General features: G+C 30.7%; 1 protein-coding gene, 1 long non-coding RNA gene and 3 pseudogenes across 3 annotated transcripts; 3 read left to right on the top strand and 2 right to left on the bottom strand.

The window, feature by feature from the left end:
• Positions 1 to 18,429: 18,429 nt before the first annotated feature.
• Positions 18,430 to 21,608, top strand: LOC129295609 (heparanase-like protein 1; annotated as a pseudogene).
• Positions 21,609 to 22,495: 887 nt separating this feature from the next.
• LOC129295613 (heparanase-like protein 1) lies at positions 22,496 to 25,732 on the top strand (annotated as a pseudogene).
• Positions 25,733 to 35,199: 9,467 nt separating this feature from the next.
• LOC129295611 (remorin-like) lies at positions 35,200 to 37,281 on the top strand. 2 transcript variants are annotated; one of them, XM_054934146.1, is made up of 6 exons: positions 35,200 to 35,379; positions 35,599 to 35,693; positions 35,882 to 36,121; positions 36,302 to 36,545; positions 36,663 to 36,744; positions 36,819 to 37,281. In XM_054934146.1, exons 1-6 carry the CDS (start codon positions 35,354 to 35,356, stop codon positions 37,008 to 37,010), a joined length of 879 nt encoding a protein of 292 aa, XP_054790121.1. In that variant the 5' UTR covers positions 35,200 to 35,353; the 3' UTR covers positions 37,011 to 37,281. The 2 variants fall into 2 exon arrangements, with proteins under 2 accessions (XP_054790121.1, XP_054790122.1); XM_054934147.1 differs by lacking the exon at positions 35,599 to 35,693 and having other exon boundaries at positions 35,224 to 35,379.
• Positions 37,282 to 37,820: 539 nt separating this feature from the next.
• LOC129295612 (uncharacterized) lies at positions 37,821 to 39,810 on the bottom strand (annotated as a pseudogene).
• Positions 39,811 to 61,126: 21,316 nt separating this feature from the next.
• LOC129295610 (uncharacterized) lies at positions 61,127 to 63,572 on the bottom strand. The gene is made up of 2 exons (XR_008589594.1): positions 62,857 to 63,572; positions 61,127 to 62,693 (listed from the first exon to the last, which is right to left on the bottom strand). It is a non-coding gene; the product is annotated as an uncharacterized LOC129295610 (long non-coding RNA).
• Positions 63,573 to 67,236: the final 3,664 nt, after the last annotated feature.

Raw genomic sequence — 67,236 nt, 5'->3', positions numbered from 1 at the left:
GTTGTTGAATCAAGAAAAGTAAAGTCTTGAAAGTTATACTGTGTAACAAGCACCCATTGAAGCTTGTGAGTTTAGTTGAAATCTCAAGTGTGATCTTAAGGATTAGATGCAGGCCAAGTTTTGGGCTAACTAGAATAAATCTTATGTTCCCTATATCCTCTTTCATTCCTCCTATCTTTCTCCTTTTAACTTTAATTTTAGAAATTTTTAATGTCACTCAATTCATCCCCCTCTTAGGTGCCAACCTAGCCAACAAAAAAAAGAAGCGACAGATAAGGTGTATGGGACTGGAGAAGTATATGGGTGATGTGTAATATACTCAATTTTAAATTAGATTAACTAAGCTTAAATAGACTAATTAAGTGTATTAGTAAGGTATATGGCCAGAGAGGCTTAACGGGCGTGTTTGGTCTCAATTTCAGTTTTAAACACAGGTCTGAAGGAGAATCGAGTTACCCAAAAATAGAAGAGGGAGAATTTCTGAAGAAAGTTATTCTATGTCAAGCACCGCAGCTTGTGGATCAACAGCCACGATGCATGCTTGACAACATGCTTAGAAGAGTCTCTCTGTGCCATGTGTTGTGTACATTATGCATCCGCTACGGTGCATGGTCAGATTTTGCTATATTAAGTCACAAAACTGAAGCAAAAGAGAAGAAAAACAAAGGGAACCGAGAGAGAGAGATGAAAGAGATGAGTTAGGATTTGAAGAAACTGACTTATATAAGTAATTTGGAGCTTATAAACACCAAAGGTATGCTTCCTTACTTAAATCTTTCTCTCTCTTCCATTTTCTTGATGGTAGAAGTTAGGGTTTGATTGATAATAGTGATTTTTGGTTTATAAAAGCTATGGGTTCGAACTCATTTATTTCAATAGAGTTAATAGGAGTAGATTGAGCTAAATAAACTTTGTACTTATGGTTTTATGATGATAATTGTGTTGTTGGAGGTATTAAATGTTTGAAATTCTCATAAATTTAATGGTTGGGAATAATGTGGTTTCATTAATGATCATTTAAGAGCTCAATATTATTAATGAGAGTTAAAGGAAGCTAAAAGCCTTATAGGTTTTTTTATGAGTCAAGAATAAATCTTAAGTATTAAGAAATGATGAAGTGTTAGTGAAAAATAGTTTAAATATGGATATTGATGTTTTTGCATGGTAAATACTTGTAGAGTAACTACCATTGGCACCATTCAAGCTTCTTGAAAGCTTTGGGAGTGAGTAACTGAGGGGTAAAAATATTTGACCTTTCAAAGATTTGAGGTAACTGAAAAATTCTATCTTATGCTTTTGTGTGTTTATTAGTTTATAGGTTTATGATTGGATCAGTGAAATGTGTAAATTAAAAAGAAATGCAAGTATGGCTTGAATTGCTAGAAAATTCACTAGATTATTTTTGTGAGTTTTATGCCTTAAGATGTGAAATTTTTTTGAGAACAATATTGGTGGATTTTCATATTATGTTTTTTTTGGAGTTCAATAATTTAATGATTTGAGAAGTAATATGAATCTTGGTTTATGAGAAGTACAATGATTGTAAAAGTGGAGCTCAATGATTTTGAAAGTGTGAAGTACAATGATTGTGAAATTAGAGTTCAATGCTTATTTTGTTTGTTTGAAGTTCCATGAAAATGTATTTAAGAAGTCTAATGATTTGTGTAATGATGAAGTTCAATGAAATTGATTATATGAAGTTCTATGAATCGTATAAAGTGTGAATTATTGCATAAATATGCATTGCATGATCTTGGGAGACATGAGTTCACCAAGGAAGAGAGTGAATGATAAAATACATGTGGTAAGGCCCTATTTGTGTGATGGTTTGCCAAATTGATTATATCAATACATGTGGTAAGGCCCTATTTGTGTGATGGTTTGCCAAATTGATTATATCTATATTGTCTCACTTATTCAATGAGGGACTGTTCTATTAGTTTAATGAGGAACTCGAACTTAACTAGCTATCCACGGTTTAATGTGGAAGCTAGTGTAGGGTGGATGACACCCCATAGTATGAGAAATGGGGCAAACCGTGTTCCATAAATGAGTTGGGTGTGCCTTGGCTTGATAATCCTCTCATAAGTGTTTAAGCTAGGGAAGTCATAGAATATAGATTATCCTATTATGTTATAACCCACGATTTTATATTAGAGTAATAAAGAGGATGAAAGGGAGGTGTGTGTGCATATGGTGAGTAAGGGCACCTGGTTATCTATATTGTGTCCCTAATGACGATATCACGAGTTGAGTCTTAATTTCTTTTGAGTGTCTGTCAATGAATTATGTGACCAACTCTCTTTATATGAAAAATACTAAAAAGTATTGTTTCTCAAGTAAATGCTATTATGTATGTGGAATTGTGAATATCTATTCTCAAATGTTTTACATAGGTTAAAGTATTGTCATTAATTTTCACTTGCATTTAAACTAATTGACATGCATTAGTATGGGTTAGTCGGACCTTGGTTACTGAGTGGTTGTACTCACCCCATTATCTTCAATATTACAGGGAATAGCTCAAGAGGTGTGGTTAGAGGAGAACACTTAGAGGCTTAGGACTGCAATCCGATTGTAGTAGACCTCTTTCTTTTGAGTATTTATATGTGTATGAAAATTTCAATTGCCAATTAGAAATTCTCATTTGATCCTTACTTGCATTATGTTAATTGTAAATTGTAAGTGTATTTTGGGCCCTAGGGAGTGAGTTGATGAATATGTGTCATTGTGATAGGGCCAAAATACTAATGCAAGTAAGAGTAGAGTATATTATGAGATGATTTGGAGAACTTGATGAAAATTATGGTAAACTCTCCCTTGTATGTTTTTTAGATTAAGGGGTTGAGCAGCGAAAATTTAATCTATGAGTATTTCATGTAATGTGGTGTATTGCACGAGTTAGTCTTAGTGATTTGTATGTGGTTATGTTAGTGTCAGTGGCTATTGGCCTGTGGTATTTGGTTTGGACACTTGATTTTGTGTAAATTATTATAAAAGTATAAGTCTTGAAAGGTGTGTCCAATTTTTATTTTAGAAAGAATTTGAGTCTGAAACCAATGCCATTAGTTAAAGCTCAAAAAAAACTTTCTATAGACACCTAGTTTGTGTCAATCAAACTTCGGACAGAGATTTAGGGCACGTCAGAAGTTTCCCCTATTACTGTCAAATTGATAGTAGAATTCGCTATCAAAATTCATGTAATTATGCCGTGGTGCTTAGTGCTATGAGCTGTGGTGCATATCATAGAGGCAAACACGTCGCGATGCATGTTCAACGAGCCATGGCACACGCCTCAAAATTTTTTAGAAATTCTCTTATTTTAAATTCTTAAACAAATGCACTCATATATATAATGATCCCATGCTTTCACATATTTGTGAACTCTAATTTGTCTAATTGCAAAACTTTAAAAATTATTTTAGTTTTGTAAACTTGGGGTCCCCATTTTGCTAACCATTGAAAACTTAGTATTTTGTTAATTATTATAATCCCATTACCTAACTATTTGGGATTTAGTTTTAATTATGGGATTAGGAGGAGGAGGATATTACACGGTGGAGCATCATGAATTTTGAAAATCCCAACCTCCTCTGCCTATATAAGAAGAATTGAGGAATCAAAGGGGAGGGAGAGTGATGAAATTAAAGGTAAAGGTATTCAAATTCAAAGATAGAAGCAATTCAAAAGGAGAAGTAGAGGTTAAGTTTGAGGCAAAGGCAGAAAGCATTCAAGAGTTTGAAAGCGCAAAAGAGAACAAGCTAAGGAAATAGGATGAAGAAGGACTGAAGTAGAGGAGGAGGTCGAAGAAAGGCATGATGGAGACATTTTGGATTAATAATTTGCACTTGTACATGAGAGATGATTATAGAGATGGGTTATAGGTCAACCTATCAAGTTTAAATTAAACAAAGAAAAAACAAAAAAGTAATTTGATTTCTCATGTTACTTAGTTTATTTTTTTTTCATTTTTCTTACTATGCATGTTTTGATGTATTGATTTCAACTTGCAAGAAAATGAGTTCCTATAGTGACGGTGAGCCTCATACTAGTTCAAATGATGATAATCTTCAAGCAGTAAAGGAGAAAATGTTTCGAGATATTCATTGTGGTAAAATTGTGATGGCCAAGTTAATCAAAATAGAAGCATGGGAATAAAGCTGCAAGTTGGTTGGAATATCAAGGGTCAACCAATAAAACCAAATGGAGAAAAATTAGTCAGTTATATTGGAGCTATGGCTTAAGACCATATGCCTACTACATTTAGTGATTGGAGAAAAATACCAAATGAGCACAAAAGATTCATATGGGAACAAGTTGAGGTAAAAAAAATTCATTAATATTTAATCTTTTTGACTATTTATTTCTTCACTTAGTGTGATTTAAATTATTTTCTTTCTTACAGATTCGTTTTGATCTTAATGAGACTCATAAAACATATGTCCTTAAAAAGCCAGAGTTCTTCTTAGAAAATTTTATGTAGATCTTTACAAGTGGTATTTAATAGACAGTAATGAAAATATCATTGAACACTCTCCGAAGCTTTATGATGGGATCATATCTCAAAAAGAATGGAATCAATTTGTTCTAATGCACATAATGGAAGAATTTAAGGTAAATAACTCTAGATTTTGTCAATTAAATATATTTTTACTTATATAAAATTAATATGAATTCAATTTTCATTTTAATAGGTGAAAAGCAAGCGATATTATCAACTAGCTGAAAGCCAAAAACATCACTTCAGAAGGGGAAAAAAAGGATACGCATTCATCGAACAAGATAAAGTACATGTTTTATATTCAATAATTATTACATTCATCTATTACATATGTTTGAGTGATTTATAAATTCAATTAATTGTTTTTAATATGTAGATAAAAAAAGACAATTTAAATTGTGAACAACTTACATATCGTGAAGTATGGGTCGAAGGACGATTAAATTCAAAAGGTGAAATTGAAGGTGAAGGTGTGAGGCAAGTTTGGCAGACTTGTGTATGTATTAGTATTTAGTTCATGTTTAAAATTTTATTTTTATGATTTCATTTTATAAATAATCTATTATGATCTATATATAATAGGAAACTTTGTCACATGAAAGGCCTAAAGAAGCACAACAATTTAGCCGTGAAGACATCCTCAACAGAGCATTAAATGCTCCAGAAGTCCCTAGTCATGTCAGAGGGGTTGGTTTTGGTGTTATCTAAACCACTTATTTTAGGGGTCAAAGACGCTTAAACAAGAGTATCATTGCTAAGTTGAAAGAGAAAATGAATGTATTTCAACAACAAATATTAGAACAAAATATGCATAAGTAGCATTATCAAGAACAATATCATTAGTTACAAGAACAAAATAAGAAATTATTTGAGCAAATGAATGCTATGATGCAACAGAACTCGATAAGGGTTCTAACAGTTGAAGGCCTTAGTTTGAGAGATAATTACACTTCTATGTCAAACCATCCCATTCTCTCTCTGGTAATACCTTTTATAGACAACTTTTAAGGTTATTATCATTTTTACAATATAAATTGCTAGATATTTTATTTGTTTCAAGGGGAATCAAAATGCAAATTGTACACAGAAATTCCCTTAAAAAATGTAGTTGTCGTAGATACTATTTATAATTTTGCTAAAGATACTTTACATACAATTCCAATACATCTAGGTACATTGAGAGTTTTTGTAGACATTTGCACTAATGATGATGCTAAGTTACCAATACCTCTTAATGAGGATATTGTATTGGTTAAAGATGCTGAGGGTACTTTTATTGCATGGCCTCTGTATCTCATTGAGTCATTTGACAAGGTAATTTTATTTCACACTTTCTTATAATATTTTAATGTAATTATAATTACATGACTTAATTTTTTTTACAGACTCAATCAAAATAAAAAATAAGAACATAATTGAAGCGCATGGTAATATTTCCAAGGAATCTATGTCCATGCATAAACAAAAAAGTGTATCTCATGGAGGTTCAAAAATGAAAAAGCCTAATAATTGTCATGAAGCTCTTTAGTCTCTTTTGCCAAAACTTACTACTAATGGCCAAACAATTGAAATAAAATTTAAAGAAAAAATATTGTAAAGATAGCTGGAAATATCTTGATAGAAATACTATAGTGGAAATACTTAATCGAGAATGGGCAAGTGCTTTTACTATCAACACCTGGATAAGGTACTTGTTTCATAATATCTTTTAATATTGGTTATTTTATTTTTGTGTGTGATTGATTTTAATACATTTTTTTACTATTTATCAAGGTACTTGTACATTTCTTTTTTGAAAGACACGAAGAAAGAGAATATATTTTCATTTATTAGTCTTCATGATATTAGTCATGGGTCGACGTTGAGTGCATTTGAACAAGTAAATTTTGTAAAAGAAATATTCACAGAAAAGGAAGAAGTTGAAAAAAGTATGTTATTACAATATGGGGTAAGTATTTTATAAATTATTTTTTTAATTTCTTGACGTGTTAGATACCTCAACTTTATATTAAGACATAATCAAAGTTTGAATTTTTTAGAAAACATTGAATTTTGATTGTTATCAATCATGTGGCTCTTCCTTTGCGTTTAATTTATTATCTTGATGCTCTATCTAGAGGCATGCCAACAGATCGACCTAATATGTTGAGGTTATTTAATAAGTAAGTATTTATATTTATAAGAATCATTTTACATATTCATATATATATATATATATATATTTGAATCAATTATTATTGATTAATTTTTTCTATTTTGATAGGGCATTGAATAGTTTTTGGGGTCACAAAAAGCTTCCCTTTTCTAGAAGTAAAGACTTCTCAAAGAGTAATCAATGAACAAAAATTATGGTATATTTAATTTATATATGAAAGATTTTATTCAATTATGAAAAGTAAATTTATTTGCTTCATAAATTTATGTTACTTTTTCATAATTTTTTAGTGCTCTTTTCAACCAAATAATAATGATTGTGTGTACTTCATTATAAAATTCATGAAGGATATGATCATTCATGATAAAACTTTTATCCCATTTGAAGTATCAAAATTTATCTAACTTTATTTAATTTTATTTGGGTTTGATAATTTTTAGTTATATATAACTTCTTGTTTTAATATTTTGTGGTACTATCAGGACACAAAGTGCTTGGAATATAGTGATGAGTAAATTTATAATCTAATTAAAGAGTGATCATCATTTGTGTTGAATTTAAGATGTCAAAACTTTGGTACATAATTGTTGAATATTTTGTAAGATTTAAGGCTGGTAGTGGGTTCACCTAGTTTTCCTAACTTAGAGATATTAATGTAGTTATAAACTACTTTATTATATTGCAAATATATGTTGTGTAACTTTTCATTGTATAGCTAGATTGTTTACAAATTGCTGGACTAATTGTATATAATTTGAATCTATTTTGGTAAAAAATTTGGGTGCAAATATTTTATAAAATTTATTTTAAAAAAACACTAAATAGGTGGTGTTTATTCATGGAAGAAACGTCCCCTATGTATATATTTTTTTTAAAAAATATCATCTCTTATACCACTTATTATAAATGAGAAGTAGTTGTTTGTAAAAGTAGGTGAGTTTGAGAAATTACCTTTGGCATCTGCGAGAGCTCTTGGAGAATTGAAATTAAAATCTAGTCTAGATAATAGTAAATTTGCTTTTGTTAATTATGATGTTACGTCTAAACTTTGGTTTGTAGATTTATTGTATTGCTGAAATTCTTGAAAATAATAGGAATGGTGAGAATAATAATAAGGATATCCTAGACAATAGGTTTGTCAGTGAGAGATCCACTTCAAATTTTAACTTTGAGAGGCATGGGTTAGTTTTTCCAAACAATGAAGGTTTTGAAATTAAACCATTCTTACCTAACTCTCTAATTAACTTCCATATGTTAGCTGGTGGACATTTAAACAAAAGCCTTCACAACATGAAGCCTAATGAAGTTCAGGTAGATATATGTCGTTATTTGGAGAGTTTTTCATTTAACTTTAGAATGGGCTGCTAAAAACTGGTTGAGAATATTATCATCCCATATTTTTATACTTCTTAGAATGATTTAATGAAAGCATTTTTAGAAAAATATTTTTCTGCATCCACAGTTGCATTTCTTAAGAAAGAAATGTGTGTGTGTGTGTGTGTGCGCAGCAAGGTTTACCTGAAAATTTATATGAACGTTGGCATCGTTTTTAATTTTTACTTACAAAATGCCCTCATTATCATATTTCAATTAAAAACTTGCTCAAATATTTTTATGGGGATTGCATTCAAATGACCGAACCTTTGTTGATGTTGCTTCTAGTGGATCTTTTATTGATTTAATCCCTTCAAATGTATGAAATCTAATTGAGAAGATGACAAATAATGTAAAACAGTTTGTAACTGGGAAAATACTAATGGAATTAATGAAGTATCACACATCATTCTATGATAATCAAGGATTATACAGCTAAATAAATAACTAAGTTAACTTACATCACAATCTATTTTGACTAAGCAAATGAAAAATTTGTTAAGTATTTGCAACCACGAGTCTTTTCAACTTTGATACTGACGATACATAAGCATCTTGATCATCCACAACATCTTATTTTCAGTATTTTCATATTGTTAAATAATATAATAACTAAAAAGCTAATGATTAATTTTCATTAATTTTCTCACCTACTTATTGAACTCCACGTGATTATCAAAATGAGTTGAAATACACTTGAGCTTTTCAAACTATAATAAATCTTCTGATCTAACTTCTATGGTTCTTGGATTACAAGTAAAATAGAGGCTCATAAGTTGGGTCCTAAAATCATTTTTTCTTGGTGCCTACACTTGTATGTCAAACCATTTAACACTAATAACAATGTTTAAGCTTAATGAAAATTCATTAATTCATATATGGAACAAACTTAACCACATTAGTCTGTTCAACTTTGATATTGGAGGTACATGTCTCAATGAAATCTGGCTTTGATACTAGGCTCCTCAATGAAATTAGATTTTGATACCACCTATTATGCCACTCATTATAAATCAGAAGCAATTGTTTATAAATATGGATAGTATATAAGTAAAAAAAGAGTGGAAGGAGTCATATCGGTAGAAAGTCATGTAAGAAAATTTTGATATCTAACTTCTTCAAACTTAATTTTATTACCATTCTGTTATCTTTGATATTCTATTCAAATAATTCATAGGCATCTTTCTCATTTAAAGTCTTGATCTAAATGCAATTTTTACTGTCATTTCATGCCTCGACAAATTTCCAAGTCTCTACTCTCGAAGATGAGGGTCAATCTTGCTTTAAGATTCAATTGGTATGTCACATATAAGTCTTTGTTATCTTCCTAATCAATGATTTCAGAATCAGATTAAACTAGATGGTATGACTGGTCATTCCAACAATTCAATTTAAACCATTTAGCCGTTTTAGCTACTAGGCTGAATTATACATCGAGTTTGTAACTTCATCCTCCCTTATTCTTGTCCATCAGCCTCATGATTCTCCTCTGTCCTCACTCCAACTGCAAGCTTCGCAAACCTATCATCGTCCTCAGTCCTCCCTTATCATTCACAATTCAAACTTCAGAGTTCATAAAGCTTCGAGGTCATCCTCCCCTTCTGTCATTTGCCCTAGCTATCACGATCTCCTTCTTCGTCTCCGTCTTCTTGTCAAGCACTCCAGATCTAGACTCTAGAGTCTTCGTGTTCATCTTCACTCCACAGTCCACACCTCTGTAAGTTTCTTAGTTTTCAATTTCTTAGAATCTTCATATGGGAAATCATTTTGATTTACATGTGATTGGTGGTAGAGCTCTGTTTCTGTAGCTTTGTTTCATTTGTCTGATTTCCGTAGCATTGTTTTACATTCTGCTTATTTTGATTTATATGATTACTTGATTAGCATACTCAAGGACTTGATTAAGCCTTCTATGACACCAAAACCAATATATTTCCTCTTTTATTTGTATCAACCTATTGCACTACTTCACTGTTAACATAATTGGAAATTTGATTCACACAAATGCCTAACGGCAATTTCTTGATTTTTGTTCGAATATTTTCATAGAAACTATCAGGTCTCCATCTCTTAGTAAGGAATGGTAGTGAGAACAGAAGAACCAAATATAAGATTAAAAAAAAAAAAAAGCAAATAGGGGTTATTTCTATATATGAAGAATCTTCATCCCAATTGGAAATGCTCTGAAATGTATGGAATAATCAGATGATTTTGGGTTGATTTAATTTTTAAAGTGATAATTTTTTTTGGCACAATTAAAAGTGATAATCTTAAAGCTTGTATTTCTTGTGCGTTGAATTATTGATAGCATGCTAATTTCTACAATTTTATATTTATTCCTTATAATTTTATTATATACATATATAATATTTTTTTAATTTAATACAAGATAGACCATACATTTTCAGTTGAATGTTTAATCCAACTCTGAAAACATTGCTAAATTCATTTTCCCTCCATTTTTTCAATTTCCTTATATTTTGGTTTCAACAAGCCCAAAACTATATTATTCAATTAGGTGCGAAAAGCCCTCTGGATACAATCATTATATATTAATATTTAAGTTCAGATATAAAGTTATCTTTATAAAAAAATCATAATTGAAATATAATTGCTTATTTATCTTTTTATATTGTTTTCAAATAGGAAAAACCTAATAGATGAAAATAATGGTTTATTCTTTGATTTGTTTTTTATAATCTTTAAAGATTACTATTGTGTTTGTCAACCGCTAGAATTTTGACAATTTAACTTTCTTTTAGATTATCTTCAGATTTTTATGAGATATATATCTTAAATTTAAATATTTCATCCTCAAGTAGATGATTTTATATTTTAACTAAAATCTCATTGCTGTTATTAATAAAATATAAATGTTATAGTTAATTTAAGTTAGAATAAATAGAAAGATAAATACTTAAATGAAAATGAAAAAAATGAATAAAAACATATTATTAAAAAGAATTTTAAATTTTAAAAAATAAAATAGAAAATAGAAACAAATCATCATAAAACCCACTGAATCAATTTCTCAACTTGATCATATTCATCTTCATCTTCATCTTCTTCCCCGGAGGAGGGATCCTCGGAAGCCTGATTCAATGACAGATTTGATTTGACCTTGAGAGCATCGAATCCAGCAAAGAGATCGTCGCCAAGAGCACGTTTGGATTCCTGATCTTCAATTGCAATTCCCACTGAGAATTGGAATGATTTGAGGGCTTGAAATCGGCGCTCCAGATCCGCATCCAGAGTGGTGCTTGAGCTTGATGGAGCTGAGATTGAAGATGAAGAAGCTATTTGAGAGTCCAGAGGAAGATTCAATGACAACAAGTCGTCTTGCGCTACTTCCAGAAGCTCTTCGACTTCGTCTCTATTTTTCTCTGTTTCATTCTTCATCATCCTGGCTGTCCTCTCAAGAGTTTATTCAATTTCAATCAAACGAAGGAGTGTCCGTCTGCGTGTGTGAGTATATATATACAGTTTGGTTAAGATTATTTTGTAGATATTCTATTAAAAAAAAGATATTATTTTATATTTTTTGATAATTTATTTTATATTTAGTTACAATGATTAAAAGTAATTATTATTTATTTATTTTTAGATTTTATAATATCTTTTTATAGTTTTATTTATAAAAAATTATTATTTAGTTAATTTAAAATTCTGTAATATTTTCTTGTATTCCGACATTTTTATGCTTGTCTATCTTTTTTTTTAACCAAAATTTATGCTCATATATTCATTAAATTATTTAAAGTAGTGATAACTAGAAATATTGTTTTTTGTATTTGAATTATTTTAAAAAAATTAAACCAAATATCATAATTTTTTTTTGAAAAATAAGTATTTTTTATGAAAAGATTTTAAACAAACGGCCCGTAAGTGTGCATATATACTACTCTAGTTGTGTTGCGAAAAATTTAGATGAGCCAAAAAAATAATTGAAAGCATTTTTGGTTTAGCATTTTCATAATATATATTGTGCGCCAACGATCCAAAATATATAATTGGATAAGGAAATACTGGCCAAAAAAAAAAGATAGGGCTTAGATTGATAAATTTGAATTTCATAATTAAAATATGACATTTAAAATTTATATATTTAAAATTTTTTATTTTGATAATAATATAAAAAAATTCAAATTTCAAAGATAATGAAAACAGGGTGAAATGAAAATGTGAAGAGAACACAATGGTAGAGTGTTTGATATTTCAAATAGTTTGAATGTGCGGATGATATGAAATTACATATAAATATATATAATATAATAAATATGGATTTGAATTTGAATATAGATCTAATCCAAATTCAAATCAAAAAAATTTTATAGATCCAAATGATAGATTAAACTCAAATTCAAATCCATTTATATTAAAAATCCAAAGGCAGCATAACTGAATTTATCTACAATTTTGTAGATATTTATATGTATATATAAATGTATGGCGTACATTGTGTTCTACAAATATATCATTACAAATTGAAGATGAATTTTATATTTATATTCATATTAATTAAATTATATCAGATCAAACTTACCTTGAATTTATTTTTATATTAATCCAGTAAAGCTAAATGAAATTAAATTTAAAAATAAAAATAAAAATAAATAAAAATTTAACGCCACCCATGGAGTCTTAATTTAAAGTATTAGTTATCACATGTTTAGAAGATCATTATAAGCAGGGGTAAGACATTATTTTTTAAGAGATTGACTATTATTAAAAATATAAGAAATTTTTAGTATTTTAAAGTAATTATTGAGCTTTTTCAAAAGTTATCATAATAAATAAATTATTTTATATTTATTTTAAAGTAAAAATTCCTATTAAATGAAAGTAAATGAAAAAAATAGTATCAATTTAAAGACAAATAATTACTATTAGGAGGCAATTTAGTCAAAAATGTCTACGTTTTTTTAATATAGAAATTTTATAATCAATATGATTGAGATCTATATATAAATTAGAAGTTAGTAATCCCCATTGAGAGTTTTTCTCCAAAACACAAATGATTTCTAATTTATTATTCTAATTATGATAAAAAATAAAAAAAATTAAATAAGGACTAGGTATGTGACTTAATTATTAGTGAGTCTCAAAAAAATTTAAAATTTGAGTTTTGTTCAAGGGAATAAAAGTAAAAACAATTTTAACTGTGAAAAAATTAAAGTACACGTTACTTGTTAAGCATAATTACTAATTATGTTGTTAAGTTACTATATGACTTTCAAATTATATAAGTTGATATGTCAATAATATATAAAACTTGACATAATTATTTAATAATAAAAATCAATATTAGTTGTTAAATTATTAATTTTATTTATTAATTTACTGACATCACTTGTAAATTATAATTACAAGTGAAGTAATCAAATTAATAAGTAAATTAACAAGTAATTTACAACTGATATTAGTAAATTAACAAATAAAGTTATAAATAATAATATGATATAAATTAATCAATTATAAATTTTGAATTTAATAATCAAACATGTTGTTATATAAGAAGAAAAAAACAATAATGAAATGAAAAAAAAATTATTGCATTAATTTTTTGACCTTTTATTATCATGAAATTATTTTTTCCCACGATACTTAGTTATATCCTTTCATATTTTTATATGAAAAAATTGATAAAAATAAAAAATGTTATATTCTTTGATTTATAATTTTAATTTAATAGTAATTAATAATTATCTAAATATATCAAAATCATCCTGTATATAATCTTAATCAGATATGAAATTTGAGAAAGGATAAAAGTGTGAATTTAATCATTAATTATTTTTAAAAATTATTAAATAGTTTATACTATGAGGTAGTAAAAAAAAAATCAACCATGAAAAATAAGCACCCAATGCCAGCCATTAACTTTGAGGAGACAAACGTTTATTCTGGGCCCCACTTAAATTTCATTCCACCATCTTTATCTGCAAATCTGTCTTCATTCAGATTCTCCTGTATGTCCTTTCGCTTCACCCTTGCTTGCCTATCTATGCGGCAAGAAGAAACAGACCTCGGCAACAATGTCCAACGTCCCTTAAACCACTGTTGATTCTAGCTGGTCTTTCCACTGAGATGTACAACTATCCATAGACGAGATAAAGAAGGCCATCGTGAACTTCTGGCCGGACCTCTTCATCAGCCATGGCAGCTCTAGCGTCATCTGTGAGGCATGTATCTCGACCGGCCTCTTTCACTCTAGCGTCATGAATTTAACGCGTGGCATTCACTCTCTCACTCTCTCACTCTCTCACTCTCTCTCTCCACCATCGTATCTTCTTCTTCTTCCTCCTCCTTCTTCACCAATAAAACAACCCACTCTCTCACTTTCTCTCCTCACTTCTTCTCTTTCACTCTCCCACTCTCTCTCCTCACCATTGTGAATCCACTTCCACCAGGCAATGCTTATACCAGTCAAGCATCTCTCTCCTCCCTCTACCTTACCTTTGGTATGTCTTCTCTCTCACTCTCTCCTCACTATCCGTGAATGTTGGGAGTTTTAACACGTGGTGCTGGACAGTGTCACCATCGTAAACTGAAGCGATGGTGAGAAACTAAATAGCTAGCAAGTGACCATCTCCACGAGCTTAACTTCGTAAGCTCCCATGCAGATGACGAAGGTTCATCGGAACGCCTCCATCAACTCTCAGTTCACTCATGCATGGAATTTGGCGGGAAGAGTTCTTGAGCTCTGTTTTAAGAGCCAAAAAATAGGAGACGATGACGATGAAGCAGAGATGGGGGGGGAGAGAGAGGACGAGGACGATGAAGCAAATGAAGATGATGAAAGCCGTGGAGGATGAGAACGATGAAGCAGATGAGGAAGATGATGAAGAAGCAAAGAGAGAGTGGAGCTTGACCACAGAAGACAGGGACTTGTAGATCCGCGACGACGACGAGCACAGTGCTATCAGCAATAGCGGTGAGAAGAAGGATATGAGTGAAGGTTGAAGGCAGAGAAAGAAGAAGAGGACAATCGGGAGGTGCAGATATGCAAGAGAGAGGAGAGAGAATCTAAACACAGCAACCTGTAATGAATGTGGCGCAAAGGAATCGGCTTCTGCGCTCATCCTAAGATGAGCACCATAGCGCTCAGCACCAAAACACTGCCGTTTGGCAGTGTGTACCCCCCCGCCTTTTTTTAACCACAAATTTATAATAATAATAATAATAATAATAATTAAATATTATAAATTATTATTTTAATATTTAATAAAAAAAATAAATATTAAGATGTTAAAATTAAAATTCATTAAAATTTAACTTAAACAGTTCATTATAAATGTTGGTTTGAACAGTTTAGAATTGTATTGAAAAAAATTAAAATTATAAATAAAAATATTTTTTATTTTATTGATTTTGTACAGTTGTTTATCTATAAGAAATAATATCATTCAAGACATAATCAGGTATTAAATATAAGTACTTCTCTTAATAAGAATTCAAACATTAATTTATTATAGTGTAGAAACTAGCTCATTTGCTAGACTTAACTGCTATTTAAATTATTCATATCACTTTTTATTTTTTAGTATAATTCTTAATATTCAAACCAAAATTTTTATTTAAACTATTCAGGTTTAATTTTAACATTTTAATATTTATTAATTTATTAAATATTAAAATATTAATTTTATAATAATATTTATTATTATAATAAATTAATAATAAATTTGTGGTTTTAAAAAAAGAAAAAAATACTTCCAAACAGCAGTATTTTGGTGCTGAGCATTGAGTCCGTGGGACAAACAGTTAAAAAAAAACATGAATTCATATTTGTTATTTAAAAAAAGCAAAAGAAAAAAAACCTAACACTGCCAAACAGCAGTGTTTTGGTGTTGAGCGCCGAAACCAAGTCCAACAAATGCTTGCTCGTATTTGATGGAGGATGCTGATCATTTATTTTAGACCATTTCATAATATAGAGTATTTAATGATCTTAAAAAAATAATTAATAATTAAATTTATAGCTTTATAAAAAAAGTCCTATCATCCGACTAACCATGTATACATATTTGAGTAAATTAGTCTAGCACCTCTCCGATATCCAAACTTTCACAATTTTCTATAACGGATAAATATAATTTTTGATCTTTGTATGTTACTTATATTTTACTTTTAATTTTTATACTTTATTTTTAATATTTTAAATTCTTATACTTTTTATTTTTATTATTTTGAATCTTTTTAAGGTTTTTATACTTTGCTCATAAAAAAATCAAAAATAATAAAAATAAAAATATAAGATTTAAAATATCGAAAAAAATTTATAGGAATCAAAAGTAAAATACAACTAAACTGCAGTTATCAAAAGTTATATTTATCTTTTTATAATTATGCAAATAAAACTTGCTTTCTTTACTTTCTTGTTGACAACTAAATTCGTTTTTTCCCCATCTTCACAATTTCTTTTTATATTGGTTTCAAGGTGCTTCATAGTGACAGCTTACCAACACATAACAAAACAGATTATGAACTTTTTGAAGTGACATACTTAATAATGCTATGATAATTTTTTTTCTCTTTTTAAAGGTAAACAAAGATATTAGTTCGAATTTCTAAAATCGTTATTGTAATTATCTGTTATCTTTAATTCAACCGCCACAATTCTGACCATTTAACCTTTTTTTTTAAATACAATATCTCTCAATTTTTATGAGATATATCTTGTACATTCCAATATGCAAATATTGCATTATCAGCCAGAGAAGATTATGCATATGATAATTTATATGTATGAAATTTTAATAATATATCAAATTAAATAATTTTTTACAAAAAAAATCATATTTTTATTTGAAAAATGTAAATAGAATTATTTTAGATAAGAATAAACAAAATATAGCTAAACAAAAAGGAAAAATACATATAAATAATTGGGGTGAATTGGATAATCAGGATTTTGAATGGTGAATTAATATTTTGACTTGTAGGGATATTGAATGACTAGAATTGAGTGGAAGGATTCAAGAAATTTTGAACAACTAACATAAATTTCAAAATAAAAACCAATATAAAAATCAGAAAAGGTACATAAAAAGTAAATGAATTAAAGATAATTGATTAAACTGTATAGAGGTGGACAAACTAATGATCTAGAGACATAGAAAATACTAGTTGAAATAATTAATTTTAAATTGCATGGAAATGATAAATTAACATTATATGTTAATATTTAAGTTTTTGAGATATATCATATAAAGTTATCATTATACAAAAAATCATAATTGAAATATAATTTCTTTGGTTTTTTACACATCTACTTATATTTTTCCTCCACGTTATTTTGTTATATGCATTGATATTTGTTTTCCATATTGGAAAAACCTAAAAGAGGAAAATTATTTATATTCTTAAATTTATTTATTTTTTATAATCTTTGATTACCTATTGTGTTTGTCAACGGTGCTAAAAATTTTGACCATTTAACTTTCTTTTAGACAATCTTTGAATTTTTTATGATATGTATCTCTTAAGTTTCGATTATATTACACATACAAATATTGCATTCTCAATTATTTTATTTTGTATTTTAACTAAAATCTCATTGCTGTCATTCTTAAATATAATCCCTCCATCAAAGAATGTAAGCATTTTTTGAGGAGTTGAATATTAAAAAATAAAAGTCATTTTGGTCTTTCAAGGTGGCAATCATTGCATTTTTTTCTAAAAGTACTCGTATTGATAATGACTTTATATTTATTACGAAATTTTAATGAGGATAAATATAAAAGGATAGGGTTAATTTGAAAGTAGGAAACAACTGTATTAAGAGGTGAATTCAGTTAAAAATGCTTTTACATTTTTAACGGAAGGCGTAATATTATAATTATTTATGTTAGAATAAATAGAAAGACAAATAATTAATGAAAAATGAAGAAAATATTAATAAAAACCATATTATTAACATACTTTAAAATTTGAAAATAAAATAGAAAATAAAAAAACACACCACCATACCCCCCAGAATAATAATAAAGATAATTATAGAGATTTATAGATAGAAAAAAAAAGTAATGAAAAAGGGGTAAGAGAAAATATATGGTTAAATAATTAGTTTTAAATTTTTTATAAAAGGTAACTAAACAGCATATTCTAATAATTACTTTTGAGATTTAAAAGATATCCTTATCTAAAATAAGTTTCAAATCGAAATATAATTGCCTAGTCTTTTTTAAAAGAAAGTTATCTTATATTCTTTGATTTATTTTTAATTGTAATTGAAGATTACTAAAATCTATCAGAATCCCCTGAAGTTAATCTTAATCTTGAATCACATTTGAAAGTTTTGAGAAAAATTCTCTCACCTAACTTCAACTCTTATAAATATAAGAAACCAATCCAATCCCTTCTACACATCTAAAACCTCTTAGCTTCTTTCGTCATCATGGAAACCAAAAAAATTATTGCTTTCTTCTGTGTTATCGTTACGCTGTTTTCACTCTCTTCCTTATCTTATTCTGATAATGTAGACCTTAACGTGAAGGTCGTGACTTCAATAGCAACAACGGATGAAAATTTCATCTGTGCAACTTTGGATTGGTGGCCTTCTGATAAGTGTGATTATGATCAGTGTCCTTGGAAAGGAGTAGGCATGTTCAATCTGGTAATTAATTTATGTTTACCAAAGTTTTATATTGATGTCGTTTTTATATTTTTATTATATCTCTTTAGGTTCTTTTTAATGAACGTGTGTTTAGATGATTTGCAAATTTGAATGGTTCTCAGAAACAATTCTGGTTATACTGAACCAAATTTCACTTGTTCATGTCTACTGATTTTCATCTTCTAATAATAAATATTATTCATGTTAGAAGATAAAAACATAAGTGTCTTATGTTTTGTTCCTTGGCTTTGCAGGACTTGAATAACAAGGTTCTATCAAATTCCATTAAGGGTAAGTCTTCAATTATTTTTGTTTTGATTACCACAGTCTAACTCTAGAACAGAGAAACGACAGATTTCTCTGACTTAGATATTTATAGCATAATTTACATTGTTTGCGCCAGAGTATTTTCAATTAAACCATGAAAATACATAATTTTCACATAATATAACAAATATAAAATTTAATTAATAAATTGTATATTTGTTTATGAAACTTTATGTGGTTGTTAATAATTATTGTTATAATTTCTTTTATATGCCTTCTTAATGTGGATTTATTACGTATGTGTAATTCTCGTCATCCACATACATTATAAAAAGGAAAATACTTTCATAATCTTAATGATTCCACATATATATAAAAGAAAATAATTATTTTCTACTACAAACTATTCAAATTTGATTCGGATCTCTCCATTATTCTCCCCCCTTCTCATTTTAGGGTGAGAAACCCATGGTATATGTTGCTTTATTTAAATGGAACGTCTCATGTGAATGTATGAAATTTATTTAAATGATGTTTCTCACTGACTAGCCGTCTATTTCTATTTTTTTCTACAAAAAGAGAAAAATATAAACTTGATTTTGTAATCATATTGGAATTGGAATTAGATTAATTTGTGTTAATTATTTTTTTCAGCATTTAATCCACTGAGAATAAGACTAGGAGGATCAGTAGAAGATCAAATTGTGTACCAATTTGGTGGCATGAAAACGTGTCCTCAAATGACAAAGGACAAGGATGGCTTGTTTGGTTTCAGCAAAGGTTGTCTCAACAGAACACGTTGGGACCAAATCAATAACTTTGTCAACAATACTGGGTATGCCTCTTTATTTCTATTTTATCACTTATTATCACATTTTTTATATATACCCATCATTCAATTATTTGAGATTAGCCATATATATAATTAATTTAATTATAACTTATTATGTGCAGAGTGAAACTCACATTTGGATTGAATGCTCTGATGGGGAAGAAGAAGGCCCAACAGGACCAAGAGGACATTCTCTGGGAAGGAGAATGGGACGCAAGCAATGCAGCTAGTCTCATGGCCTATACTGTTTTTAAAGGATATAAGATTGATTCTTATGAATTAGGTAACACTATCACCTTCATTATTGGGTTTTTATTTTTAATTTTTTTAAATTTGTGGATTGTTATTTGTTTTTAATGCATTGATGATATTAATGGAGTTTAATTAATCCTCATCAGGAAATGAGCTGTGTGGTAGTGGAGTTTCTGTGAGGATAGAAAGTATTCCATATGCAAAAGATATGACTAAACTCAGAAAATTAGTGAATGCTATGTACCCTAACCCCCAAACAAGACCACAAGTCTAGGACCAGCTGGTTTTTATGACAAGGAATGGTTCAATACCTTCTTGCAACATACTGGACCTGGCGTTCTTGATGGAGTCACCCACCATATTTATAACCTTGGTGCTGGTAAGTATGTAAATTATTTTTTTATTGATCTTTGAATTAATGCAATTTTCTACATTCATTTTGTGAACGTAAAAACAAAAGGGTTTGAATCATGGTCTAATTTTGTGTTAGGTTCATGAGAAAATGTCCAACAAACCTCTTTAACTCATAAATGCAGGTGTGGATAAGACTTTGATTAACAAAATCCAGGACCCATATTTCTTGAGCCAAGTTGCTCAAACATTCAAAGATATATCAATCGCAGTGAAGGAGTACACACCATGGGCACAACCATGGGTTGGAGAATCTGGCGGAGCCTATAACAGTGGAGGCAAAGATGTGTCACATACGTTTGCTGATGGCTTCTGGTCAATCCCTAATTATTATATATTCTCTTGTACAATCTCAGATCCTTGTTTTCTTGTCTAAAAGTTTCATTTTCTAACTTATCTTAATGATCAATATATAGGTACTTGGATCAACTAGGCATGACCTCAACATTCAACCACGCGGTTTATTGCAGACAGGCTCTAGTTGGAGGAAATTATGGCCTGCTTAACACCACAACTTTCATCCCTAACCCAGATTATTATGGGTATTTATATATATGACTTATAATTAAAGTTTGTTTATACAAATTTTTGTTATTCTTAAAAATAAGTCATTGTGTGTGATTAATTAATTTCTTTCTTGATTATTACACCAGAGCTTTGTTATGGCACAAGCTTATGGGATCCAAAGTTCTCTCAGTCAACCATGAAGGATCTCCATACCTGCGTACATATGCTCATTGTTCCAAAAACAACGTAAGCTTTTCATTCATTATTAATTTCCAGAAACAAGAAATTAAGATCCCATCAATAAAAATTCATATTTTTCTTGAAATTTACAGGGTGGTGGTGTGACTTTGTTGCTGATAAACATGTCAAATTCTACTTCGTTCTACGTGACTGTTAAGCCAGACATGAATCTGTACCCAGACCAAAGTGAAAAGTTAAAGAAGAGAGAGGAGTACCATTTGACACCGGAAAATGGAAATATTCAAAGCGACGTCGTGTTGCTGAATGGAAAAGCTTTGAAGTTGACAAGGTCACAGGATATTCCTGCCATGAAACCAGTGCTTGTGGATCCTTCTTCTCCAATCGCTGTGGCGGCTGATTCCATTGTCTTTGCTCGTCTCAATAACTTGAACGTACCTGCATGCGTTTAGTTCTATTAGTTATTCTTTCGAACTGTTTTTCGCTCCTTCTTTTTTGGGTCTTGAGGATTTTTCCTAGAATGTCTTTCGGAGTTTTTAGTTTTTAGTATTTTTTTTTTTGCCTGATTTTTTGTAGGTTTTCAATCGGCGATGGTTGTATCTTTATTATGGGACTGAATATCTTAGAATCGATCGGCAGTCTAGGTGTTGGTTCTTTTTCCTCCTTGTGTTATGAAGTTATTCATTTGCTCAAACAATGCATTAGTTAAGTATTAATTAATCATAATTGATAGAAAATCATTAATCCATATATACTACGATATATATATATATATATATATAACCAAATCATTCTGTGAAAAGCAACAAACTCTAATTATTGAAGATAAAGCATACCCTATACACACACACACACACACAACTTAACATATCCAATTATAAATGTACTTAACTTAATTAATTAGATTTAAAATTTCAAATAATGAGAGACATAACATCGCAACTTAATATTACAAAGAATTTTAAAAAATTAAGTAGCCCCTCTATATATATTATAGTACACTCAGACCTGACGTTTATAATTAAGGGCGAGATAATTTTGGTAATCAATATCTATAGTTACAGGCCGATTTCTTTTTTTGTTTTAATGAAACTGAAAGGTTAATTTCAACATTAAAGAGAGATATTCTTTTCAAACGCTTTTTGTTAAGACAACTCATATAGAAACGATACTGTTTCATTCTTTGATTTATTATAGTAGTCAATAACGATTAGTTATATTATTTTGTAAACGAAAGGAAATATACTTAGAACATAACCTCTCAACCTGGTCATTCATCTTAGGAAAGAGAAGAATTTACCATTCAATCAACTTTATAAATGTACGAAACATTGCCTAATTTTCTCGTGCTTTCTTTTCTCCCATCTCTTAATTTCCATCATGGAAGCAAACTTAGCTTTCTTGTGTATTCTTGTTTCATTGTTTACTTGGTGTCATTCAGAAGATGTGAATCTTAATGTGAAAGTAATAACATCGATAGCCAATACAGATGAAAATTTTATATGTGCAACTTTGGATTGGTGGCCTTCTGATAAGTGTGATTATGGTCAATGTCCTTGGGGACAAGCAGGCATTCTTAATTTGGTATATTCTCTTTAACTTTTAAATTGTTGCTCTTGTTGTTAAACATCAAATTAAGCATCTTAACCTCTTGTTCTTTCCATGATGGCAGGATTTGAATAACAAGATCTTGATTAATGCTATGAAGGGTAAGAAATTTTCTTTTCCAAGAAAATCACGTACGTCCAAGAAAGTTTCTCAAGAAAATGTCTTCAGGATTTTTTTAAAATTTTTACCTTTTTTCATTTGGATACGTCATTTAACAAATGCATGTGTCCCAAAAACCTCTCATTTTTCATTTGAATTGGAAAAGAAATTAATGAAAAGGATACAACGTTTGGCCTTAATCATGTGATGGAATGTTAAATGTTTTATATTAAATATGCTTAAAAATAATATACTTTACCAAAAGTAGCTTAAGCTATTTGGTTAAACACATCTCATGCATTATATATTCATGAACTATCTTCTAATTTTTTGATGTGGCACTTCTTTTATCTTTAATAGAAATTAGGTACCTCATAAGAAACTAAAGAGACCTAGCCAGTTTAATCCACTAAGCAAATGGGATTCACCTAAGTGGGTCTCATTGACTCTGTCTCTCTTCAAGAGATACCTACATACATCTCAAGGCAAATTGGCCGAATTGGAAAAAAAAAATTTAAAAGTTTTTTAAATCCCTTTAAAAGGTTTTAAAAAAATTGAAAGGATTATGAACTAGTCTACTCTTTCTACATTTTTATTTCAATTTATGGAATTTCAATAACAAATGAAATAAAAATAATATTATCAGCTACCTAATTACGTATTCTCCCCCCTCCCTTTTTATTTTCTTGTTCGCACAATAAAAAGTTTCTCCCTTCCCTTCTCTCCTTGCAATAACACCAAGCACGCTACCCATGTTACAGTCAAAGATCTAATTGTTTCAAAAATTTGTAATTGCAGCATTTAACTCTCTGAGAATCAGATTAGGAGGATCATTAGAAGATCAAGTGGTGTACAGATTTAGACACCCAAAAAGTTGCCCAGGATTCACAAAGAATCAAGATGGCTTGTTTGGTTTTAGCTCTGGATGCCTTAACAATACCAGATGGGACCAAATCAATGACCTGTTCAATAAAACTGGGTATGTACTTTTAATTCCATGAATTCTCTTCACAAAAGTTTCACATGATCTTTAATTGTCTCAACAACTGTATATATGATGTCTTAAATATATGCTTGTTATATAATGCTAATGTTGTTGTAGAGTCAAACTCACATTTGGGTTGAATGCTCTCCACGGAAAGAGCAGATCTAAGGAGGATAAGGTTCTTTGGGTAGGTGATTGGAACCCACATAATGCTGCTACCCTCATGGCTTACACTGCTTCAAAAGGATACAAAATTGATTCATATGAATTAGGTATGGTAAAGTTTTCTTCATTGTAGTGCAAAGAATGTTGATGCTTTGAGATTTATGATTGAAGTTTAATGTGTGGCAGGAAATGAGTTATGCGGTGATGGCATTGGTGCAAGAATAGAAAGCGTGCAATATGCAAAAGATATCACTGAACTTAGAAAATTAGTGAATATGTTTCATCCAGATCCCACAACAAGACCCCAAGTGCTTGCCCCTGGAGGTTTCTTCAAGAAGGAATGGTTTGATAGCTTCTTACAGAATACTGCATCTGGTGTTGTTGATGGAGTCACCCACCATATTTACAACCTTGGTGCTGGTGAGTACTAATGGATTTTCTAGTTTTTATCAAGTTTTTCACAAAAGAACTTTTTTTGGAAAAAAAGAGTTGATTATCTAGTACTAAACTTTAATTTTAAAATTATAAATATATGGGCCTTTTGACACAGCAAATGTACATAGATTTGAATTAATCAAACTTATGTCTATTTTCTTGTCTTCTCTTATGGTCATTTCCACGAACAACAAGATGGCAAGTGAACACCTGATCTGGGTTTGGTTTTCTGAGAAAATGTATTAATACTCCATCTATCTAATAAATGTAGGTGTCGATAAGAATTTGATCAACAAGGTGCAAGACCCATTTTTCTTGAGCCAAGGTACTCAAACATTTAAGGATGTATCGACAAGTGTAAAAGATTATGCACCATGGGCTCAACCATGGGTTGGAGAATCTGGGGGAGCCTATAATAGTGGAGGCAAAAATGTGTCACATACCTTTGCTAATGGCTTCTGGTCAAATTCTAACTAATCCCTTGTTTAATTTAAGCTCCTATCATGTTCTCCTTTTGTGTTTTTTTTTTTTGAAAAATGTTTCTTTATGAACTTCTTGTATTTTGTTTTTTAAAAAACACTAGGTATTTGGATCAATTGGGCATGACATCAACCTTCAACCACAAGGTTTATTGTAGGCAGACACTAATTGGAGGAAACTATGGTTTGCTCAACACGACATCATTCATCCCTAACCCTGATTATTATGGGTAACACTTTTGATTTTAATTAGCCATATACATATAACTTACGTGCAAGTCATAACATGTAATTAATGTCTTATTTCTTGAATAGAGCTCTACTATGGCATTGACTTATGGGGACCAAAGTACTCTCTGTAAACCATGAAGGCTCACCATATCTACGTGCATATGCTCATTGTTCAAAGAATAGGGTAAGCTTCATTCATTCAATCAATCAATGGTAATTAAATTTCTATGGTGTTGTTTTTTTTTCCATTCTCAAATCTCATTGGTAAAAAATTATGCTTTTTTTGAATATTTGTAGGCTGGTGTGAGTGTTCTACTGATAAACATGTCGAATTCTACTTCCTTCAATGTGACTGTTAATATTGACATGAATCTGTATCCAAACCAACAAGTTTTTAACTCAGATAAGAGGGAGGAGTACCATTTGACTTCTAAAGATGGAAACATTCAAAATGATGTTGTTTTGCTAAATGGACAAGTTTTGAGCTTGACTGAATCTATGGACATTCCTTCCATGGAGCCTGTGCTTGTGGATCCTTCTTCTCCAATCAATGTGGCTGCTCATTCCATTGTCTTTGCTCGTTTCAACAACCTTAATGCACCTGTTTGTGCATAGTCCTTTTCTTTTTGTTGTTGTTCATGCAGTTTCATACATGTTTTGTGCTTTTAAGATTTTTGTTTTGTTTCTAAATCACTTCCAAATATTGTATCTTAATTGAATTGAATTTATTAGGTTGAAATCGATTGTTGATTTAGTCATTCTTATGACATTTAATTTGATTCTATTTGCAATTGTGTTGTCAATACATTTGTTTGATAATCAAACAGTATACCCATATCATGTTTTGGTAGACATATCTATCTATATATTGAAGTGTATTTCTACAACCTTATAAGATGCAATGTTTTTTTTTCGGAGAAAAAAGGGAAAAGGAGCGTTCTAGAAATTTTAATTTATATTTATAAGATATCTTTTTTATTTGGTCATGCACAGACACATTGTTTAATTGTTAAAATTGATAGGGAAAAAGTTAATGGTGCGAATACATATGCTCAAGGTATAGGATGTAATAGAATATTCACAAATTAAGTGTGCCTTTAGTCTTCAATTTGGCAAAAAAAATCTTCTTTTATAATAAACACAGAAAAAGACAAAGTCATAGTATAATATAAAATGAGAATGTTTGGAAACTACTTACCTAACCACAAGGGGCTCTGTCCCACTGTTTATGCTTCTCCATTAAGTTGACACCCCCAACCTCTTCTTCATCTTCTTCATTATTCTTGAGGGGAGGGGCTATATGTAGAAGAATGATAGCCTTGAAGAAATCAGATTTGAGGATAATCTCTTCTCCACTTACATTGATATTGACAAACTTGGTAGGGCTAACAGATCTAGATGGTAGTGGTGATGGGTTAGATCAAATCATATGAAAATGGGATTAGGAAAACATGTAGAAGAAAAACTCTGAAGAAGAAGCAATTTAAGAAAGAGGGGGAAAACGGTGGGGAGAGATGGAGGGAAAGTTGAGAGAAATGATAAGGACTAATCTTAGTGTTGACCGACCCAGACATTGAAATTAAAAACATATATATCTCTCTTAATCTTAGAGTCATGCTTTTGTATCATTTCCCCCACTCTGCCTTTAGCCATGCTTTTGCAATTCTCTGTTGGTTCCATACCCACTAGTAAATCACAACAAAGAGAGTAGCCCAATTGTTATGCTCTTGATCTCCACATCTAGAAATATTTCAAGAAATCCAGCCATGTAAGTCAAGGTTAAAGAATAACCTTCTATCAATAGATAGCACTAAAGAATGCCAAAGTTCATAGGTTAAAGAATAGTCATGAAGCACATGGATTGTGTCCTTCATGTTTGCTATGCACCCCAGACACAAATCATCTTCGCTAAGGCCTCTCTTCCTTATGCTTGCATTGGTGAGATGGCTCTCACAGGCCACAAGTCAAAAGAACAACCGACATCATTAGGGGTGTAGACCTTCTAAATCTTATCCCATAAAGGGTTCATCAAATCAATAGTATTTATCAATTGTTCATATGCAGATAACACCATAAATTCCCATTCTTAACCCATTTCCATCTCACATCATGCTTATTATTGAGCAATTCCATTACATTCTAAACATTTGACCAAGTGGCTTTAATACCATACCAAGCATTTGAGCCACTCTTTTACATGTCAATACGTGGAATTAAATCATCCCTACATTTAAACTTATGTCGAATGACTTTCATCCAAAAGTTGTCCTTCCTCTTAATAAGATTCCAACCAAGCTTCATAAGAAAAGACTAGTTTTGTTTGGCAACAAGCTTCAACCCAAGTATTCCTTTAGCTTTTAGCTTCCATATAACTTCTCGAAAAACTAATGGGATTTTTCTTTATTCCTCCATACCATCCCAAAGGAATCTCTTATTGCATTTATCCAACCTCTCGCAAGTGCCAACATGAGGTGAATAAGTTTGCATCACATAACTTGAAATTGTCAAAGATACAAAAGCAATTAGGGTTGTGCAACCCTTCAAAGAGAGAGAAAATTTGTTTTCCAAAACAAAATTATTGTCTTAACTTCATCCACAATACTTTGGAATGCATCTTTAGTTACCCATTTATGATGGAGGGGGACAACAATATTTTTTTCAAGATCTGTCGTTTAGGTGAAGTCTAAGGTAGCACTGAGCTCACCACATCTATGGTGATTCACATTACTAGAAACATACACTTGGGTTTTTGTAGAATTCACCTTCAACCTTGAGTTAAAGCATAATTTGTTAATGCAATTCATAATAATATTAGCTTAATCCACAGAAGCCTCAACGAAAAGCAAGATGTCATTAGCAAAAAACAAATGAAAGATCCAGGGCCTATTTTTTTGTAAGTTTTATTAGTTTTCAATCCCTAATTGACATGCTCATTTAAATCAAGTGGGCAAGTATCTCCATATATATAACAAATCAATAGGGTGAGATTGGATCACCTTATCTCACAATACAAGTAATATTAAAGAAATTACTTTTTTCCCATTTCAAAGTGATTGCATTTTCACAAAAGAGACACAACAAGAAATGATTTCAATAATGTTGGGAGGTAAATCAAGCTCACAAAAGACATTGTTTTAATAATCTCTAGTTGATCTGGTCATAAGCTTTTTCCAAGTCAATTTTGATAGCCATGAATCCTTTCTTCCCTCTGATATTCCACATGAAATGAATAACCTCTTGAGCCACAATGATATTATTCATTTCATGTCTACTCAGAACAAAACTACATTGATTAGGAGAGATAATGTCTTGTAAGAATTCCTTAATTCCATTAGAGATTATTTTGGTGATAACCATATGGATGATATTAGAAAGGCTAAAAGGTCTTTGATCCTTCAAGGTTTTTGGTAGATCTTTCTTGAGAATCAACACAATCAAAGTTCCATTCACCTCATTTATAGCTTGGGGATTTTTAAATAGAAATTTAATAAATTTAATCACTTGCTTACCTACTGTCTTCGGCTACTTTTAATAGAACAAAGCATTAAAACCATCAAGATTGGGCGATTTGAGAGATCCTATCATAAAAATAGCATTCTTAATCTCCTCTCCATTAACTCTTTTCCACATTGATATTAGAGGGGCTTACTGATACAAGGGAAATGCACATTATAGTGAAGAGTATTGTGAACTGACAAATCTTCTAAGAAGAGTAAAGAGAAGTAAAATATGGCAACTCCTTTAATTTCATCTTTATAACACACCAAAATTTTAAGTTAAGGGTTAACTAAAATAATTGAGTAGTTTAATTGATTGATTATGGTAATGGGAGTTAATTAGAGAGTTTGGATGGCCATTTAGGTCTATTAAATCCTAAATGGGGTTAAATGTAGACCTAAGTATTATTGGATGACTTTGAGCACAAAATATTCTACTTAACATCTGCCATGGCAAATAGTGTCCGTCATCATAACAAACACATTGAATTTTAAAAGCCCCAAGATGCGTTTTAAGTATTGGATAGAAGAGAGATTTTGAGAGAAAGATCAAGAAAGGAAGAAGGGCTTTGCTAGGGTTTCATGTTGAATGCCATTCGAAGTGGTTTGAAGCTTCTAAGTCACCAAATAAGCTTCCTTTTTCCTTCTCTTGTCCCTTTATACGTGTCTTTTCTAGTTCTTTAGTTGGCAGAATCAAAGCAAAAAGCTAGGGGTAGTATTTAAACACTATAATAACTTTAATGAAGTCTAGTAAAAGTTATTTAAGTTTTTTATCACTAGTTTATGTTTATGGCAGTGGTTATGGGTTTTAATGAAGGGTTTAGAGTTAACCTTAATATTAACTTACCTAGATTAAGTTCTTAAAAGTAGTTAGTAGTGTTTTTTTAACTTATTAGAGGTTAAACAAGTTAATAGAGGTGAGCTATGGGGTTGGTCTTGCTTAATCACTCTTAATGAACAATTAAGGACTTAACTATAATTAAAGTTAATTAATAATGATTAGTCATTGATGCTGATTGTTGATCATTGATTGTTTTTGGAGTTTGCATTAGTGGAAGTTTCCTTTTGAAATCTAAATTATATTCTCTGGGGTGCTAAACCCAAGAATTAAGATAACTAAGGCCTTGTTTGGTAAAAAGAATGAGATGGTGGGACTGGGATTGGGATTGAATAATCCCACTTTTTTATATTTGGTATGAAGTAATCCATAATCCAATGCCAATACCAATCTCACCTTTCATGAGATTACCCAATATTACCTTGCCTAAGGTATTGCAAAATCAATCCTGGGATTGATTTTTGCAAGACAAAAATGCCCTCTAACCTCACTAGCTATTTCTCGGCCATTCCCCTCTCTTTTAATCTGCTACGCCATTCCCTCCACTGTGCCTCCATCATTCCTACTGTGCCTCCAAATCTAGATCACATCTCTGACCCTTTCGATCCAAATCTAGATCGCATCTCCGACCCTGCTCATGCATATATGTAGATTTCATCTTCGTCCCTTCAAATCCAAATCCAAATTGAGTCTCTAACCTTGCTCATACACATATCTAGATTGTGTGGTAGAACGAGAGGAAGAGACAGAGCCACCCTCTAGGGAGTCAGAGATGAAGGGAGTTCGAGTATGATGTTGCAGAGGCTCAGATTTGTTCATCGCATATGGTGTTAGCATCTCTATGGAGATAGAGACAGAGGGAGTTTGAGTATGGTGCCGCAAATGCTTGAATTAGTTCATTGAATATGCTATGGAGACAGAGATGGAGGGAGTTCAAGCTGCCCTGCTCATGCTCGAATTCGTGGTTTGTGCATATATCCAAATGACACATGGGTAGAGTAGAAGGAAGAAGAAGAGGATATTTGTGTCTTTTTAGCAATTTTTTTGGCTTAATCCCAGTTTTATTTTTTTTAATCCCATGACATATCAAACATCATTTTAAAATTTAATCTCACTCCCAATCCCACATTTAATCCCAATCTCATTCCCATTCCCATTCCCTTAAAATGCAATACCTTGTACCAACAAGCCCTAAGAGTTTAATTTTAGTTTATAATTGTACTTGCAAGTTATGAATATATATATATATATATATATATATTGATGGCATGGATTATGTTGTAATGTATGGAATATGATCAAGCGTCTGAGTTATTATTATGAGTGATGGGTTCTTGAATTTGTGGAGATAATGCTATTTGGTGATAATGTGTGCTAGTTGATGGTTTGAGTTTGAATTATTAAGTATGAGGTTGAACATGTGATGTATTAATCAATGCAAGTTTATTGTAGACAAACACTAATTGGTGGAAACTATGGTTTGCTTAACTCTACATCATTCATCCCTAACCCAAATCATTATGGGTATGACTTTTGGTTTGGACTACTTTATTTGGTGTGTGTGTGTGTGTGTGTGTGTGTGTGTGTATTAATATTTTAAAAGTAAAGTCATTATATTATGGCATCAACTTATGGGGACCAATGAAGGCTCTCTATATCTGCGTGCATATGCTCAATGTTACAAAAATAGGGTAAGCTACATTCATCCATTCTAAAAACCATCATTTTCTTCATCCTCAAATTTCATTAAGAAAAATTTATACTTTTCTTGATATTTGTAGGCTAATGTAACTCTACCACTGCATGTCAAATTCTACTTCCTTCAAAGTGACTGTTAATATGGATATGAATTTATATCCAACCAACAAGTTTTAGACTCAGAGAAGAGTGAGGAGTCTCCAAGGGATGGAAACATTCAAAGTGACGTCATATTGTTATATGGGAAAGTTTTTAAAGCTTGACTGAATCTCAAGATATTCCTACCATGGTACTAGTGCTTGTGGATCCTTCTTTTCCCATCATTGTGACTACTAGTTCCACTGTCTTTGCTCGTCTCAACAACCTCGACAAACCTGCTATTGTTTAGTTTCACAACATTGTATCTTCAAAGAACTGGATACTGTAGAATGGACTATTTTTATTTGTCGATTCTCTCTAAGTTTGGAATTTCAGGATTTGTTTGAAATATTCAATAACTTGATTTCTAATAACGAGGTTAATCTGTTATTAGTTACTTTGTGCGCCTTCCTGTTATTTGGCGGTTCAATTGCTAAGTCTGCCCAATTCCCCCTTCATGTATGGTTACCGGATGCTATGGAAGGGGGAGAAAAGTCAACTCCTTGCTCGTTCCGCTACTTCACTTCTTGGCTTGAAGCGCCTTTTCACTTTGTTGGCTAAAAGTGGAAGAACACTGTCCGAAACCCACTTTATCAATATGAGAAAGATGCGCTCAAAAATCAAAAGACCTCCCCCTGCCAAGTGATCGAGTTTAGTCTGAATTTGCTGTATAAGTTGCTCCCGCTTCGGACTTACTTCAAGGAAAGATAGGATTGGCCGGTTCTGGAGCAAGCTTACCTTATTATATATTATGGCCTTTAGGGCTTTTTTTATAGAGTTAGAGTAAGGGGGGCGAAGCTTAATTTAATTCTATATATTAGCAATTTGTATATGTCAACATGTTTGATAGCCATCCATAAAAACATATCATGTTTTGGAAAAGCTGGTAATTCAGGCAGCCAAGCTCAATTCTGGCCGAGCTTATTTGAATCAGGCTTACAATATTTTACCTTATATAAAAATCCTACATAGTCAAGTTTGGCCTTAACACCTTCAAATTTCGGGCTTATTTGGGCCGAACCAAATACCCAAAACTTTTTAAAAATATTTTTATCTATTTTTTAAATTAATTTAAATTTTTAGATAACTTTTTTCAACTTTAAAAGAATAAAAAAAGAATAATTTATGAACATTGTACTTAAGTAATTCTATTGCAATTTTGTTATATTATGTGTAATTTATTTATGAATGTTTCCTTTACTTGTAAATTAATGTCTTAATTATTTAAATATTACTCTTATTATGGTCATAGATAAATATTTGATATATTTTAATTAAATTATATTATTTAACTATGATTAAGTTAATTTTAATTAAATCACAGTTAAATCCCTAACTTAAAATCATTATCCTGACTAGTTCAAAGTTTTTAATAACTTTTGGGTAAATTGTATTTTTCACTTTTAAGAATATAAAAAATTGTCATTATTATATTATATAAAATAAACACATTTAACTATGAGTAAAATATTTTTTTGAAATTATTTTTTTAGTGTGGACAATAATCAAATAATTATTCAAGGATATTATTTCATTTATTATGTTTATCTAGTTATAGAGCCAAAAATTTCATACATGCCTGAATTTTATATTTAAAATTATTTTGAATTTAGTGTTTATTTTAAAATTAATTATCTCATCTTATAAAAAAATATAAAATATATTTTTTGGATACTCAAAAGATGTATAAGAGTCAAAACTTTTTTTAAAAAATAAGTGGGTCTTAAAACATAAAATTAATATTAAAATATATTTTAAATATTATTTTGAGATATTTTATTGTTTAAAAATAATAAAAATAAAAATTTTTTATTTTTTTAAAATAACTATAATAATGTACTTAAATATATAGTATTTTGGTATAAAATAACATAAAACTTAAAGAATTTTAATATTTATAATATTTTATATATTTTGAAAAAATATTTTTTATTTTGGGTATTTGGGCCATTGAGCTTGGCCTGAATTTCTTCAAACTTATTCAAAAAAAATATTATTTTTTCAGGCCTTAACCCTAAAATTTTCAACAAGTTCAGGCTAGCCTATCGGGTCAATTTATGGAAAAATAACAACGAAAGACCATTAGAGAAAATTTATATTAGTCAAGAATTAGTTGTTAAGATTTGAATGAAAAAAAAAACCCAAATAGATTATTATTTATTTATAATAAGTTATTGTTAAAATTTAAATGGATATTTGTTGATATAAATTAACAAATGTCTATTCAAGTTTTCACATAAATAATGCTTAATTGATATAAATTTTTTTCAGAGTTCTTTGATCGATATTTTTCCTAAATTCATCCCTTTGTGGGAGTCTATTTCGTCTTTCTGTCTTTCACTATAAGATGCAACGGAATTTTTTAAAAGTTTGGCATGGGATACGAGATAGATTTTGTTCTCTACTTTTAATTCCTTTTCAAGTCACTTTTTCAATAGTCAGATCAAAACACATTGTTCAATTTTTATTTTTAGAAAAACATCAATCAAAAATCACTAAAATAAATTATATCAATTAAAAATTATTTATTATCAAAATTCAAATAAATATTTATTGATTCAAATTAATTTTTTATTAATAAATATTTATTTAAATTTTAACAATAATTTATTTTAAATTAACAATAATTTATACGGATATTTTTGCATTCACATTTTAATAGTAATTAGTCATTGACAGATGTAAACTTTCTTCAGCAGTCCTCTATCATTATTTTCACTTATTTTTATGGGAAGAGTCACCATTGAGAATAGATACTCGAGACTAGATACTCAACTTCCAGGAGTTCACATTTGGTTCTAGGCCCATCTTCCACTTTCATTTCATTTCATTTCGAGATTATCTATGCCATTCATCTAAATTAATTTTTTAAATATTTTTAATATTATATTTATTAATATAAAAACTAATATTAAATTTAAGTTATTTAAAGTACCTCTAGATAGTTAATTTGTAAACTTATAAAAAATTTTAATATTAAATTAAATCATCTAGATTATATATAAATTGTTTAAAATACATTTAGATAGTCAATTTATAAAAAATATAAAATTTAAATATTAAATTAGATTATTCATATTAAATTCGTACTGACTAGATTAATGATGGATAGATTTATTAATTTTTTTTTACATTTTTCATAAATTTTTATTTAAATAAATGTAAAATAAAAATAAAATATTTTGAATCTAAACATTCCAGATCTCCTCAAGAGAGATGAGTATCATGATGCTCATCCTCCTGTGAGGATTGAAGACAATCCAAATTTAATAGTAAGATTTTTCTTTTAAATGTTTATATTAATAAATATAATATTAAAAATACCTACAAATTAATTTAAATGAACAGCAAAGATTATTTTAAAATGAAACGAATGGCCAAGATTGGCTCAGAAATGATGAGCACTTGGTGCTCACCGAAATGCGGACTCAGACGTCCATACAGCCTCGCCCCCCTTTGTTTTACAAAGACAAATATTTATGCCTTTATTTTATGCCATTCCAAATTCGGTTCAGGATGCAACAGAATCTATACACAGTTTGTCCCCAGAAAAAAAAAAAAAAAAAAAAAAGAATCTATACACAGTTATATCAGTTGAATTGTTAAAGCCGAAGAGAATCTAATTTTATTCTCAACTCAAAAAGTTCTTTTTGCATTCATAAAAATCTGAGCCTCCTGCACATTGTACAGAACTTGACAAGTTAGCTACATTAAACAAGGAAATAGTAAATTTTATATTATAGATTGATATTGACATGGTGGAGCATATAAAAAAAAAAATACCTTGGACGCGTATGCCTCCGAAGAAAGTAAAGAAAAATACCAATCTTCATCCAAAAGGCACTTTCTTTTTAGTATGAAAACCAGACAATACATGCAAAGTATATATCTAACCTTGCTTGCAGTGCTCTGAAATCCCAGCCGAAGAGAATACCTCAACAAGGTTTCGCCTTTTTCTTCTGGGTTTCTTCTCATAAACGCCACCTAGCTTATTATTACAAATCCATAAGCCATTGATCACGAAAAAGTGTCTGAAACCTCAGAACAATTTCCACGTGAAGAATAATGGAGAAATTTATGAACCTAACGAGGTTAGTAATTTCTGGCTTTCTTCTCTCAAAAGTACCCTAGTCTTCATGATCTTGCAGCACACACAAATCTCAGTGATAAAAAGATTATTGCATAATCTGTGTCACCGAATATAGTTTTTCAATCAGATTTCTGATCATAAAAAAATTGAGGTTTGGTGGGAAACTAGCGACGATATGAAAATCATAATTATCAATGTTTGTCCTGTACATGTCGGTTAGGTCAAGTTTTGATGGTTCACAGCCAGAGAAAAAAGGCGATCTAGGTGGCAGTAGAGATCAGAAAACATCAATACAGAAAACCCAATCTTATGAAGGTGAAGAAACTTCCTTGTTATTCTATAAACTTATCTGCTTAACGGTTCCTGATATCCCCCAAGATAGAAAAATTTTTATTCAAGAAATAGAGAACATACTTGGGTTATTCCTCCTCTCTGTCTTTCTTTTTAAAAAAAAAAAAACAGTGAGGCTAATGTTGACATATTCTAATTGGGAATTTTCGCAGAGAAGAAGTCTAAGAATTGGTTTCAGAGACAGTTCATAAAAAAAATGAATAGGGATTATGAATCTGGAGACTTAGAACATGTCACTGCGATAGCAGCCGCTGCATTTGCAGCTAGCAACCAAGAGATCTCAGACATACCACAACAGAACAAGACAGAGAGATCATTAACAAAGACCAGAAGCAAAAAGGATGGCTCGAAAGCTCCAATTTCGCAAACTGGTGGATCCAAGAGATTCTCAGGTAATAGACATGAACATACAACAATGACTAGGACTACACAACTTCAGCCTTGTTTACCTAACTTTAAAGACAGTTCTTGGACAAAATTCTTGTCCATTATAAAAATAAGTCAGATCTTTGGAAGGGAAATAAACTAGATTAAGAAGTTTGAATCAAATGCACATTCATTCAAATTCACAGACGGCCAAGGGAAGACGGAGCCAACATCACCTGCTAGAGATGCAAAGGCCAATGCCCGCGTGCCATCAAAGAAAACTTCAAGTTTCAGAGAGCTCTTAAAGACAAAATCTGATACCGCAGCACCAGAAATTGCTGCACCAGTTCAATCTGAATCTTTGAGGCCACTGATTTCAACAAAACTGGCCACCAAGGAAACAGAAGCAGATGCCTGGGAGAAAGCTGAGCTTGAAAGGATCAAACAAAGGTACTTGGCAGTAGTATCATACTGAAGTTCCTTGAATATACACTGCAATTGCTTCAGGAATTTTCTTCGCATTGCATGGGTATTAATATTTCATATTCCAATAAAAATAATTGTCAGGTATGCAAAGTTGAAGGAGACAATAGATTCATGGGAGAACCAGAAGAGGAAGGAAGCAAAAAGCAAGCTGAACACGCAAGAGGTTTTACTCTTCTGAACTTTATAGTTAACAATGATACTGCATAGTGTGTGCTTATGAACTATCTGAAATATCAGAGTGAGCTGGAGCAAAGAAGGGTGAAAGCCATGGATAAATTTCGAGATGATATGGACCGTATTGATCAGGTTGCAAGGGGAGCAAGACAACAAGCAGATGCAAAACGAAGGAAGGAAGAGCTTAAAGCAAAAGAAAAGGCAGATAGAATCAGAACAACAGGAAGGCTTCCGGGGGCATGTTCCTGTTTCTGAGATAACCAGTTATACAATACCTATGGCCAGGGGCTATCAGTGGAATCAATAGATAGTTCTTTCAAAAATTGTATATAATTATTGCTTTTCCCACTTTTGAGAAAATCATGGGTGGGACTAAACAATATTGAATCTGCACAATTTAAGGAAAACTATCAGAAGCTGTAATTATTCTTTAGATAGAAGTTGCTATGGGAAACTACTGAAGATGTTCAAAAAATGATGCCATTGGTGTCTTGTACTGAAATAACAAATATATTCGTCATGGTCATCTTCAATGCAAGAAGCTTATTTGAATTCGTAAAAAGTTAAAAATGAATGTTAACTGAGCTTCCTGCCTAAAATACCCACTTCAACATTTCATTAGCTACTTACATCCCTTATTGGGATACCTATATGTTTTTCATAAAGTATTCCAAAGACTTCTTAAAAATGGTATCTGCCACAATAAGATGCAAATCCAAACCTTAGGAACATTTTACAATTTTTTGTAAAATATTGAAAAACGAACCCCAGGAGGGTTGAAAGTGGAAACTAGGACATTTAGATCCTCAGTCTCAAAAATGCACTTAAGAATAAGACATGAAACAAATTCCTGGACTTACATAACCTCAATTTTTTGGCACATGAAATTTTTAATCACTTGTTCTCTTATGCATTAACTAATTGTCCTCTGCAGGTAAAAGGAATCACAATCAATTTCCCAGTTCAACAGTAGTGAGTTGCTCACAGAAGATTCACCCAAAGTTGATTTGAGAAGAACATTACCAGGAAATAAAAAAAAAACATAAAAATACAAAAACCTTCAAGTGAAAAAATAATAATAATAATAATAATAATAATAATAATAATAAAGTCAAGCCATATCTCAAGAAATGATTTCCTTGACCAACCTCTCTAGAGTAGGGTATGCAAAGTACAATACCAGGAAAGAAGGGACAGAAAACCTATGGTGACTAACAAGTAAACAGATAAGATAACAGCACTAACTGGAACTGCAAAGAAGGCTGTCAGAAGTAAAATGGCGACTAATGGGAATTTGGACGTAACATGAATGAAGAAATCCAGAGATTTATAAAGGGGAAAAAGGCGTCTAGTTCCATCTCTACCACCATCATTACCATTGGACGCCCTTTGCCCAGAACCAAGATTTATTGAGCGTCTTCTAAGGTTAAAAATTGAAGCTTGATTTCCCTGAATTAAGCTGCTCAAGGGAGAGAATATCGATTGATTGTCCACATTGGAGGAAACAAGCTTATACCTATCACCATTCCAGCTTTCAACCATCCAAAGAAGGAAAAAGTTCTTACGAGGAAACTTCAAATTTCCTTTATAAACCAATCGGAATGATAATAGATAGCACCATGGGCAAGATATGAAAAGTGGAATGTTGATTTGTTGGTAAGGAAGTTTCAACACCGCCCACTGAAGTCCCAGAATGCAATTCTTGCAGAGAGTGTGTCCACACCACAAGACATATGGCACATTCTCAACTATGTTGAAAGATTCCCAGCATATGCGGCACTCCAACCCTTCATCTTTGCAGCCATTAGAACAAACCTCATCATCTGAGCAGTCTGAACAAGTTTGGCTTGTCTCTCGAGAGTTTCCTTTCACTCTAATATTTGCCAATGGATTTGCAGCAAAACTCCACATTATAAAGGACAAGCAATTTTGCTAAGGAAAGGGCATCAATAACCAAAATATCAGTCTCTGAGTCAATGTTTGGCACAATCACGTTGTCATGAAACTGATTTTTGACTCTCAGTCTTCTGCTGTTTATAATCAAGCCTATCCAATCAGGCCAGCTGAAGATATAGTATCAAGAAGAATGATCAACAAGGTAACAAATTATTCCCTAACCACAGTCACTGTAGATTTGAAATTTTTAACGGCACATCTACTAGAAACAACATCACCTTTTAACATCCAAAGCATGTCAAATTAATGATATAAACAGAAGATTCAGGTTCAAGGAGTAAGGACCACAAATTATAATGGATTATAAAGTGCATTGTTAAACAGGACATAAAAAATGTGGGGGGAAAACATGCACTTCTGGGGAAAATTTCACGTTTACTATGCATCCTCTATAAGAACATAGATAATGAGAATTGGCATCAAATTCTTACAATCTATATAATTAAGCAAAAGTTGCCTAGTTATGAAAAGAGTGTCATAATATACCCTGTTAATGTAAAACACGGCTTCAAAAGCTAAAAAGCCCGATATTTGACATTTCATTCTTCCACTATTGGTAAAACAACTTTGCTTCTAGGAGATTTGATTCACAGCTCTTTGACTAATCGAGAGCACTATCTATTATATTACTACTCAAGGAGTGAGTCTAGCTTAATAATCATCCTGTCAATAAGAAGCCAGTAATGGAATCTTATTAACCCTCGAAATAACATCATAAGCATCTAAATCAAAACAAACAGCAATGATCATCGTAAAGAAATCTTGAGATCACCAAACGAAATTATTATTGGTTTTAAAGAATGTTCAAATGACTTACATAATATATAACGATTCAATCTCATCTTCTTCCGCTTAAAATAACTAATTAAGGTGATAAAGAAAATGGGTATCGAACTGCTAGTAAATAATTTACAGACTAAAAACAAATCAATGGGACAGATAAATCTTTACCTCCAAATACCAGCAGTAGAAGGATTTGAAACCCAATATAATGCTATTTTACTGAGAATTTCCAGAGCAATCAGAATGCACTCTTCAGAAATAGGAAAAGGAAAGGAGAGATTGATAGATCGGTTATCTCTCTCTCTCTCTCTCTCTCTCTCTCTCTCTCTCTCTCTCGCCAGAAAAGCGCGATGTTGTCTGCGCAATGCATGTACGGTGTCAATTTGAAGAACGAGTAAATTCTTGTAAGAATTATTGTTACTATTAATTTACTAATGAACAATGTAAATCTGAAGGTTACAAAAGTAATTAAATTTGATAACAAGAAAAAAACTTTTATGTCGTAAAACTTGCACTGAGCCAATTAGCCACAGAATAAACTACTGAATGAGGTATTAATTAATATTAACATGAATGATTGATTAGTGATAAAAAAATAATAAAATGAATTTAAGAAAAGTTAGCATGAATCTATATACATATAAAATCAGGAAAGAACAGTAGTTAATAACCCATTCCGATTACTAGTTAATAACCCATTCCGATAACTAGTTAATAACCCATTCTGATAACTAGTTAAGAACAGTAGTTAAATTTGATAACCTTAGTTATCCTTTTATACCAACATCATTCCTTGTCTCATGTTGCTTTTTATATGGGTACAAACTTATCCACGTCAATACTATTTCTTATTTTACTCTATTCTTATTCCAATGCTATTCATCTATACTCATATTAAACTTTGCACTTATCCACAACATATTCATTATCTATATTAATAATATAGTAGTTACCTACACTGATACTAATATAAATATTAGTGCTCTGTTTTATGTTCCAAAACTTGTGAGCTTCGAGTCTCACTTGTTTCTTTTTTTTTATTTTTTTATTTTCTAAATGTTGTTCTAGCCCCTTTACCTTTCTAGAAACTATCTATACACAATCTTAAGTACAATTAAACACTTATCAATCCTTGCATTTTTCTTTATACCTGTATTATATTTGGGTTTACTACTATTAACCTACCTACCTTTTGTCAGAGCATTAAATGCATGTAATTATTACTTTTCTTACTTTTCGTGAGCACTCAACTCCGTTGAAAAGCACTGTGCCCTCACCTTATTTGCGAAGAAGCTCACTAGGAAAAATGAAGATGAGTCTTTTAGTTAATTAAATCTAATAACATAAATTTTAAATTAAATAAAAAAATTTCCTAATTGATATTTTATTTAAATTTGTTTTTATAGCAAATGGAGTGTAATGACTTAGTGAAACTTATGCTAATAGCTTACCTGAAGATCTAGAGTTTGAATTCTTCTAAGCAACAGGTTAGTTTTATTTTGTTTTAAATTATGAAAAAATTACCAAAGTACTCTTGTCTTTTATGTCATAAGAGAAAAATGTTGTGACCCTTCTTGTGACTTTCCTAATTTTTGAATGTTGAGATTTTTTTCTCCTTCTCCCTACCATTCAACTACAAAAATAGAGAGAGTGAGAGTGCATTCGTCCTTCCTATTCTTGTTAAGCTTTCCATTCTTGCCTTCCTCCTCTTATCACCAACAGCTTGCTGTAACATCCTAAACTTTTGATTGTAGATTGGTGAATTAATTGGATAATTGTAATTTTGGATGATGGAATGATGTTTTTGTTGATGATTGATTGAATGAATAGGATCGAGTGAAAGAACAATAGTCTGAAGCAAATTGTATGAGTAGTTGAGTGATTTTCTTCACTGTACTACGTGCCATGGCATAAACATGATGGGCTATGGCACATGGCACAGAATTTGGATAATTATGTGCATGAACTAGGTGCGAAAGGGAGAGGAAATGAGGGGAAAGCATGACAAAGGAGAGGAGAAAGGGCTATTCGCTACTAGGGATTGCTGTCTCAAAGTGCTAGGGGATATTTTCGACCTATCACTTACTAGATAAGTCTTATATCGCCCTATGTTCCTATCCTACTCTAATTTCTCTAGGCTTGGGATGTAGAGAATTTGAATTGTGGAGTTTAGGAATCTACTTTCTAATTGAATAGTTATGAAAAATATATTGGGTGTGAAACTAAAATTTTATGACTAGTTTGGGGTTTAACGGTTGAGCTTTAGAGCTGTAAGCTCAATTTGACCTAAATTGGAATATTTTAATAAGTGGTGTTACTTGTGTGGAATTTTGGGAGGTAGTTTAGCCATTGTTATGGTCTAAGAGTTTGTGATTGTTGTAACATCCCAAGTATTCAATTTAGAAATTTTAATTTTTTTAAGGGTAGAATGGTAATTTCAAGTTAATTTTTCATTAATGATATTTTTAGAAGACTAATATAGTTTTTGGATCTTTGAACAGCCTTAAAAGAGGGCTAGGTCAAAGTTTTGAATAGGCCGTGGCATAGAGGGGGGTTTAAATTATGGAAGGGGCTCTTTGTGCCATACGTTATGGCGGACACGTTAGTGCGCACCTACACAATTTTGAATTTTATTAGTCATAAAACAAACCTGAAATCAACAGTGGGATAAGTGAAATAGTGAGGAGGTGACATGAGATGATCGATAACTACTGGGGCACAATCTCTAGACCATTCTGAATGCATTTAGGGAAAGATTTGTCCTTGGGTAAGCTCCCTACACCTCTCCCTCTCCCTCGATATTTTTTATACTTTTAGCTTTAGTTGAGGCTTTGATTTGGTTATTTTTAGGTAATGGACAAACCCATTAACTTAGATAAGGTATTAGGAAGTTAAATCAAGCCTTTAACCCTAGGTTTATAAGTTTTATGCTGATTTCAAATTTTTGACTAGGGCTTAAACAAACCCTATGTGAGAATTTGAGGTTTTGGGACAATATAGATAGTTAATTGATGATTTTGGTATGTTTGGATGTTGAATAGGAGTTTTGGAGCATTTTGGAAGGGTAGGTGTCATTAAATAAAGAATTTGAGAGTTATAGGTACTTAAAACCTAGTGAATTTTGGGTTAATTTAGAGTGATAATTGATAATTATTGCTTAATTATGTAGATTGAGTGTGCTCAAGCCTTATCTTGCGTAGAGAACATGTGGAACTAGTGTTGAACCACAATAACCCTTTTATGACAAAGGGTTGAAGTAATAGAATAATTTATACTATTTGATTATATTGCTTAACTATCTGTGAGTAGATATGTAAATTTTCTACTTGTGATTTGAAAGCATTGCATATTGCAAATTATGATTTTATGCATATGAAATGATTTCCAAACTATGACATTTGTGAAAGTCTTATATGAAATTAATGAGAATTGGAAAAGAATATTTGTTACATGAGTTGTGTAAGCATGATCATGATAAGGGGTGGGAGTTCAGCCGTAGGAAGGAGTAATGGAAGTCTATATGGCATGCATCTCCTTAATGCTTAATAAGGCACAATGTTGGAGATTATCTCCTTAGTATCCAAGTGAGATACAACATTGAAGATTATCACTCCTTAGCATCAGTGATGCAGTGTTAGGGTAATGACACTCCGATTCGTGTGTTAGGGAGAGACCATAGTCTAAAGTGGGGATAAGACACCTTTAGTCGAGTGATCCTACCATTGAGGGTGAGCTCGGGCCCTTGTGAATGTGCACATGGTCTATGAGCCTATAGTTTCAGTCGAGGTAATATGAAGACTCAAATGGTAGAATGATCATATTAGAACGGAAATGAATATTGATTATAAAAAAGAGTACGTTGAACTATGCTAAACGTATGTTTTAGTGTATATTAGCTTTACTCCTATATGATTGTGCATGTTAATTAATAGTAGTGAATTATTTTGTTACTAAGATACTTATTTCACATCGTGGTTATATTTATAGGTAAGGGCTCTAGTAGGAGCAAAGGGAAGGAAGGCACTATCAAGGATTGAGAACTACGCTTTTATAGCTCTCTTCTCTATTATTTTGGGTTTTATAATGAATATGTCATGCTATTATGCCAACTGAGGATCATTATATTATTTTGTTATCACTTGTATGAGGATTTGCGAAATGTATGCGTATCTCAGCCTAAGACTATTGTGATGATGATTAAATGTGTGTGAAAGGCCAAGATATTAATACAAGTGATAGAATTGAGATGTTTATGTGTTAGAAAGGTTTAAATGATTATTATGTTAAATTTGATCCACCCCCTTTACATTATTGAGAATTAGGGTTTTTGTAGTCATTTTGTGTATAAAAGATTATTTATGCGATCTAATTGGCCTCTTGTGTTATTTGTGATTCATTTAAGGTAGTCAAAGTGTAGTGGCATTAGGTGGTTTGAATTGGACACTCTTGATTGTGTTTTAAGGTAAAAATGGACAATTTTAGATTTAGGTGTCTATCTTTGTAATAAATTATTGTTTTGATATGAGATCGGTGGCATTAATTAAAGGGCTCAAAGAGTATCGTATGGACACTAAAACCGCTCAAATAAGACGTCGAATGGTGAAACAGCGCACTCTGAAAGTTAAGAGTGTTGTTATGATAGTAATTTGCTGTCATGATAGTAGGCACACACCGTGGCACATGTTATCACACTACAGCAAAACTCATGTTGAGGGACTCGTCCCTCTGTGCCATCTGCCATGATGTGTGTAGCCTGTGTCATGGCAAATAGTGCAAATTTTGGAATTTTTTCAACCTTTTGTGTTTTTAAGTACTGATTCATGTTTTAATGCTTTTGTTATTACATTCAATTTACTTTAAACTATAGTTTGAGCTCAAACAACTTTAAAAAGGGGTTTTCTTGAGATCTCAATATTTTAAATTAATTACTTTAAAATTCTTGGATTGTGATAACTTTTTCTTAAGATTTTAATAAACTCAGGTTATCACAATGGCATGTTAGAGTATTGTTTTGATAATGTCAAGGCGAACATTACAATTTGGTATTAGTTTCAAGCATTCTGAGACTAGTATATGTGCGATTGATGTATTTGATTATCTTATTTGTTGCATTCATGTCTATAAGTTGGCATATATATATATATATATATTCATTATGCTTACCTTTCCTTTGTATAATTGTCTAATTTATCACTCACTCTTTGTGTGATTGCTTCCATCCTTAGAAGGGAGGAGAGGATGGCAAGAAGGAGGGTAGCTAGAAATGCTATGGGTAGTAACTTATCCAACACGAATGTGGTGCCAAAGATTAATAAACTACCACCAAAAAATCACATTTCGGTTGGTCAAACTTTAAACAATTAAGGAATGAGCTGCAGGGTAATGAGGCCCTTTTACTTGAAATGAGAAATTTGATGCGAGAAATACACAACTCAAAATGGGGTCAAGGTGTACCCAAGAATGATAGAGCAAGAGGCAATAGTATAACCATAAAAAATGAAGAAGACATGTCTGAAGAAGAAGATGAAGCATATGAAGAGAGTATAACAAAGCAATTTAGAGCTATGAGTGGCACTGATTCACAGAATTCCATGGACCGAGCATGGAAGAGTTTTTTATAGTTCCATCCACCTACATTTGATGAGACTATGAAAGAAAGAGAAGCCAAGGAGTAGATTGAAGGAATAGAGACAATGTTTGAGGCGATGCCTTGCTCAAATGAATAGAAAGTGACATTAGCCTCTGTGTTATTTGTGAAAGAGGCTAAACATTGGTGGAAGTCGGTGAGACTGATCGGTAGAGTCAAATGGACATAGGATGAATTTAAAGTAAAGTTCTTCAACTTCTACTTTTTGGTAGCATTTTGAGTAGAGAAAGAGGTCAAGTTCTATGAGTTCAAGCAAGGAAATCTTAATAAAGAAGCTTTCATTACTAAGTTCAATCAATTATCGAAGTATTCTACTTACCTCATGGGAAATGATGACTCAAAGTAGAATGCAGAAAGGTCACTTGAAAAGATGAAGCCTGAGTATCGACAGTAGTTAGCCTTATTTGAGATCACATCTTATGACGAGATATGTAACAAGTTGAGAATAGCTGTAAGAAGGGGCAGAGAGGCAGAGATTGAGAAGAGAAAGGATAGTCAAGGCAGATTTCCATAGTCACTTGACCCTACTAGTAAAGTGAGTAGGAGATCTGGTTTTAGCTCTGGTAGTTCTAGGAGCTTTAGGAAGAAGAAGACTTTTTAGAAGGGATCACAGTTTCGAGGTTCTTTCTAGAAAAGCAACAGGCCAAAGAACAGTGCTAGTGTGGCAGCCATCTCAGCAGGCTTCTACAATACCTGTACCGACTCTTAACACTGCTTAGAACCCCTCAGTGCACTAAATGTGGAAGACACCATATAGATAAGTATTGGGCTTGCTTCAAGTGTGGCAAGATGAGGCATATTGCTAGATATTGCAAAGAGGGCAAAGTTGGTACTACAAAACAGAGGTGACTATTCTTAGGAAGATATTGTGTTATCCCAAGAGGAGGGCATACATCTCTAAGTTTAATTAGAGGTAAGATCTCTCTATACAATTATGATATAAATGCTTTGTTTGATTCGGGTGCTATCCATTCTTGCATTTCTAATGACTTATGTATTGAGGCTGAAATTGTTTGTGTATACCCTACTATATGTGATTAATGTGTCTATGCCGGCAGGAATTTTTATTAGAACTGACCGAGCTTGTTTGGGTGTTAATTTGAGATTTGAAAATAGATCAACTACCATTGATTTGATATGTTTGCTTACAGATGGGATCGATGTAATAGTCGGTATGGATTGGTTGTCAGCAAATAATACGACACTAGACTATGCTAGGAAGATGATATCCTTATCCATGTACACTACACCTACAGTGAAATCGAGTCAGTCGAGATTTTTGTCTATAATGTAAGTAGAGAAATGTATCAACAGGGTTGTCAAGCATATATGATGTTATTTTTCGTTCATACTACCTATGACGAAGGAACTGAGAGAATAAGGGTGGTGAATGAATTCCCCGAAGTATTCTATGAAGAAGTATCTAGAGTTGTTTATTGACCTTGCACCTTGAACAAAACCCATATCGAAGGCTCTGTATCAAATGTCACCATTTGAGTTGGCAAAATTAAAGAAACAACTTGAGGAACTGTTAGAGAAGGGTTTCATAAGACCGAGTGTATTTTTATGGGGATCACTAGTATTGTTTGTAAAGAAAAAAGATGGCAATATGAGGCTGTGTATTAACTACAGATAGTTGAACAAGGTAACAATGAAGAACAAGTATCCGTTGCCTAGAATTAATAATTTATTGGACTTGCTAGTTGGAGCTGTAGTATCTTCTAAGGTTGATTTGCAATTAGGCTATCATCAGCTGTGAGTCATAATTGAAGATGTGTCGAAAACTACTTTTCGCACTAAGTATGGCCACTATGATTTTTTAGTAATGCCATTTGGATTGACAAATGCTCTAACAGTGTTTATGGACTACATACATAGGATATTTTGTCCTTACCTCAACAAGTGTGTAGTGGTATTTATATATATGACATTTTGAGATGCTCAAGAGATGAGGAAGAACACGCAAAGCATCTCCGTACTATCCTGCAACTTCTAAAGGACAATAATTTATATGCCAAGCTCAGTAAATGTGAGTTTTGGCTAAGAGAAGTGAGATTTCTTAGCCACATTGTGTCAACAGATGGGATTGCAATGGATTCATATAAAGTGGATATTGTTTTGAAATAAGAACTGCCTACCTCAGTGATAAAGATAAGTTTCTTGGGATTGGCCGAATGCTATGGCAATTTATTCAAGGATTTTTGCAAATTGCGTCCCCATTGACTAAGCTAACTCGAAAGGATCAGCAATATGTGTGGACCAACAAGTATGAGTCTTGGGTCCAAGTTTTTCAAATCAATATTTTTATTATGGTTTGAATTTAGATATGTGATGATTAAGTTAACCCCTCTTAATGTTAGCTGGATATTGGGAGAAATTAAATGGTACAGAGAAGGGACTCTTGCCTTTTAGTGGCTCGTATGTCACAACATGCCATGCACATGCTATAACATGTGACAAAAAGCCATTCCTCTTTATTTTTCTTACTTGTTGACATCCAAGTAGCCCGACTTCACTTTGAATCTTAGAGCTGAAACCACAACCTATAACACCCATTAGCTCTATATAGCTACACATCATATTAATTTACTTAATTAACTTCATATACTTAGCTAATTCAGGTTAAATTCTCTAGGATGTTACATTTATAATCTTTTTCCCTCTATTTAGATGGGGAGAAAAGTTGAAAGGAAAGAAAATGGAAGGAAAGAAAATGAAAAGAATATAAAATTAGAAAGAAAATATTATTACTCTCCCTATTTGGATGGACAAAGGAAAATAGGAAGGAAAAAACATAAATAGATATTTAAATGACTATAATACCCTTATATAAAAATATATCATGTTTCATGTAATTATATTTATAAAACTAAATTGAAAGAAAAAATTATATTAAAATTAACATAATCAAATTAATTTAAAATCAAATTATTTGTTAAAAAAATTATTTCTATATTGTATTTTAAAATCAAATAATCTAGTAAAAAATATGTTATTTTTACATTTTAAAATAAAAAGTGGGCACTAATAAAATTAAACACGGTACTTATTAAATAAAATCTCCAACTTGTCAATACATCATGGTCAATTTGTCAATACATCATGAGCATCATGATAAAATATATATGTTCACTAAACAAAAAAAAAAAGAAGAAGACTAATATGTTATCACATTAGAAAAAGCATGATATAGTACATATCTTTTCTAAGCAAAAAAGGCCAACATGTCACCACAAAATAAAAATACTACTATCCATAAACAAAAAAAGTCCAACCCCAAAATCTATACTTCTTTCATTGAACTCTAGCTCTAGTCATAACATTGAGCAATATCTGTAATCACATATGTTGTGGAACACCAAAGAAAGTTCTCTTGCATTCCTCACTGATCATAGGAAGAAGTAAAATTTTTTCTATGTTCTCTTCAACCACTCTAGTCTCCTCAGTTGCAGCCCACACTTTCTCTACACTATAATGGTGAGGCCTACTCTTTTCAAGTATTGAAAGACCCTTCTTAGCACTTGAGCTTGCTTCTTCATAGCTTGAACTTGCTTCTTAGAAGCTTAAAGTTGCCTCTTAACAACAACCATTTCCATCTCACATGATATCAATTAGTTCCATAATTCTCGTTGTCATTTTTTCACAACTTCTTTAATAGCTTCAACCATTGAAGCCATATGCTTTTGTCCTTTACCCGATGTAATTCCTATTGATACCCCACATGTTGGGCTATACTCCAAATTAACTAGTGAGTTTGGTAACTCATGTTGATAATTACAATTAGTTGCATTTGCAATAGAGTCATTTAATTGATTGCTCTCTTACTCTATTGGGCAACCTTTCCTTAGCACTTTTAGAATATTTTCCCGTTACCCTGTCTATGTTGAATAGGTCATACAACTTGTCATAATATAAGACAAGTGTATTCTTCCACTTTCTTGCATTTTCCTTTTTCTACAAACACGAAATGGCTTCATATATAGACTACTCCTTAATCAAATCATCTAAAATATTCATTTCATTGACATAAATAGATTCCTCTTATATAAATATGTATGTATGTTGTATGTATGTATAGATTACTCACCTTGATCAAATGATTTCAAATCTGATTATCTAATTCAAGCAAGGACTCAAACCTAAGTCAAGCATGATCTAGCCAAACTTAAGACAGTTGCCTTCACTGATGGTTCAAATACCCATGTGTTCAATATAGGATAAATTGACCTATACTGTTGAGCAATGCTTCTAGAGGCTAATTCATGTGAGTATCAATTTTAACTCAAGCTTAAATTGGATCAACTAAGTCTTATAATGCATAAGGGAATGATGATTCATGTGTGTGCTCACACCAAAACAAGCATGAATTAGACAATTGGGCACAAATTCATTCTAATTGTTTGAAAATGAAGTTCTAAGACTTTATGAGCCTATGACATGATCTAATAGATACATTCTTATTATTCAATTTGTGATTTTACTCTCAATAGTTTTCATAGAAAATTCTAAAAGAAGAAATAAAGAATTAAAGATAATAAGTCTAAACCTTCTCTTGTTCTTCATGTTCTTGGAATTTTTGTCACTTAGTACGTGTTATATTGAAATGTACAAGTAACAAGTCTCTTTCTCTTAATTTTATAATCATCAAAACACATGATTCAATACAGTGGATTCCTCTATTCATATCTTATCGGACTGTAAGAATTATTAGGTGGTTTGGAGAAAAATAGTTAAATAGTCAAAACTAAATATCTTCTTCTATCTTCATTTGTAGGATTGGATATTATAGAATGCAAAGAACAGCAAAGGAGGCCCAAATAAGAAAAGTCCCTTGGCAGAGACTCTTTGCACATGTCAGTTGCAATATTTGGAAACAAAGATGAAAAATATCTACTCTGAAGAAGATGTTCCAAATAGAGACATTCTTTTCACATGCATCCAATACGTCATCAATAACCAAAACTTGCAATCAAGACTCAACTACTTATCTATGCAAAATGAGAGACCAACAATCAAATGGTGTCCTCCTAAAGCAAGTTAAGTTAGGATTGATATCGACGAATTTGTCAATAACAATAGCACTGCTTCTTGTGGTGGAATCATTCAAGATGATCAAGAAAATTAGATAAAGGCTTTACCAAATACCTTGATTATCACCTCTATATTGTAGCTAAACTTATGGCCACCATCGAAGGCCTCAACCTTTATTGGACTAGCAATCTTACTTTAGTTAACATCTACTCAAATTCTCTTGAAACTAGCAATCTTACTTTAGTTAACATCTACTCAAATTCTCTTGAAACGCTCATTCTCATTTAGCACAACTTATCCTAAAACTGCTTACTCTTGCTATCATTTAGAATATTAGAAATCTCACAATGAGAGACTAGATTATTACTTTCAATCCTATATGTAGAAAAGCGAATTAATGCACTGATTGGCTTGCTTGTCAAGCAATGAATGATAGTTTAGATATTAAGATTTTTTATATCCCTCTGTCTAGATGTTGGAACTTTTTGCGTTATGATATGACCTGATCGATTGTCTTTTTACAAGGATTTTATCCATAGCCTTACATTAAAAAAATGCCTATTTTCATACATTATTAACTAGTGAAGTTGTATATTGCAAACTTTCAATTACCCACTACTACTATTGCTATTATTAACAACATTGTTTGAGATTAACTACAATAGCTTTATTGTAGCTTGATTTACTTTTCAAGACTATCTTTCTTTATTTTATATCCATGACAATATTTTAAAAATACAAAAAAAAGTAAATAAAAATAGCACAAAACTAATTCTAGATACTATCAAGTTGTAGTTCTTTTTCACTCCCTCTATTTAATATTATAAGTCATTTTTTAACGTATCATGTTTTAAAAATATTTGACATTTGGATTCTTTAAGGTGCAATTCATAATTTTTTTTTCAAAAATATCCTTAAGTAAGTGCTGTAATTGATAAGTCTTTCTAATTGATACACCATATTAAATAAGGATAAATATAAAAAAATTATATAATTTTAAAAATAATTAACTAATTTATTGAAAATATAATTTGTTTATAGGCACTTTATAATTCTTAAGGGGGAGGGAATATTTATTTATGAAAGTCATAATTTATTAATATAATTTGATTAAAAGTGTTTTATATGTTTTTTTTAATTAGAGGGGCAGATAGTAATGGAATGATATTACAAGCGATATCGAACTAGTGAGCTTACATGTCGCTATTCTACAAGGTCATTGGCTATAATTTGTTTGTATATGCATTCATTTAAATTATAATTAGGTTTGAGATCTTGTTGTTATTGATTAATAAAATATATCCCTCCATCGCACACTATAAGTTTTTTTTAACAAAATTTCGCATATCAATAAATATTATTAAATACACACTTAATATTTTATTTTTTTAAAAACAAAAATATTTTCTCTATTCCAAATTATGAGACAATGTTGAAGAAATTTATTATCTCAAAATATAAAATAATTTGATAAAAATAAAGTTTTATTAATAATATTTTCAATGTTACTCTTCAAATGAAAAAATATTTCAAATTATTATAGATTTAAAGTTATATTAGATAAAGTTTATTTTTGAAATTTTATATTTTTATTTTTATAAAGTAAATTTGTAAAGTGTCATTATTAATATTTATTGATGTGCATAATCTTTTCTCAAATTATTTTATAATTTAAGATGAATGAAATATATAACTTTTAAAAATAACATTCATTTAATAACCTTAAATCTACACTTAATTATTAAATATATAGAAAAAAAAGAGTAATATTGAAATAATTTTATTTAATAAAAAATTAATGTTTTCTAAATGTCTTATATTTTAAAATACTAAATCTCTCCAAAAAAATATCTTGTAATGTTGGACGGAGGGAGTATTTTTTATATAAAAAAACAAAATTTGGGATATAGTTAGATTGATTTAAAAAAGAAAAAAGGGAATGGATGAATGGGCAAGTTGCCCCACTTTTCACCCAAAAAAAAAAAAGCATAGAAAATAAAAGTTTTAAGAGATAAAAGGAAAAATAATAATTCAATGCCCACATTTATTTTGATAAAAATGTTCTTAATAGTTAATGATTAGTTATTTTAGTAACAATGTCACATTCTCAATTGATATGAAAAAGGGTTAATTATGATTAAAATTTAAAACAAAATCTATGTCAATGGGTACCTGAGAATTTGGTCCAAAAAAATAAAATTGTGTACCTGACAAGTCCCCCAAGTCAAATGGGCGGCGAGGCAAGTTCTTTTTAATTTCTTTGGCCACGTGGCATGGTTGTGGCAGGCAATTTCTTCGAAGCTTCGTTCGTCTTTTTATTTATTTATTTTTTTCCTTCGCTTTTTATTTAATACGTATATCTATATATATTCGAGCAACCACTGGCATATCGCACAAATTTATAGCTATTTACATTATGCCTTCGTTTGGGTATGCCTCAATCCCAGATTTCGGAAGGTAACTCTATCTCTTCCTCCTTCATATAGTCTCTTTCTTTTATTTAATATTATTTTTAACGACTTCTTGTTGTTGTGTAAGAGGGGGGAAATAGTAATAATAGATGGTATTTTTTTTATTTAAAAAAATGAAGATTTTTGTCTTCCCAATAATATTTTTGAAATTAACTAGTGAGTTTTCTTAATGAATATATAAATTGATATATTCCATCCTAATTTAAAAAGAATTACTATTTTGCATTGCTAAATGTCCCTAATGTGACATTATGTATTATCCCTAATGTAACCAAACTTGCCTTTCATGATTATTGTCAGATCTGCTTATTCAGCCACATCTACTTTCATACGGTTAGTATATAGTATCTTCTCTCTTGACATTATCATTGTTTCCTTCACTTCTCTATTCTCTTACTCTATGTTTAGTATATGGAATTTTTTTAAAAAATGTGCTAAAAAATGAGATAAGTATATTTTTTATTTTTTTAGAAATACTATTCCTTTTTCTTAATTAGAAAGACTGGCACTAATAACTTAAAATTATAAGTAGGATCGAACCCACAACCTTCCAATTATAAGAGAGCATACATGATGCTAGACCATATGATCATTAGCTAAAAAAAACACTATTTTACCTACCAAACATATTACTAAATTTCCACTGCTTCCCTACTTTTGGCAATCGATAGTTTGTGATCAATCTGTTTCAATATGCCTATTGTCATGCATTACTAATACCTGCTGTTGCTGTTGTAAGTTGTGAGGCAAGTGATTTTTAAGGCTGCATTGTGGAAGCTAAATGCTTGTTTGTTTTTGGATAAAATAAGTTTAAGTCCAAAGCCTTGTTGTCTTAAAATCAATGTTTTTTCAAACTCCGCCTTATTGATCAATCTCAAGGATGGACTTATAAGCTCATTTTTTTATTTATTTTCTTTCAAAAGTTTTAAAATTTAATTTTTACATTATAATATTACATATTCAATTTTTAAAATGAAAATTATAATGTTCAAAAATAAAAATAAGTAATATATAAATTGTAATTTTAAAATATAAACACATATTCTAAAATCTAAATTTAATTTAAAAATTGAAAATATATATATATATATATATATATAGGTATCAAACTAACATAGATTTAAGTAGGTAGGCTGAATTTTTTTTAGGGCTTTAATGGGCCAAGTTTTAAAAGCCCTTTTATATAATAAAAAAGATACATTAATTTTGAAAGCTTGAGCCTTAAAAAAAGTATGCTCAAACATATAGTCTGATAAATCTGGCCTATATTCTTACTAATTAATGAAACACTTTTGAAAAATTATAACTAATTTAATAATTTATGCAGGTCGATTCCTCAACAAGATGCCTTTAAAGATATAATTAAAATATTATTTGCTATTATTCAATTGAACTTCCCAAATTCATCTCCTTTCAATAAGAACTCTACAATTATGTGGATTCTTATCATAAGTATATGCATCTTTGGCTTCACATCAGATGTTATTTCAGGATCATGTGCATGTACAATATTGATATCATTAGTGGTTCAAGATCATCTTAAATTGTACCTCTTTATCACCTATTCAATACTATTGTTCATATATTTTGCCTGCAAGGAAATATGGAATATATGTGTGGTGTAGTTTCATATTTGAAGAACAAATGGGATTTAATAATTACTGGAGGCTATAACAATGACTCGTCAAATGACAATAGTGTCTAGACTCATCTCTTAAATAATTTTCCTTACAAATGTTGTATGTTTTGTATTAGACTTTGTGCTCAAATTTCTAATATAATATCCCTTTGCAATGTTTCCACTTACTAATGGCATTTTCTTGTTTCTTTTTATCATTAGATCATGTAAGGGAGAGAAAGTAGATCCTCTCCTCATTCTTCTTTCTCATTTTCTTCTCCTCATCTAACTCCATCCTTAAATTAAAAAAAACATGAATAGTTCATATTTAATTAGTTTATAAAACAAATTTCATAATATTATATTAAATAAATAATGTTAACTTATTAAAATTTGATCTATCTAGTTTATTCATTTTGTTATTCAGGGGTGGAGATGGAATGAAGAGAAAAAAAGGAGAGAAGGAATAAGGAGAGGATCTAGACTGGAAGAGGAATGTTAAAGGGAGAAGAATATTGGCCACGAAGATAATGAAAACTTTTCATCAATCAACATAACAAATGACAATGAAAATAATAAATCTAATTTGCAAAAAAGTAACATAATCATGGGTTGAAAGATGACAAACCAACCCCAGAAAACCAAAACCCTTGAAGGCATATGAGATAAGAACTTATGTTACCCTCACTCTTTAAGTAGGATTTAACCTCCTTATCACTAATACAATGTGATATCCTTTATATAAATTTTAGAATCACTGGCTAGTAGGTAATTAGCACTAATCACCTTGACTAATCCAACACCCCCTCAAGTTGACATCAATTAGGTTTCCAACATGCCAAAGCTAAATATACGGGAAGTGAAGTGAATTAAACCAATGACAACAATGACAACAAACTTATGAATATAACTTTTATGGAGATATCATCTTCGAAAGAACTGTGCTTTGCCCTCCCACTAAATGTACAATATGAAGAACATCTTAGTAGACTTCAAAATAGATGCGAAGAAGATGCAGATCCAAATAAGTTAGAGAGGACATTACATAAATTGACCTATAGTGTTGAGCAATGCTTCTGGAGGCTAATTTATGTGATATCAGTTTTAACCAAACTTGAATTGGATCAACTAAGTCTTGTAATAAATAAGGGAATGATGATTCATGTGTGGTGTTCAAACCAAAACAAGCATGAATTAGATAGTTGAGCATAAATTCATTCTAACTATTTGAAAATGAAGTTCTAAGACTTTATAAGCCTATTACGTGATCTAATAGACACATTCTTATTATTCAAATTGTGATTTTTCTCTCAATAGTTTTCATAAAAAATTCTAACAGAAGAAATAAAGAATTAAACATAATAAGTGTAAGTCTTCTCTCGTTCTTCATGTTCTTGGAGGTTTTGTCACTTACTATATTTTATATTGATCTGTACAAGTAACAAATTCCTTTCTCTTAGTTTTATAATTATCAAAACATATGATTCAACACATTGGATTCCTCTGTTCATATCTTACCGAATTGTAAGAATTATAGGAGGTTTGGAGAAAAATAGTTAAATAGTCAAAACTAAATATCTTTTTCTTTCTTCCTTTGCAGGATTGGAATTATGGAATGCAAAGAACAATAAAGGAGGCCCAAATAAAAAAAATCCGTTGGTAAAGACTTTTTGCATACGTCAGTTGGAATATTTGGAAACAAAGATGCAAAAATATCTACTTTAAAGATGTTTCGAATAGACATTGCTTTTACATGCATCCAAGATGTCATCAATGACTAAAACTTGCAATCAAGACTCAACTGCTTGTCTATGCAGAATGAGAAATCAACAATCAAATGATGTCCTCCTAAAGCAAGTTAAGTGAGGCTTGACATCAATGGATTTGTCAATAATTATAGTGATTCTTCTTGTGGTGGACTCATTCAAGATAATCAAGAAAATTGGATAAAGGGCTTCACCAAGTACCTTAGTTATCACCTTTATACTGCAACTGAACTCATGGCCATCCTTGAAGGCCTCAACCTTTATTGGAATAGCAAGCTTACTTAAGCTAACATCTACTCGGATTCTCTTAAAGTGCTCATTCTCATTCAATACAAATTCTCCTAAAACCACCCACTCTCCCTATCATTTAAAATATTGGAGATCACAAAATGAGAGACTAGACGATTACTTTCAATTCTATGTGTAGAAAAGCAAATCAATGCACTGATTGGCTTGCTCATCAGGTTATGCATGACAATTTAGATGCTAAGATTTTTTATATCCCTTTGCCTAGATGTAGGAATTGCATTATGACATGACCTGATTGGTTGTCTTTTGCACGAATTTTATCCGTAGCCTTATATTAAAAAAATGCATATTTTCGTACATTACTAACTAGTCAAGTTATATATTGCAGACTTTCAATTACCTACTACTACTACTATTACTAGCACTACTACTATTATTATTAACAACACTATTTGAGATTAATTATGATAGCCTTATTGTAGCTTGATTTACTTTTCAATACTATCTTTCTTTTGAATTTTATATCCATGAAAATATTTTTAAAATACAAAAAAATTAAATAAAATATCCACAAAACTAATTCCAGATACTATCAAGTTGTAGTTCTTTTTCACTCCCTCCATTTAATATTATAAGTCATTTTTTAAATTATCATGTTTAAAAATATATGACATTTTGGATCCTTTAAGGTGCAATTAATAATTTTATTTTCAAAAATATCCTTAATTAAGTGTTGTAATTGATAATTTTTTCTAATTGATACACCCTATTAAATAAAGATAAACAAAAAGATTGTATAATTTTAAAATAATTAACTAATTTATTAAAAAAAATAATTCATTTATGGTGCTTTATAATTCTTAATGGGGACGGAGTATTTATTTATGAAAGTCATAATTTATTAATGTAATTTGATTAAAAGTGTTTTATATTATATATATATATATATATGAATTAAAGGGGCAAGTACTAATGGCATGATATTACAAGTGAGGTCGAATAAATGATTTTCCATTTATAAGGGAACTAACATGTCACTATTCTATAAGGCCATTGGCTATAATTTGTTTTTCATATGCATTCATTTAATTATAATTGAGTTTGAGATTTTGTTGTTATTGATTAATAAAATATATCCTTTCATCCCAAACTATAAGATACTTTTTAACAAAATTTACATATCAAAAAATTTTATTAAATACAGTTAATAATTTTATTTTTTTCCAAAAAAAATATTTTTTTCTGTTCCAAATTATGAGACAAGGTTAAGAAATTTTATTATCTCAAAATATAAGACTATTTGATAAAAATAATGTTTCATTCATGATATTTTTTAAAATAACTCTTCAAATGAAAAAATAATTGAAGTGATTATAGATTTAAAGTTATATTAAATAAAGTGTTTTTAAAATTTTATATTTTTATTTTTATAAAGTTTCATTGTTAATATTTATGATATGCATAATCTTTTTTTAAATTATCTTATAATTTAAGGACAAAGGGAGTATAAACTTTTAAAAATAACATTCACTTAATAACCTTAAATCTACACTTGATAATTAAATATATTGAGAAAAAAGGGCAATATTGAAATAAGTTTATTTAATGAAATATTAATATTTTTAAAATGTCTTATATTTTGAGGCACTAGATCTCTTCAAAAAAATATCTTATAATGTTGGACAAGGAGAGTATTTTTTTTATATAAAAAACATAATTTGGGATATAGGTAGATTGATTTTTAAAAAAAAAATGGAAGGGATGAATGGGCAAGTTTCCCGCTTTTCACCCAAAAAAAAAAAGCATAGAAAATAAAATAGTTTTAGGAGATAAAAGGAAAAATGATAAGTCAATACCCACATGTATTTTGATTAAAAATACTCTAAATAGTTAATGGTTAATTAGTTTAGTAAACACCACATTCTCACTTAATATGAAAAGGGGTTAATTATGAGTAAAATTTAAAAAAAATTCTAAGTCAATGTATACCTGAGAATTTGGTTAAAAAAAAAAGTTTACTACTCTAGTTTTATTTATAAGATACTTTTAACATATTTCATCTATAACTAAAAAAAAAATCTTAAAACTCATTAATTATAGCTAGAAATTTAATAATTTCTCAACTTTACTATTATCAAATATATATTTTTAATAATATATTTTTTTAATATTTAATGGAAGTCAAATAAAAAAATTTATAATAAAAATTTAATGAGGTGATTTATAAATAAGATTAAAAAAATAAAAAGAATTCTTCTAAATCAAAGGGGTGCTGACTTAATTATTTCTTCGGCCATGCTGACTCAATTGGCCGAGCGGTAATGCTGGGGTGGCCCACTTAGCCCATTTCTTCGCAGCTTCCGGAAGTCGTCCGAAGCATCCGCATATATACATTCGAGCAGCCACTGGCAGATCGCATAAATTTGTAGCTATTTAAATTATGCCTTCGTTTGGGTTTGCCTCAATCCCAGATTTCGGAAGGTAACTTTATCTCCTCCTCTTTCATCTAGTCTCTTTCTTTTATTTACTATTATTTTTAACCTCTTTTTATTTCAAGAAAATTACTTCTTTTTGTTGTGTAAGAGGGGGGAAATAGTAATAATAGATGGTATTTTTTTATTTAAAAAAATGAAGATTTTTGTCTTCCTAATAATATTTTTGAAATTAACTAGTGAGTTTTCTTAATGAATATATAAATTGATATATTCCATCCTAATTTAAAAAGAATTACTATTTTGCATTGCTAAATGTCCCTAATGTGACATTATGTATTATCCCTAATGTAACCAAACTTGCCATTCATGCTCATTGTCAGATCTGCTTGTTCAGCCACCTTGCTTTCATACGGTTAGTATATAGTATCTTCTCTCTTGACATTATCATTATTTCCTTCACTTCTCTATTCTCTTACTCTATGTTTAGTATATGGAATTTAAAAACAATAAAAAATGTACTAAGAAAGGAGATAAGTATATATTTTATTTTTTTAAGAACATACTATTCCTTTTTTTAATTAAAAAGACTGGCACTAATGACTTAAAATTATAAGCAGGATCAAATCCACAATCTTTCAATTACAGAATAGCATACATGACGTTAGACTACAAGATCATAGGCTAAAAAACACTATTTTTACCTGCAAACATTGTATCACTAAACTTCCACTGCTTCCCCTAGTTTTGGCAATCATTAGTTTGTGATCAATCTGTTTCAATATGCCTATTTTCATGCGTTACTAATCTCTGTTGTCGCTGTTTCAAGTTGTAAGGCAAGTGATTTTGTAAGTCTACGTTGTAGAAGCTAAATGCTTGTTTGTTTTGGGTAAAACAAGTTTAGGCCCAAAAGCCTTATTGTCTCAAAATCAATCTTGTTTTCAAACCCAACCTTATTGATGAGGCTCAAGGCTAACCTTATAAGCTTACATTTTATTTCTTTTCTTACAAATTTTTAAAAATTTAATTTTTACATTATAATATTATATATTTAACTTTTAAAATACAAATTATAATGTTTAAAAATAAAAAATATAAAATATAATTTTAATTTTAAAATATAAGAATGTATTCCAAAATCTAAATTTAATTTAAAAATTAAAAATATTTTTTTAGGTATCAAACTAAATATGGACTTAAATGGCTAGCTTGAATTTCTTTTTGAGAGCTTTAATAGTCAGGTTTAAAAGCCCTTTTATATTAAAAAAAGATACCTTAATTTTCAAAGCTTGAACTTTAAAAAAAGTGTGCTTAGACATATAACCTAATAAATCCAGCCAATATTCTTACTAATTAATGAAACACTTTTGAAAAATTCTAATTAATTTGATAATTTACGCAGGTCAATTCCTCAACAAGATGCCTTCAAAGATATAATTAAAATGTTATTTGCTGTTATTCAAGTGAACTTCCCAAATTCATCTCCTTTCAACGAGAACTCTATAATTATGTGGATTCTTATCATAAGTATTTGCATCTACGGCTTCACATCAGATGTTATTTCAGGATCATGTGCTTGTACAGCAGTGATATCATTGATGGTTCAAGATCATGTTAAAGTGTATCTCTTCATCGCCTATTCAACAGTATTGTTCATGTATTTTGCTTGCAAGGAAATATGGAATATATGTATTGGTGCAATTTTATATTTGAAGAACAAGTGGAATTTAATAATTAATGGAGGCTATAACAATAATTCTTTAAATGACAATAGTGTCTAGACTCACCTCTTAAATAATTTTTGTTACCAATTGTTGTACGTTTTGTATTAGATTTTGTGCTCAGATTTCTAATATAATATCCCTTTGCAATGTTCCCACTTACTAATAGTATTTTCTTGTTTCTTTTTATCATTAGATCGTGTAAGGGAGAGTAAGTAGATCCTCTCCTCATTCTTCTCTCTCATTTTCTTCTCCTCATCTAATGTCCGTCCTAGATAAACAAATGAATAGTTCATATTTAATTATTTTATAAAACAATTTTCATAATATTATATTAAAGAAAAAATAAATAATGTTAAATTGTTAAAATTTGATCTATCTAGTTTATATCTGCAATAAAATAAATAAATAATTCTACTTTATATATAGTTTTAATAATATATAATTGTGAACTATGCAAGTCAAATTTTAACAATTTAAGTTTATTTTTATTTTTATATAATATTATGACAATAATTTTATAAAACCAATAAATCCAGAGCATATTCATTTTGTTATTCAGGGGGTGGAGATGTGATGAAGAAAAGAAAAAGAGAGACGGGATAAGAAGAGGATCCGGACTGGCAGAGGGATGTTAAAGGGAGGAGAATATTAACCATAAAGATAATGAAAACTTATCATCAATCAACATAACAAATGACAATGAAGATAATAAATTTAATTTACAAAAAATAACATAATCATGGGTTGAAAGATGACAAACCAACCCCAAAACCCAAAACCCCTGATGGCATATAAGGTGAGGACTTATGTTACCCTCGCACTTTAAGTAAGGTTCAACCTCTTTACCACTAATACAATGTTATATCCTTTATAAAATTTTAGAATCACCAACTAGTAGGTAATTAACACTAATCACCTTGACTAATCCAACAACCCCTCAAGTTCACATCAATTAGGTTTCCAACTTGCCAAAGCAAAATACAAGTGAAGTGAATTAAACCAATGACAACGACAACAAACTTATGAATAAAACTTTTATGGAGATATCATATCCGAAAGAAGAACCGTGCTTGCCCTCCCGCTAAATGTACAATATGAAGAACATCTTACAGACTTCAAAATAGATGCGAAGAAGATGCAGATCCAAATAAATGTTAACAATTCATGTGAATCCCACCAGGCAATCTTAGCCTCCCTGCTCAACTCTGACTGGAGCTTGCAGATTTTCAAAAAGAAGAAGAAACAACAAACTTGGCTTCTCTTCATTGCTTCCACAGAGGGACATCCTTCCAGAGTTTTTAAGTAGATATCTCACACCACAAGAAAACAAAAGAATGCACAATCGAACTCCCATGGCTCTTAGAATTGTTCTTCACTGGATTCATTTCTACACTAGATTTTCCCCCAACAGCAGAAACACAAGTTTGTTCAGTCAAAGCCGCTGGAAGAATTTTATTTGCCTGGGAACCTTCTCAAGAAGCAACCCACAATTGTCAATTAATCGAAACAATTATTACTGTGGCAGTCATTTCTCCCAAATTTTCTTTTCAATTCTATCTTTTGGTCAATTTCCTAATGAAAACTTTCCGGCCTTTTCCATTTCCATGAATCTCAATCTCTGATTAATATAATTTTCCTTATCAAAAAAAAAAGAAAAGAAAAAAGAAAAAGTGAATCCAACTAGGCAACCGCATTCCACATTTGAAACAATCCACATGGCACAACAACAATATAATGGCTTCATCAGGGTGAGGCACAATAAAAGCTGCAACACCAGCAATTTATTAAGACTATGGAAGCATAATTTTCTTGAGACTTTAGCCTAACACCACCAGGGCAGTCCAACAACTTAACATTTTTGTCTAATTGCACCTCTCATATTGATCTAGTTAAACGAGGGGTAGCAACGATATTGACAACATGGCTTCTCTTCAAGATCTTAATGCCAACATTTGGCAGGCCAGTCACACCCACAGTAATTGACTTATTGATCTCACGGTTTCGACAGCAATTCTTTAACATTTCAATCAGAGTATCAGCTCCAAGACAATCACTTGTTTGCAAAAGATTACATTCTTTTTGGCATTTTCGTTTCGAACCATATTTGTTGCATCATATTACCACCTAATCCAACCTCCATCATAGCAACATGCACCTGCTCTGCTCCAAATACCTCGAAGGCAAGCAAAGCAAGAAAGCGAAAAAGGGTAGGCTTTTTGTGTTTTTTTCCACACCATCTAAACCAAATCTTTCACGAACATCTATGAGGTGAGGAGATGTAAAGAGCCCGGTGTAAAAAACCAGTTATGTAATATAGATTATGTGAATCCATGAAGCGAGGATCAACCCGATCTTGATTCAAACTTTCACCCAAAAAAAGAAGAAGAAGAAAGGAAGGAAGAAAGAAAAAAGATAAAGAATCACCTGATTGTTTGTGTTCTTTCTCCCCAGCCCACAGGGAAGCTAATGGCGAGTCCAGCTCGGATGAACGCAGATTTTAGTGATGCCAGTTTGCGATACTGTCAGAAGCAGAGATATAAAACCAATCAGCATCAATTCTTCTTTGATCTTCTGGAGCGCTTGGAAAAGTGGCTTCTGATTCTTCTTCTAAGGTACTTTTCCAACATAATGAAGAAAAACGTTCGCCGGCGAAAGACCCATGTGGGAGTGAATTCTCAGTTGTTCTCATCTTCACCACCACAGGCTCAGCCATAACCAAGAGATCATCAGACAAGTCTCTGAATCTGTCGCAGACAGGACCAAGAACGCTCCTCACAGGGACCTTCATTCGAGCAGGTCGCGTCAAAAGCCTATAGTTCTGCTAGAGACAACCGATGAGGACACAGAAAGGTTCTGCCTCGTTAACCGGCACAGGAAAACATTTCTGGTGGCGATGGGGAGCCGGTCGAAACTGCGTCGGAGAAGCCAACGGAATCCTGTACTCCGAAGAAGAGAAAGAGAAACGGCATGACTTTAAGCATAACCTAGGGTAAACTGACACAGATCGGATCTTTGGATGATCCAGCCCGAAGTCTTGCAACATGAAACAGACATTGTTGATGGGTTTTGGTACTTGAATCGCCAGCCCCATTCTTGAATATCCAGAGAGAGATTCTCCTTTTTTTTTTTTTTTTTTAACTCAGCCAAGGCCTAATCAAACCTGAAGCTCATGATAGCATGTAAAGAAGTTTAAACCTTTTCTACCAAAAAATATTAATTCATTGTTACCCATCACCTTTAGCTAAGCAATACCAACCGTTGAATTCTCCCGAGGCCAAATATCTCTTACAGTTGCAAGTCAATGTAATTCGTATTTCAACTAATTAAAACAAAATTAAAAGGGTTAGATTAAATTAAAAGTATAAAAGCAAATTAGCCTTTCAACTATATATTTAAAGTATTTAAAATTTTAAATTTAATTTATATGCATTGTTCAATAGTATTATTTAGTTCCTACAATTAACAAAAATTAATTTTAATCATTGATGAACTAGAAAATAATAATGGAAAAGAATCTCAAAATTATAGAAAATAACTAATAAATTTTTTTGGTTCTTTTTTGTTTTTAGATCCTTAATTGTAATTTTTGGGTTCTTTTATGTAATTTTTAGATCTATCAGTTTCTAATCAATTAGCAGTCAAAATTAAATTTTGTTAACTAGGGCCACATTGAAGCGTTGTATAAAAAAATAAGTTTAGGGTTTTAACTGCTTTTAAACCTATATTTGAGAAGCCAGTTTTCTCTTTTATCCCTTAAATTAAATTCTAAATTTGAAATTTCAAAAATTTATCTTAGTGTCAATTCTTTCTCAATCATTCTTCTATAATTTCAATTAAAGCATTCCCAATGAGTTTCACAATTCCAAACATCTCATAGTCTTTTATTCATTTTCAAATCACTTCCCAAACTATTGAAAGGCATACAAGTTTCAATAATACAACTATGCCAAAAAAAATCTCATTTTAAGGTAAGAATCTAGTACTCAATTGTAACTCAAATTAAATATACTTACCATGAACATTTAAACATTAAATCCTCATTACCTAAATTTTTTAATAGAAATAATTTCTTAACCAAAGACTATTCAGATTGTTCATTCCGAAAATTTGCATAAATTCATCCAAATTATAAAAACTAAATAAACTTGTGATCCAACACGGCAACCAATTTTAATAAATATTTCTAAGTTATCTATAACCAATTATCAAAAGTTTCAAGTAGCAATTAACTTTGAAAATTGAAATTCTCTCTTTTTTTTAAACAATTAGGGCTCAATCTTAATATATCTAGATGTAAAAATTCAACCTTTTTCAACAAACTAAGCCAATTAAATTTAAGTTTCACATACCTTAATAATCCTACATTTTTTATTGGTGAAACTCAATGCTTATTTTGAGTCTTAATATAATTAAACTTGTCCCGCTCCTCTCAATATCATATTGCGAAACAGCTCTCACTGTTAATGATAATTTTTGTGAAGGAAATTTTGTGATTTGGAGATGCTACAACAAAATGAAACTCAAAAGTTTTAGAAAACTCTATTAATGGAGTACCCAAACGTGCGTGACCTATCACTTGTTAAAGAAGAAAATAAAAGGACTCGGCTTCTCGCCTTTGAACTTTCCTTCTACTGCACCTACATTGTATCATAACAAGATTGGACTATTCAAACTTAATTTGGATAGTTCAGATTTAAAAATTTTTATTGTTAGTTTATACTCCCTCCATTCAAAAATATAAAGCATTTTAATCGAATTTCCCCTCAATAAAGGTATTACCTACTTTAAACTAACCTTATCTTTCTATATTTACTCTTATTAAATACCATACAATAAATATAAAGTCATTATCAATAGGGATGCTTTTGAAAAAAAGACAATGATTACACCTCAAAAGACTAAAAATGCCTTACATTTTTTAACATCCAATTTCTCAAAAAATGCCTTACATTTTAATGGAGAGAGTATTTATAAATAAAAAAATTATAAAAAATTAATTAATTCTATTCATCATTGATCTGAATAGTACATATTTAACTTGGCCGCTCAAATTTATATTACACATTTTTATAATTTTTAAAATTGATTATCTAAATATACTCTATATAATAGAGATTTAATATTAAAATTTTTCATAATTTTTTATCTTAATAAGAAAATATTAAAAATATAATACGTTTCTAACATGTACTTTCTAAAATATATTTTCAAATGGAAAAATCTATATACTTAGTCTTATATACATAAAATGCTTGTTTACAATTACATCAAGGCAAGTGGATCTTCTATAGATTATTTATTCTATAACAAACTCTTATTATAATATTATTAATAGATTAAAATACTTTTACTTTAATTTGATGGGATGAAAGTATATTAAGCATATAAGGACTAAGTGCCTAAATCTTGCCCCTTTTTAAATAAATACAAGTTAAAATTTAAATCTAAATCTTGCTGTTGAAATTAAGGTTTGTTTGGGAGATTTTTTGGGAAGGAATGAAATCGAATGAGATGGCTAAAAGTTCTAAACTATATTTGGAAGAATTTTTTAAAGAGAGAATGACAGAGAGATTTCAAAAAGATCAATTAATTTAAGTTAGGTCCCAAGTGTCAAATTTCAAGAATTTATAATTCAATCTTTTAATTCTGCAACTCCGTTGTGATGAATTTGTAATTTGTATTTTAAATTTTAACAAAAAATTTTTTTTATTCTTCAACCATGTTTAAAACTTGAAAAATAAATTGCAAACTCATCACAATACAATTGCAAAATTAGGAGATTGAATTGTAAACTTCTAGAGTTTTACACTTGTGACGTAATTTAAATTAATTGATCTTTTTAGAATCTCTTTGTCATTCTTCCTTTTTTAAAAGGAAGTGAAATGGTTTAGGATGGCCTTCCAAGCTATTTTTAGCCATCCAAAATGTAACATTCTCGACTTTAAAATAGATTAATTAAGCCCAAATCAACTAATTAAGTGTATTAGGGAGGTGTGTGGCCAGAGAGGCCTAACGGGCGTGTTTCATCTCAATTTCATCACTAACGCAGGTCTAAAAGAGAATCGGGTCACCCGAGAATGGAAGAGAGAGAAGAAATTTTGAAGAGAGAGTTTTTGTGCCACGCATGCGGCTTGTGGATGAGCCATCGCGATGCATGTATGATAACACGTCTGGGAAGAGGCTCTCTATGCCATGCGTCGTGGCGCATTGTGCAATCGCCACGACGCATTGTGCGTCGGCCACAGCACATGGTCATAATTCTGCTATAATAAGGTCGCATATGTGATGCAAGAGAGAAGGAAAGAAATGAATAACTGAGAGAGAGATGAAAGAAAGAGAAAAGCTAAGGCTCAAGAAATTTGAAGATTGAGAGTAGTTTAGAGCTTACTAACATCAAAGGTAAGCTTCATACACTTAAATCTTTCTCTCTTTTTCCGTTTTCTTGATGGTAGAAGTTAGATTTGATTGATAATGGTGATTTTTGATCCATAAAGGCTATGGGTCTAAACTCATTAACTTAAATAGAGTTAATGAGAGTAGATTAAGCTAAGTAAACATGGTGTTTATGATTATATGAGGATGGTGGTTGGAGGACATTAATTGTCTAAAAATTCTCATAATATAGTAGTTGGGAATAATGTGGTTCCATTAATGACTATTAAAGGGCTTCAATGATATTAATGAGGGTTAAAGAAAGCTAAGAAACCCTATGGGTACTATTACATGAGTCAAGAATAAATCTTGAGTATTAAGAAATGTTGAAGTGTTTAGTGAAACTAGCTCAAAAGTGGTTATTGATGTTTT

The sequence above is a fragment of the Prosopis cineraria genome, unplaced genomic scaffold (assembly GCF_029017545.1).
Source record: "Prosopis cineraria cultivar Desert tree isolate PC_DT_omini unplaced genomic scaffold, ASM2901754v1 PC153, whole genome shotgun sequence".
In the NCBI taxonomy this organism is placed as follows: domain Eukaryota; kingdom Viridiplantae; phylum Streptophyta; class Magnoliopsida; order Fabales; family Fabaceae; genus Prosopis; species Prosopis cineraria.
This window is presented reverse-complemented; position numbering and strand designations above follow the sequence as displayed.

Coding starts and splice junctions, on each gene's coding strand:
- LOC129295611 (XM_054934146.1), top strand. CDS start 35,354: ATGGAGAAATTTATGAACCTAACGAG. Junction 36,122..36,301: donor TGGATCCAAGAGATTCTCAG/GTAATAGACATG, acceptor TCAAATTCACAG/ACGGCCAAGGGAAGACGGAG. Junction 36,745..36,818: donor GCAAGCTGAACACGCAAGAG/GTTTTACTCTTC, acceptor CTGAAATATCAG/AGTGAGCTGGAGCAAAGAAG.